Raw genomic sequence first — 72,089 nt, forward strand, 5'->3', positions numbered from 1 at the left:
TAATATTCCAACCGGACGATTCCAATGTCTTGAAAAACGTTATGGAACTCAGCTACCTCCTCACGTGAAGGCGTGCCACTAAACTCATGTCATTTTCAGGGTCACCAACTTCCCGGCCTTCTTGTTCGCTCTCTGTTCAATGCAAAGGGCTGAAAGAAGGTTCTAAAGACTGTTGACATCTAGTGGAAGCCTTAGAAAGTGCAAAATGAAACCTAAGTCACTGTGTGTTGGATAGGCAATGACTTGAAAAGATTCCAAGCATCAGATTTGCCACTTCCTGTTTGGATTTTTCTCAGGTTTTTGCCTGCCATATGAGTTCTGTTATACTCACAGACATCATTCAAACAGTTTTAGAAACTTCAGTGTGTTTTCTATCCAAATCTACAAATAATATGCATATCCTAGCTTCTGAATTTGAGTAGGAGGCAGTTTAATATGGGCACGTATTTCATCCGAACGTGAAAATACTGCCCCCTACACATATAAGTAATGCATATTTTGGGGTCAATGAAGGGTAGATAGGAACTTGTTGTAAGGGGAAGTGCAAAAAGTGAATATTTTGTTCAGGTTATTGTTGAATATCAATCTTCCTAAAGAGGGAGGCAAAGGGCAACAGTCTAGTTTCAGTTTCTGCTAAGGCAGGCCAGCTGCGGAACTAGGGAGGAGCGAGGAATTCGGCTCGAGGTCAAGTCAACAGATGAAGTGAGAAGAAACCTCTGGGAGTGGGGACAGAGGGGCCTACCCCAACGACCCTCCTACTATTTCCTATCTCACACACATACACTTCCACACCCAGGAAGGTTCTAGCATCAGGCAGGGCCATGACTACACCAGTGAGTGGAACAAATGAAGTGCCTCCCTAGCAACAGAGATGTATTGGCTGTCTAGAAGTGTAAGGAGTTGACCCTGACTAGTAGGAGGTTATAAATATATGTGCTTGCGTAATCATTGGTTGTCTTTGCAGCTGTATGACCCAGTGGGTGAATAAACTTGGTTTGAGCTTTTTCTAGTCGTCCGTTTGAGTTTTTACTCTGTTTGTTCAGAACCTAACGATATCAAGAAGCTGATTAAACAGCATGATCATTACACAGGTGCACCCTATGCTAGGGACAATAAAAGGTCACTCTAAAATGTGCAGTTGTGTCACTCAACACAATGCCACAGATGTCCCAAGTTTTGTGGGAGCGTGCAATTGGCATGCTGACTGCAGGAACGTCCACCAGAGCTATTGCCAGAGAATTGAATGTTCATTTTTCTACCATAAGCCACCTCCAACGTTGTTTTAGAGAACTTAGCAGTACCTCCTCACAACTACAGACCATGTGTATGGCGTCATGTGGGCGAGCGGTTTACTGATGTCAACGTTGTGATCAGAGTGCTCCATCATGGCGGTGGGATAATGGTATGGGCAGGCATAAGCTATGGAAAAAAAACACAATTGCATTTTATCAATGGCAATTTGAATGCACAAAAATACCGTAACGAGATCATAAGGCTATTGTGAGGCCCATTTTCTTTGTAGGTATCTGTGACCAACAGATGCACATCTGTATTCCCAGTCATGTGAAATCCATAGATTAGGGCCTAATGAATTTATTTAATTTGACTGATTTCCTCATATGAACTGTAATTCAGTAAAATCAATGAAATTGTTGCATGTTGCGTTTATATTTTTGTTCAGTATACATTGACCCTTATGTACAGTACATACAGTACATGCATGTATCCAGTCTTTCAACCAATTATGCTAATACACTGTAAACCACCACAGTGATATGCTACTCTTATTGTCATTGGCTAATGAAATAAATGGCATAGAGAGTATATCGGTGGCAAGTCCATCAAGCAAATATCATCTTACAAAGAAAGCGGATGATAGTGAATATCACTTCACAAAGAAAGCTGGTGGCAAAGGAACAACCCTGAGTCCTCGACCACAGGAAGTGATGGATATATAATTATCTGAAAAATTGAATTTATATCAAAGCTCTCAGGTAATAACATATTCTTAAACTGATAGTCCATACGGACCTTGAGCGACATAACCAATATTTTCTTCACCTGAAATCAGTTCACATTGGTTGTATCCCAAATGTCAACTTATTTCTTAAAAAAATGGGATCTTAATTTGTTGCAGGAATAAAAAAATCTTAAACAGGAGGATTTGATTATTCAAAAAACAAAAGTTATCATTTCTAAGAGGAAATTAGTTTTGATAGGCTATAGTAGGCTATAGTAAAAGTGGGAGATCTAGTGCAGTGCAGGAAAATTGTCTGTGACAACAGAATGATCAAATTAAGATACTACACCTGTATGTAGTGCACTAGTTTTTACCAAAGCCCTATGGGGTTACATAGGCCAAAAATAGGGTGCCGTTTGGGACGCATATTATAGTATTCACACTAATATCCAACATTTATCCCCATGCTCACTGACTCTGCTGAAACTCTCTATGAACTTCATATTGCTCTGTTTTCTTTAGGTTTAGGCTTATACTACTTCCTTAATCCTCTTGCTGACACTTACTTGCCATGCCCCATAATCTGTTATACTTGAGCCGTCAAAGCCAAGGATCCGTATAGTATATACTACTGTATACTCTCTCATGTCAACTACTGCAGCGCAGTAAAGCATGTATTTTACTACACAAAAGCCATGAACTTTCAAATGAATGATTTTGTCATTTGTGACTAGTTTCAGGAAACAAGGCATGTGTCGTGGGTCACTACTTCACAGGAGAGCCATTTGAACGTAAACGTTTTATTTTTATCAAAATGCGTTTTTTTTTTTCAGAATGGCCTTCTGGTGGCTGGGGACTTGCCTTCTGGTAGCCTAGCGGCTGGGGACTTTAATGCAGGCAAACTTAAATAAGTTTTACAAAATGTTTATGTCACATGTGCAACCAGAGGAAAGAGAACTCGAGACCCCCTTTACTCCACGCACAGAGATGCATACTAAGATCTCCCCCGACCCTCCATCTGACCATAATTCTATCCTCCTGAATCCTGCTTACAAGCAAAAACTAAAGCAGGAAGTACCAGTGACTCACTGAAAACGAACATGGTCAGATGACGCGGATGCTACGCTACATGGATTACAGGCAACATCCGCATTGACCTAAAGGCTACAGCTGCCGCTTTCAAGGATTGGGACACTAATCTGGATGCTTATAAGAAATCCCGATATGCCCTCAGACAAACCATTAAACAAGCAAAGTGTCAATACAGGATTAAGATTGAATCCTACTACACCGGCACTGACACTAGTCGGATGTGGCAGGGTTTGAAAACTATTACGGACTACAAAGGGAAACCCAGACGCGAGCTGCCAAGTGACGCGAGCCTACCAGACGAGCTAAATGCCTTTTATGCTCGCTTCGAGGCAAGCTACACTGAAGCATACATGAGAGCACCAGCTGTTCTGGATGACTGTGATAACGCTCTCGGTAGCCGATGTGAGCAAGACCTTTAAACAGGTCAACATTCCCCAAGCCGCAGGGCCAGATGGATTACCAGGACGTGTACTCAAAGCATGCGCTGACCAACTGGCAAGTGTCTTCACTGACATTTTCAACCTCTCCCTGACCGAGTCTGTAATGCCTACATGTTTCAAGCAGACCACCATAATCCCTGTGCCCAAGGAAGCAAAGGTAACCTGGCTAAATTATTACCTCCACGTAGCACTCACATCTGTAGCCATGAAGTGCTTTGAAAGGCTGGTCATGGCTCACATCAACAGCATCCTCCCAGATAACCTAGACCCACTCCGATTTGCATACCACCCCAAAAGATCCACAGATGACGCAATCTCAATCGTACTCCACACTGCCCTTTCCCACCTGGACAAAAGGAACACCTATGTGAGTGCTGTTCATTGACTACAGCTCAGTGTTCAACACCATAGTGCCCAAGAAGCTCATCACTAAGCTTAGGACCCTGGGACTAAACATCACCCTCTGCAACTGGATCCTGGACTTCCTGACGGGCCACCCCCAGGTGGTAAGGGTAGGCTGCAACACGTCTGCCGTGCTGATCCTCAACACTGGGGCCCCTCAGAGGTGTGTACTTAGTCCCCTGTACTCCCTGTTCATCCATGTCTGTGTGGCCAAACACGATTCCAACACCATCATTAAGTTTGCTGACAGCACAACAGTCTGATCTCAATGTGAGCAAGATAAAGGAGCTGATCGTGGGCTACAGGAAAAGGCGGGCTGAACCCCCCCCACCCCCATCAACAGGGCTGTAGTGGAGTGGGTCGAGAATTTCAAGTTCCTTGGTGTCCACATCACCAACAAACTATTATGGTCCAAACACACCAAGACAGTCGTGAAGAGGGCACGACAAAACCTTTTCCCCCTCAGGAGACTGAAAAGACTTGGCATGGGTCCCCAGATCCTCAAAAAGTTCTACAGCTGCACCATCGAGAGCATCCTGACAGGTTTTATCACCGCTTGGTATGGCAACTGCTCGGCATTTGACCGTAAGGCGCTACAGAGGGTAGTGCGTACGTCCCAGTACATCACCGGGGCCAAGCAGAGGAAAGCTCATAAAATTGTCAGAGACTCCAGTCACCCAAGTCATACACTGTTTTCTCTGCTACCACACGGCAAGCAGTACTGGAGTGCCAAGTCTAGGACCAAAAGGCTCCTTAACAGCTTCTACCCTCAAGCCATAAGACTGCTGAACAATTCATCAAATGGCCACCGGACTATTTACATTGATCCCCCCCCCTCCCCAATTTTTTTTGTACACTGCTGCTACTCGCTGTTTAGTATCAATGCATAGTCACCTCACACCTACCTACATGTACAAATTACCTCAACTAACCTGTACCCCCACACATTGACTCGGTACCAGTACCCCCGTATATAGCCTTGTTATTGTTATTTTATTGTGTTACTTTTTATTATTTTTAACTTTAGTTTATTTAGTTAATATTTTGGTAAATATTTTCTTAACTCTTCTTGAACTGCACTGTTGGTTATAGGCTTGTAAGTAAGCATTTCACAGTAAGGTCTACACTTGTTGTATTCGGCGCACGTGACAAATAAAGTTTGATTTGATTTGAAACGTGAACTTTCATGTGCCTTAATAACAAACTTGTATGCCATCTGTAAATACAAATACAATTCTTAAATTACGAGCCTAGTTGGTTTAGCCACAGAAAAAGTCATTATCCTTCCCGCAAGCCGTGATTGGCTGAGATAATGAGTGGGCTGGACATGCTGAGAGTTGAGTTCGGATTGGTTGACCATGTAGCACTCTTCTGTCTATTTGAACTGGTCAGTATGTATAGGTAATCCTGTCTAACGCGGTTCAAAAATATATATATATTGCTTAGTAGATCTGCATAAGAGTTGGACCGAATTTTGAAATCAGTGGAATTATAACCTGTTATGGCTAGGGGGCAGTATTTTCACGGCTGGATAAAAAACGTACCCGATTTAATCTGGTTACTACTCCTGCCCAGTAACTAGAATATGCATATAATTATTGGCTTTGGATAGAAAACAGCCTAAAGTTTCTAAAACTGTTTGAATGGTGTCTGTGAGTATAACAGAACTCATATGGCAGGCAAAAACCTGAGAAGATTTCATGCAGGAAGTTGCCTGTCTGACAAGGTGTCGTTCTTCTTGTCTCTGTTTATTGAAGAGTGAGGATCTTAGCTGTCCCGTGACACTTCCTACGGCTGCCATAGGTTCTCAGAAGGCGGCAAAACGCTGAATCGTGGCTTTGCAGGCTCTGGCTGAAACAAAGTAGCGCGTTTGGGTAGTGGCTGGTTACAGTACTGTGAGACTCAGTCTCGTGCCCGCGTCGACCGAAAGCTTTGTTTTCTTTCCTCTGTTTAGCTAAATGCACATTCCCGGTCGGAATATTATCGCTTTTTTACGAGAAAAATTGCATAAAAATGGATTTTAAACAGCGGTTGACATGCTTCGAAGTACGGTAATGGAATATTTAGATTTTTTTTGTCCCGACATGCGTCCGCGCGTCACCGTTCAGATAGGGACCTGAATGCACGGACAAAACAGAGGATATTTGACCATAACTATGGATTATTTTGAACCAAAACAACATTTGTGGATGAAGTAGAAGTCCTGGGAGTGCATTCTGACGAAGAACAGCAAAGGTAATCAAATTTTTCTTATAATAATTCTGAGTTTAGTGAACGCCAAACTTGGTGGGTGTCAAATTCGCTAGCCCGTGATGGCGAGCTATCTACTCAGAATATTGCAAAATGTGCTTTTGCCGAAAAGCTATTTTAAAATCTGACACCGCGATTGCATAAAGGAGTTCTGTATCTATAATTCTTAAAATAATTGTTATGTTTTTTGTGAACGTTTATCGTGAGTAATTTAGTAAATTCACCGGAAGTTTTCGGTATGTTTGCTAGTTCTGAACGTCACCTGCTAATGTAAAAAGCTGGTTTTTGATATAAATATGAACTTGATTGAACAAAACATGCATGTATTCTATAACATAATGTCCTAGGAGTGTCATCTGATGAAGATCATCAAAGGTTAGTGCTGCATTTAGCTGTGGTTTTGGTTTTTGTGACATTATATGCTAGCTTGAAGAATGGGTGTGTGATTATTTCTGGCTGGGTACTCTCCTGACATAATCTAATGTTTTGCTTTCGTTGTAAAGCCTTTTTGAAATCGGACAATGTGGTTAGATTAACGAGAGTCTTTAACTTCTCTAGGGCCAGTGGGACGAAATCGTCCCACCTACGTAACAGCCAGTAAATCCTGTGGCACATTATTCAAATACCTCAGAAATGCTATTACTTCAATTTCTCAAACATATGACTATTTTACACCATTTTAAAGACAAGACTCTCGTTAATCTAACCACACTGTCCGATTTCAAAAAGCAAAACATTAGATTATGTCAGCAGAGTACCCAGCCAGAAATCATCAGACACCCATTTTTCAAGCTAACCCAAACCACAGCTAAATGCAGCACTAACCTTTGATGATCTTCATCAGATGACACACCTAGTACATTATGTTATACAATACATGCATGTTTTGTTCAACCAAGTTCATATTTATATCAAAAACCAGCTTTTTACATTAGCAGGTGACGTTCAGAACTAGCATACCCCCCGCAAACTTCCGGTGAATTTACTAAATTACTCACGATAAACGTTCACAAAAAACATAACAATTATTTTAAGAATTATAGATACAGAACTCCTCTATGCACTCGCTATGTCCGATTTTAAAATAGCTCTTCGGTGAAAGCACATTTTGCAATATTGTGAGTAGATACCCCGGCATCACAGGGCTAGCTATTTAGACACCCAGCAAGTTTAGCACTCACCAAAGTCAGAAGAAGCGCGCCCTGTGCATTGTTTCAATCGCTGTGGCTATAAGCGGTAGCGGGTAACTGTACCTCACCGTGATCTGATTTAGGCCTCGGTAGTCAATACACGGGCGCAGACCTCCCTCCTTCACAAAAAAGAAACTCGAGGAGGCGGGTGCACAAGCACTTACAACAAACAATTCCACACAAAGACATGGGGGAACAGAGGGTTAAATACACAACACTTAATGAGGGAAATGAGAACCAGGTGTGTAGGAAAACGGGACAAAACAAATGGAAAATGAAAAGTGGATCGACGATCGCTAGAAGACCGGTGACGCCGACCACCGAACGCCGCCCGAACAAGGAGAGGAACCGACTTCAGTGGAAGTCGTGACAATGGAAAAAATGTTATTTAAAAAAATTATATTTATTAATGATATTATGAATAGAAACTGAGGAGTTATGTTACATATGCTGCTATATAAAATATATGGGAATATCTGCACAATCCAAACTTACAACCAACTGATTGCAGCATTACCACAAAAATGGAGGCACATGGAAAAGGGAGAAGGTAGGGAACTTGTTTGCCTGACATATATTAAAGATAGAAATTGGCTGAAAGGAATTGGCAAAAATAGAAAAATATACCAGTTTCATTTGAGGACAAAAATGTTGACGGCTGCTGCCACCAACAGAATGCTATATATATATATGGGGCATACAATCTCAGCTCTGTAGATTTTTCTGCGAAGAGACAGAATCAATAGATAATTTTTTCTGGTATTGCCCCTATGTAGGTTGTTTCTGGTCACAGGTTCAGGAATGGTTAAAAAATCACAACATGTACTTAAAATGAACCTTACAAATAGCAGTGTTGGGCGATTTGGAAAGCCATCGTCGGTCAATAAATAATATAATAATACTCGTAGGAAAGATTTTCATCTTTAGCTCACAATCCATGGATACCATACGATTAGAAAGCTAAAAAAAATATTGAAAACATCAAACAATTGAAAAATATATGGCACATGGAAACCAAATGAGGGTGGTCTATGGTGATAGGTGGGATGGGCTGAGTGTGGCTGAGGGGTGGGATTAAAGAGTTTATGTTTGGTAATGTATTATTGTTATGTGACTGCTTTATATAAAATTACCATGTATGTAAAAGATGTATGCAAAAATGTGTATGTAAAATGTATATGTATATACTGTATATGTAGCAGAAATACTATAAAAAAATATATATATATATTTGTCCTCCGAAGAGGAGGGGTTGTGGATGGGTTAATAAAAAATAAAAGAAGGATCCTAAATTCCAGAGAGGGGATTTGGCGGGGCTAGTGAGAGCCCCATTTGCAGTACTGTTCGAGGCATAGGATAAATGTCTATGTAGCCTGAGAGCTACGAGTAGTGAAAATAGAGAAGTGAGAGTTGAATACTGCACAGTGGTGTGTTGAACATGCATGTATGGGAGAATAAGTGTGAATGACCAACCGTTTTGAGAGGAGGAAAAGCCTCCCGTGTGAATGAGGAGAGTGTGGATTGTAAATTCTTAGATTGTAAAGGATAAGATTGATTATCAATAAAATGAGTATGAAGCAAATAGTGAATATCCAACGGAGATTGGTTATACTATACACAGTAAATATTGGAGCTCACAGACGACTAAAGAGTGGAGGGAGGACAGTGGCCTCCTTGTGAACAGAAGGTGTCATGTTTTGATTTGTCTGTAATTTAAAATGTGTTGTTCACCTGGTCAAGTAAAATTAGATGGAAAGACAAAGGTAGAGTATAGTAGAGATTGTAGAGGGAAACAAGTGTTAGAGTGGAAGAGAAATGTACTGGGTGATGGTGATTGAGAGGGCTTTCTGAGTTGAAGGAAGCAGACATGTAGGCTAGTGAAAGTAACAAAGAAAATGGGAAAGAAAGGAAATGGGAAGTTAATTGGAAAGTTTATTGGAAAGTAAGAATTCAAATTTTGTATTTGTTGGGACTGAGTAAGATTTAGCAAAGTGAAAACTAATGAAATGTGTATGTTTTATTTTAAGAGAGGATGGGGTGTCCCTATCTCTCCCTTTGAAATGTTTCACGAGGCTGTTGCCTTGGGAGAACAGTTAGCGAAATTCTGCAGTTCTATTAAGTATAAAGGTACCCAGATCCGGCCATAAAGGGAGCTACCAATTAAGTAAGGCCTGGTCATTTGTTTGTTTTTGGCCTACATTTTACCACACACACCAGCACACACACACACAACCCACCTGATATGAATATTTGTTAGTGATGTTAATACCGTATTTGATTTATTGTGTGGGGTCTTTTTATTTAGGTCTTAGTGGGTTTTTCACAGGTTAGAAATGATACACCTTAAAGGGCACACAAATAAAATGTTCTGAAGTTTTAATCTATTGTCAGAGTTTTGGTTGCACACATGTAAATTGTCCTGATAAGAAATGTACTGAAAAACCCAATGTAAACCTGATACACAAAATGTTTTAAATGTTTGAAAGGTCTTTAAATAATGTCTGAGGTACAGGGGAAGAGAAGGGAAAAAAACACTCACTTATTAATGGGGCTGAATGACCTCTTACCTCTGTTCTGACTTTCTGGTGAGGCCTGATCCCCCACATTAGAAAGCCTAGAGACATTGGGTGAGATTTAAATGTAATATGTAAACACTAATGATTAGGAAGACGTTTATAATTTATCAATAGTCCTATGTGTGATTCCGACCATGAGAAGGACAGAGAGAGAGCGCTGCCCCTGAATGAGGGACACCTGTCTCTAGTCTATTTTACTATTCCTTGAATTACCTTATGGGATACAATTAAGTTAAGATGGAGTTGCAATTCTAATTGTGTTTGGTATTTTGATTTAACAGGCAGTGTTGTTGTTTGTTTGTTTTTGGATGCATAAATCACGATGTGAGTCATTTGTCCAAAGGGGAATTACTAGTCCCCTGGGGCCTTTTGGTAAATATACAAATAGATTTTCTTCACATGCATGCCTGTAAAAGGAACATATTTATGTTGGTAATGGTTGACAGTTACTCCAAATGAATTGAAAATCAAATCAAGTGATATATTTGTATTGCTGTTGTTGTTTTGTTTTCTTTGTTTTTGTTTTGCTTAAATAACAAATCTCATCAGATTGGGTCTGCTGAATGTTTGGGATTTCTCCCTAACAATTACCCCTCTAACTCCCTAACCCTGTAACTCTGCGGTGAGGTCACCAATATGATAAGGGAGTATAAGCAAATTTGTAAAAATGATTTTAATGGTGTGTTGTTATTCTCTTTGACATTTGTATTAGAAATCTGTATTAAGAATATTGGTAGTAGTAATAACGTGTCATACAGTGAATAATTTGTCATTTGTCATATAGTGAATCATTTGTCTGGATTTCCTGAATCAGAAATGCCCTAAACTAAACTGTTGTTCTGGTCTGTCTTCTCTCGAGGTTATGGCGAAGGTGACCACAGATGGTACCTAGATGCATGGAAGGGATAATTTGACCAAGAACAGTGTGAACCTCGCCCCCTCTAACCGGCTGAAGAAATTATGAAAATGGCGTTCACTATGGCCCTGTCTTTCATCACTTCTCCCGGAGACCTGAGTCCGAGCCAGCAACCTGTACACAGCATCCAGTCGAAGCTATCAACTGCCTTTTCTCTCATGCCTTTTCTCTCAGGAGTGCAACATGAGTCCATGTGGAGTGAGCGTGGAGAGAGATCCCATCCAAACTTCTCTCATGCGGCTGGTGTACTGGTAGGAAAATTGACATAATGGACCGTATAGGATGGTGGCGGCTCAGGTGAGAGATTCGTCTGTTGGGAAAATCAGATTATTCCCAGATATTGAAATTGGGACATTATCAAGGGCCATCCACATTGAACATGTGTGCCATTGGGAAGATGAACTTTAAAGTTATCTGAAGGAGAAAATGGAGACACACCAGAAGAATGAGTGCCGTGAATGAGGGGGGTGGTCAACTGTGCCCATAATTGATTTAGGCTTGTCCACAATTGTTTATTTGGGGTATCACGTTGATTGTGGAGGTCTGCACACTGCAAAATGTATAGTAATTTAGACTAAGAATGCATTGAGATACCAATCTGTCATTACAAACAAAAGGGGCCGTGATGAGAAAAGTTAATGCTCGAAATATAAGATGAATGTAATGTATGTTAACGTTAGTAGTATATACTATATATTTATTTCCTGTATGTAAATGTACATTCTGCCAGTATCGGTGTGTGCTAAGTTGAGGTTCTTAGCAAATCCTTATTTTATAATATCCACCACAATAGTCTTGCGTGTCTATAGTCTCGGCAGTCTATGTAGCCATACATATAGAATAGCTCCTTGTGCTATTAAGACTAGTGTTTCCCTCCTCTTCATTTTCTATGTTTAGTTTTATTGGTTTTATCATAATTTTTTTTCAAATTCATTTAAATTGACTTACTGAAATTCAGTCGCCCTGTCCCTCAATTGTTCGTGGATGATGTGTCTCCTAGGCAGCTCACAGTAAGGGTCTAGTCTGGGCGGGTCCTCGTCGTCTTTTGGTCAGACGGGAATTTCCCTCACGCTTCATAAAGCGCCAGCTGTTTTCCTCGCAGACCCTCACTGGAAAGCTCTGCAGGCAGAAGCAATCATCCTTTTTGTGATGCAAAATTGTCGTGGAAATTACCGGGGCAGTCCCATTACTTCTCTTATATACTGCTTACACAGACAAGTTATATTTGCATGATTCAGCTTATTCATTATTCCTAATTAATTCATCATTAAGGTTTGGTTCATGCATGTGACCGACCAATACCTCATGAGGCTTCTTCTCTCCAAGCTGAGACCTTGAAACTGATATATCCCTTTCGTTCTCAAAACAAGGTTCTGGGCGTACTGCCATATTGCAGATACTGATAGTGAGGATTCCTCCCAGGCACGATCAATCAGTCACTTGCATGAAACCAGTCTAGTTGATTATTAGAAAAGCACAAACATAAAAGTTCCCATCACGATGCAATATATTAATGAAGTATCATGCAACATGCAGTATAAATGTCTACAGTGGGAGTACCCATGGGAGCGTGTGCATAATCTAAAGACTGCATGGTATAGAATTATGAAAACCGTAGAGGTTTATTCTCTGAAGACATTTAACATACAGAAACTGTACGTGAGCAAATAGAATTTCAGAATATTGCACTGACCACTAAATTGATGAGGTAAGCCAAACCAAAGAGATGGATACAGTTTGTACAGTATAGAGTATACACACAGTACCAGTCAAAAGTTTGGACACACCTACTCATTCAAGGGTTTTTCTTTATTTTTACTATTTTCTACATTGCAGAATAATAGTGAAGACATCAAAACTATGAAATAACACATATGGAATCATGTAGTAACCAAAAAACTGTTTAACAAATCAAAATATATTTTATATTTGACATTTTTTAAAGTAACCACCACCCTTTGCCTTGATGCCAGTTTTGCACACTCTTGATGTTGCCAGTGAACATTACTATACAACAATTACAGTACTAATTGTCATTTCAGAGACTCATGGAGTTGGAACGCAAGTACCATCCCCCAGGAACTCATGTTCATAGATGAGGCTGGATTCAATTTCGTGAAGACGAGGAGGAGGAGAAGGAAAATCATTGGTCAACATGCCATCATTGAGGTACCTGGCCAAATTGGGGGAAATGTCACCAGATGCGCAGCCACAATGGGGTCCTCCACCACCATGCCACCCTTGGACCATACAACATTGCCCATCTCCTTAATTTCCTGAACACCTTACATGACAATCTTTTCCAGCCAGAGCAGAGAGGGCCAGGTCATCCTGAACAGCAAATGTATGTTCTAATTTAGGACAATGTGAGTTTCCATCGGGCTGCTCAGGTCCCCAACTGGTTTCATGACCATTCCAGGTTTACAATTCTCTATCTTCCACCATATTCCCCATTTATCAACCCCATTGAGGAGTTGTTTTCAGCATGGCAGTGGAAGGTGTATTATCGCAAAACCCATGAATGTATGGCCCTTCTCCAGCAGAGTCCTGTCAGGAGTGGATGCGTGATGCCAGAAGATATTTCCCCTGCTGTCTGGCCAAGGAGGATACTGCCTGTGATGTTGATGAAAATCTGTAGTCGGACCAAAACACAAGGCATGACTGATTTTGTTTACGCAATAGAGTATTTGTTTCTTGACTTATGATTTTGATTTTACTGTATTTTGACAGTTTCTTTATCTATTCTGTACAATTGATCTAACATACAGCACTGTAGTACAATTAGGCCTATTTTTCTTCCTTTCCATATGCAAAATATTTTTACTGTATGTGTGCTTACAGTATGCTGTTTGTCATCTGAAATATAAAACAACAATGTTTGAGAACACACAAACAAGATACAGTATAACAACAAAATCTTAGTATTTACACTGAAATAGGTTCGGATAGTAGTGTTTTGAATACAGTATCTCACATTAGTGTGATCTCGGTTGTCACTAAGTTAGATTCATTTGATGTGTGTGTGTTTGTCTCATTTGTATTTAGAGTTTGTTTTTGAGCAGGGAGTACATGATGATGATTGCAGTGTTTCATTTTGCAAGATGTCTGTGGGGTTAGGAGAAATTGGCTAATTGTTTATAGTTTTGAGTACCTGAGATGTAGTTTCAGCAAACTTGTGTTAACAATTGGGAAAAACTGGAATGTATGAATGAAATTGGGAGCTATACTACTTTGTAACATGTTTACATTGTATACTGCATTACTGTAGTGTGTGCTATTTGGTTTTTGTAGAACTGAAAGACGACCACCACGTGGTGGTAGAACGCGTCTATTTACAGACAAATAAAAGGCTGCCATTGTGCAAATGGTAGTTGAAAATAATGCCATAAGACTGTGGGAAATCCAACAACAGATTATTGAAAACCCTGCCATCCTCCATAACATCAGAGTTAGCTTAACAACCATCCTTAAGAAATACCATCTCCAGGTCGCAGTTGTAAATGATAACTTGTTCTCAACTAGCTTACCTGGTCAAATAAAGGTGAAAAAAAAAGAAAAATGAAGCAAATCTACAGATTTCCATTTGAAAGGAATTCCCAAAGAGTGAAGGATAAATAGTACAAACATGTGCAAGTAAGTAATGTACTAGTATTACAGTTTTGAAACATTAGAGACTCATTGATGTTGCCGGTGAACTTTACTATACAGCAATTACAGTATGTACTGTCATTTCAGATATTCATGGAGTTGGATGCAAGTCCCATCTTCCAGGAACACATATTCATAGATGAGGCTGGATTCAATTTAGCGAAGACGAGGAGGAGAGGAAAGAGCATCATTGGTCAACAGGCAATCACTGAGGTACCTGGCCAGCGCGGGGGAAATGTCACCAGATACACAGCTGTGAGCCACAATGGGGTCCTCCACCACCATGCCACCCTTGGACCATACAACACTGCCCATCTCCTTATTTCCTGAACACCTTGGATGACAATCTTTTTCAGTCAGAGCAGAGGGCCAGGTGATCCTGAGCAGCAAATGTATGTTCTAATTTGGGACAACATGACTTTTTATTGGGATATCAGGTCCACAACTAGTTACATGTAGGGCTGCCACACCGGCAGTCATGAGTAATGAAGGCAGTCAAATTCCACGTGACCGTTACCAGGGGGCAGGGCTACCGACGTTAAGGCTAAGCTGAAGATGGTGCTGGCTAAAGCTAAAACTGGTGAGTGTAGAGAGTATAGGGATATTGTTATCCACGTCGGCACCAATGATGTTAGGATGAAACAGTCAGAGGTCACCAAGCGCAACATAGCTTCAGCGTGTAAATCAGATAGAAAGATGTGTCGGCATCGAGTAATTGTCCCTGGCCCCCTCCCAGTTAGGGGGGAGTGATGAGCTCTACAGCAGTCTCTCACAACAATCGCTGGTTGAAAACTGTTTTCAGCCCCTCTCAAAAGATAGAATTGTAGATAATTGGCCCTCTTTCTGGGACTCACCCACAAACAGGACCAAGCCTGGCCTGTTGAGGAGTGACGGACTCCATCCTAGCTGGAGGGGTGCTCTCATCTTATCTACGAACATAGACAGGGCTCTAACTCCCTTAGCTCCACAATGAAATAGGGTGCAGGCCAGGCAGCAGGCTGTTAGCCAGCCTGCTAGCTTAGTGGAGTCTGTCACTAGCACAGTCAGTGTAGTCAGCTCAGCTATCCCCATTGAGACCTTGTCTGTGCCTCGACCTAGGTTGGGCAAAACTAAACATGGCGGTGTTCGCCTTAGCAATCTCACTAGAATAAAGACCTCCTCCATTCCTGCCATTATTGAAAGAGCTCGTGATACCTCACATCTCAAAATAGGGCAACTTAATGTTAGATCCCTCACTTCCAAGGCAGTTATAGTCAATGAACTAATCACTGATCATAATCTTGATGTGATTGGCCTGACTGAAACATGGCTTAAGCCTGATGAATTTACTGTGTTAAATGAGGCCTCACCTCCTGGTTACACTAGTGACCATATCCCCCACGCATCCCGCAAAGGCGGAGGTGTTGCTAACATTTAAGATAGCAAATTTCAATTTACAAAAAGAAAAACTACGTTTTCATCTTTTGAGCTTCTAGTCATGAAATCTATGCAGCCTACTCAATCACTTTTTATAGCTACTGTTTACAGGCCTCCTGGGCCAAATACAGCGTTCCTCACTGAGTTCCCTGAATTCCTATCGGACCTTATAGTCATAGCAGATAACATTCACATTTTTGGTGACTTTAATATTCACATGGAAAAGTCCACAGACCCACTCCAAAAGGCTTTCGGAGCCATCATCTACTGAGTGGGTTTTGTCCAACATGTCTCTGGACTTACTCACTGCCACAGTCATACTCTGGACCTAGCTTTGTCCCATGGAATATATGTTGTGGATCTTAATATTTTTCCTCATAATCCTGGACTATCGGACCACCATTTTATTACGTTTGCAATCGCAACAAATAATTTGCTCAGACCCCAACCAAGGAGCATCAAAAGTCGTGCTATAAATTCTCAGACAACCCAAAGATTCCTTGATGCCTACCCGAGGACGTCAGAGGACAAAAATCAGTTAACCACCTAACTGAGGAACTCAATTTAACCTTGCGCAATACCCTAGATGCAGTTGCACCCCTAAAAACTAAAAACATTTGTCATAAGAAACTAGCTCCCTGGTATACAGAAAATACACGAGCTCTGAAGCAAGCTTCCAGAAAATTGGAACGGAAATGGTGCGACACCAAACTGGAAGTCTTCCGACTAGCTTGGAAAGACAGTACCGTGCAGTATCGAAGAGCCCTCACTGCTGCTCGATCATCCTATTTTTACAACCTAATTGAGGAAAATAAGAACAATCCGAAATGTATTTTTGATACTGCTAACTAAAAAGCAGCATTCCCCAAGAGAGGATTGCTTTCACTTCAGCAGTGATACATTCATGAACTTCTTTGAGGAAAAGATCATGATCATTAGAAAGCAAATTATGGACTCCTCTTTAAATCTGCGTATTCCTCCAAAGCTCAGTTGTCCTGAGTCTGCACAACTCTGTCAGGACCTAGGATCAAGGGAGACACTCAAGTGTTTTAGTACTATATCTTTTGACACAATGATGAAAATAAACATGGCCTCTAAACCTTCAAGCTGTATACTGGACCCTATTCCAACTAAACTACTGAAAGAGCTGCTTCCTGTGCTTGGCCATCCTATGTTGAACATAATAAACTGCTCTCTATCCACCGGATGTGTACCAAACTCACTAAAAGTGGCAGTAATAAAGCCTCTCTTGAAAAAGGCATACCCACTTTGCCAAAGCACAGCCCCCACACCACTAGAGGGATGTCTCCAACCACCAACTTACCGTCCTAAGACAAGGCCGAGTATAGCCCACAAAGATCTCCGCCATGGCACAACCCAAGGGGGGGGGCGCCAACCCAGACAGGAAGACCACGTCAGTGACTCAACCCACTCAAGTGACGCACCCCTCCCATGGACGGCATGGAAGAACACCAGTAAGCCAGTGACTCAGCCCCTGTAAAAGGGTTAGAGGCAGAGAATCCCAGTAGAGAGAGGGGAACCGGCAAGGCAGAGACAGCAAGGGCGGTTTGTTGCTCCAGCCTTTCCGTTCACCTTCACACTCCTGGGCCAGACTATACTTAATCATAGGACCTACTGAAGAGATAAGTCTTCAGTAAAGACTTAAAGGTTGAGACTGAGTCTCCGTCTCTCACATGGGTAGGCAGACCATTCCATAAAAATGGAGCTCTATAGGAGAAAGCCCTTCCTCCAGCCGTTTGCTTAGAAATTCTAGGGACAATTAGGAGGCCTGCGTCTTGTGACCGTAGCGTACGTGTAGGTATGTACGGCAGGACCAAATCGGAAAGATAGGTAGGAGCAAGCCCATGTAATGCTTTGTAGGTTAGCAGTAAAACCTTGAAATCAGCCCTTGCCTTAACAGGAAGCCAGTGTAGGGAGGCTAGCACTGGAGTAATATGATCACATTTTTTGGTTCTAGTCAGGATTCTAGCAGCCGTATTTAGCACTAACGGAAGTTTGTTTTGTGCTTCATCCGGGTAGCCGGAAAGTAGAGCATTGCAGTAGTCCAGCCTAGAAGTAACAAAAGCATGGATTAATTTTTCTGCATAATTTTTGGACAGAAAGTTTGTGATTTTTGCAATGTTACGTAGATGGAAAAAAGCTGTCCTTGAAACAGTCTTGATATGTTCTTCAAAAGAGCGATCAGGGTCCAGAGTAACGCCGAGGTCCTTCACAGTTTTATTTGAGACGACTGTACAACCATCCAGATTAATTGTCAGATTCAACAGAAGATCTTTTTGTTTCTTGGGACCTGGAACAAGCATCTCTGTTTTTTCAGAGTTTAAAAGTAGAAAGTTTGCAGCCATCCACTTCTTTATGTCTGAAACACAGGCTTCTAGCGAGGGCAATTTTGGGGCTTCACCATGTTTCATTGAAATGTACAGCTGTGTGTCGTCCGCATAGCAGTGAAATTTAACATTATGTTTTCGAATGACATCCCCAAGAGGTAAAATATATAGTGAAAACAATAGTGGTCCTAAAACGGAACCTTGAGGAACACCGAAATTTACAATTGATTTGTCAGAGGACAAACCATTCACAGAGACAAACTGATATCTTTCCGACAGATAAGATCTAAACCAGGCCAGAACTTGTCCATGTAGACCAATTTGGGTTTCCAATCTCTCCAAAAGAATGTGGTGATTGATGGTATCAAAAGCGGCACTAAGATCTAGGAGCACGAGGACAGATGCAGAGCCTCGGTCTGCCGTCATTAAAAGGTCATTTACCACCTTCACAAGTGCAGTCTCAGTGTTATGATGGGGTCTAAAACCAGACTGAAGCGTTTCGTATACATTGTTTGTCTTCAGGAAGGCAGTGAGTTGCTGTGCAACAGCTTTTTCTAAAATTTTTGAGAGGAATGGAAGATTCGATATAGGCCGATAGTTTTTTTATAATTTCTGGGTCAAGATTCGGCTTTTTCAAGAGAGGCTTTATTACTGCCATTTTTAGTGAGCTTGGTACACATCCGGTGGATAGAGAGCCGTTTATTATGTTCAACATAGGAGGGCCAAGCACAGGAAGCAGCTCTTTCAGTAGTTTAGTTGGAATAGGGTCCAGTATGCAGTTTGAGGGTTTAGAGGTCATGATTATTTTCATCATTGTGTCAAGAGATATAGTACAAAAACACTTTAGTATCTCCCTTGATCCTAGGTCCTGGCAGAGTTGTGCAGACTCAGGACAATGGAGCTTTGGAGGAATACGCAGATTTAAAGAGGAGTCCGTAATTTGCTTTCTAATGATCATGATCTTTTCCTCAAAGAAGTTCATAAATGTATTACTGCTGAAGTGAAAGCCATCCTCCATTTGCGAATGCTGCTTTTTAGTTAGCTTTGCGGCAGTATCAAAAAGAAATTTCGGATTGTTCTTATTTTCCTCAATTAAGTTGGAAAAATAGGATGATCGAGCAGCAGTGAGGGCTCTTCGATACTGCATGGTACTGTCTTTCCAAGCTAGTCGGAAGACTTCCAGTTTGGTGTGGAGCCATTTCCGTTCCAATTTTCTGGAAGCTTGTTTCAGAGCTTGTGTATTTTCTGTATACCAGGGAGCTAGTTTCTTATGACAGATGTTTTTAGTTTTTAGGGGTGCAACTGCTTCTAGGGTATTGCGCAAGGTTAAAGTGAGTTCCTCGGTTAGGTGGTTAACTGATTTTTGTCCTCTGACGTCCTTGGGTAGGCAGAGGGAGTCTGGAAGGGCATCAAGGAATCTTTGGGTTGTCTGAGAATTTATAGCACGACTTTTAATGCTCCTTGGTTGGGGTCTGAGCAGATTATTTGTTGCAATTGCAAACGCAATAAAATGGTGGTCCGATAATCCAGGATTATGAGGAAAAACATTAAGATCCACAACATTTATTCCATGGGACAAAACTAGGTCCAGAGTATGACTGTGGCAGTGAGTAAGTCCAGAGACATGTTGGATAAAACCCACTGAGTCGATGATGGCTCCGAAAGCCTTTTGGAGTGGGTCTGTGGACTTTTCCATGTGAATGTTAAAGTCACCAAAAATTTGAATATTATCTGCTATGACTACAAGATCCGATAGGAATTCAGGGAACTCAGTGAGGAACACTGCATATGGCCCAGGAGGCCTGTAAACAGTAGCTATAAAAAGTGATTGAGTAGGCTGCATAGATTTCATGACTAGAAGCTCAAAAGACGAAAACGTCAATGTTTTTTTTTTTTTATTGAAATTTGCTATCGTAAATGTTAGTAACACCTCCGCCTTTGCCGGATGCACGGGGGGTATGGTCACTAGTGTAACCAGGGGGTGAGGCCTCATTTAACACAGTAAATTCATCAGGCTTAAGCCATGTTTCAGTCAGGCCAATCACATCAAGATTATGATCAGTGATTAGTTCATTGACTATAACTGCCTTGGAAGTGAGGGATCTAACATTAAGTAACCCAATTTTGAGATGTGAGGTATCACAATCTCTTTCAATAATGGCAGGAATGGAGGAGGTCTTTATACTAGTGAGATTGCTAAAGCGAACACCGCCATCTTTAATTTTGCCCAACCTAGATCGAGGCACAGACACGGTCTCAATGGGGAAAGCTGAGCTGACTACGCTGACTGTGCTAGTGGCAGACTCCACTAAACTAGCAGGCTAGCTAACAGCCTGCTGCCTGGCCTGCACCCTATTTCATTGTGGAGCTAGAGGAGTTAGAGCCCTGTCTATGTTTAGTCACAGTAATTAGGCTTCTCCAAGCTATGATGCTGCTGATGGTCATTAGTAGCCTACCAGACTTGCTAACTGCCTTGTACTCAGCACTCTGTTGTCCCTCTAACCACTCTGACGTCAATGCAAATATAATTGAAGATCGAATTAAACACCTCATGAGAGCCGATGAGCTCATGTTGTGCAATATATCTATTGGCTATGCAATTGCGTGAGAAAACAGAGTGATGGCTTCTATTAAAAAGAGGAGGATCCCATCAGTTTTCTATAGGCTCGACCTACTATATTAATATCTCATCTTTCCTAATATTAAGCACATTGCGTGTCTTTACAACAGGAGTATAGCTTACCTGGCTTGCATGAAAATGAACCATGGGAAAAGCATCCTCCATTTGCTATTTAAGTGCATAGATGACATGCATTTCTTTCCCCCTGCCCCCGTTTTGAGACATGCGCATGATAATTGGCCATTCTATATCAAAACAAATTTCACACATTTTATTTAGTATATGTAAAGACAAGATTAAATCAATAATAGCCTAATGGGTAACAGTATTAGCCTATCACTTGTGAATTATATATTAACACTTGTGAATGATGCCCAGTGTAAAGCAAAAAACAATGCATAGACTTTTTCAAATCATAGTCCCACACCTCATGTAGCTTAGCCCATAGGTCTACATGTTTTGATAAGGTTTGTATCATAACTAAAGTGGCCAAATAACATCTTAAAATTAAGCACATTAATCTGCTTTACAATGAGTGTAGAGCCTAACTGGCATTTAGTGTACACACGCAGCGCTTGAGTTTCAAGTTTGGGGAAGATAATTTTAACCATAAAAATGCACCTTTATAATAAAATAATTACGTGCGAACCGTATTTAAGTTCACTTTTGATAATGGTGTTATCCCGCTAATGGAACATTCACGCTTACAGCCTATTGCCCTGTGCGCATTGTTGCGCTTATTATGTGAAGAAATAGCCTAATAGTTTACCAAGATTTTAAGCTAAACTTTCTGATCTGTTGCGTCAGCCTCATTGTGTAAAAATTGGGAGACAATTGTATTAATTTGGGATCTATCGCAGTCCCAGACTATGTTTGAATATTTATTTCTCGCACAAAATAGAATATGTCAACTTTTGTACTATGGGGGATAGTAGATTGACATAGTCACTTTTGCTGTTTGTTAGGCCTACTCATCTTGTTGGCTGCCGAAAAGTAAATGTGGACAGTTCTTCCAATATCTTAAATAGGCGCCTTGGAATTAGATAAGGACGCGCGCAGTTGCGTCCCTGATGTATTTGTTGCCTGTGAGAGAGACCCAATCAGGTGATGGAGAGCCATGTGAGAGGAAGGTGCTTTGGAGCACGCAGCACGTAGGGAGAAAGGAATTATATTCAGCCAAAGGGCACAACGGTCATTGGCCGCAAAAGGCATGGATTTTTTTTAGGGGGCATTACGGCAACACAAAGGGGATGCCGCCGGGAAATTCGAGGCATTATCAAGTGCTTGTCAAATTGTGACTGAGAAACTGATGAAGTGAGTTCAGCCTGCACAAAAAAACAAAGCAGAGCTCATGCCTTTCATGTAACTTTTTCAAATTATCATTAGAGTCATATTATGCAGCCTTATAATGTGTTAAAAATCTAAACATATAGCCCAACGTTTGTATCACAACTAAAGTTACATAAATAACTCTCAATTAAGCATATAGGAGTACCTGTTTCTTTGTTAACCACTCAACACAGACTAGCTGCACGTGCACACTTCATCAAATATTTTGATTAGCTTCGTAATTTATTTAGCTTCATTCAATTGTACAGAATTCTAAGCAAATATTGTCTGCTAAATGAGTGTAACCCACAGCCAAATGGCATAGCCAGATCAGGACCTAACATAAGGACAACTCAGTATGCTATTCTGTTCTTCTGAAATAGACTACATTTTCCTATCATGTTTTTTAGACCTGTCTACAATAAATAATGGATTTATTGTGGAAGTGTAGGCTATATTACATGGATTTATTAGACTTTTTAAAATGTAGATGTTCCAAAGGTCTACATCAGTGGCTTGTAGTTGTGGAAGCCAGAAGATGCTAAATGTGTTTATGTTAATTAACGGTCAATTGTCGTGAAACCGGCAGTTATTTGCTTGACAATCACCGGCTGACAAACTGTTGTGACCGCCACAGACCTAGTTCCATGACCATTCCAGGTTCACAATTCTCTATATTCCCCATTTCTCAACCCAATTGAGGAGTTGTTTTCAGCAAGGAGGTGGAAAGGTGTATGATCGCAAACTCCATGAACGTATGGCCCTTCTCCAGGCAATGGAGGAGGCCTGTGGTGACATTCCACACTTATTGCTGTCAGGGGTGGATGCATGATGCTGGAAGATATTTTCACTGCTGTCTGGCCAAGGAGAATACCGCCTGTTAAGTTGATGAAAATCTGTAGTCGGCCCAAAACACAAGAAATGACTGATTTTGTTTTCACAATGGAGTATTTGTTTCTTGACTTATGATTTTACTGTATTTCGACCGTTTTTTTAATCTGTTCTGTGCAATTGATCTAACGTACAGTAATACAAATAGGTCTATTTTTCTTCCTTTGCATATACAAAATATATTTACTGTATGTTTGCATTTTTACTGTATGTGTGCTTACAGTATGATGTTTGCCCAGTATTGAGTCATTTTGAAATATACAATTAAAATAGTTTCATTTCTGTTCCTTTCTTGTTTGAGTACACACAAACAATATACAGTACAACAACAAAATCTTAGTCTTTACACTTAAATAGGCCCTGAAAGTAGTGTTTTGAATATGTCACATTAGTGTGATCTCGGTTGTCACTAAGTTAGATTCATTTATTTTTTTTATTTTTTTTTATTTCACCTTTATTTAACCAGGTAGGCAAGTTGAGAACAAGTTCTCATTTACAATTGTGACCTGGCCAAGATAAAGCAAAGCAGTTCGACAACATACAACAACACAGATGTCACGACAGTGACGGATGGTGGCGCCCCTCCTCGGCCGGGCGGAGCTCGGCGGTCGTCGTCGCCGGCCTACTAGCTACCATCGATCCCTTTTTGTTTCACTTTCGTTTGGTTAGGTCTAGGTAGGCACACACCTGTTTTGGGTTAGTCATTAGTAAGGGGGGGTTATTTAGGTTAGCGTAGGATGTATGTGGTTGTACGTGATTGTGTTGCTTGTCCGGGTTTTGTGTGTTCGTAAGAACGTGTATTTAGTTTTTCCTTCTGCCAGTGGTTTCTTTTATTTTGTGTACACCACCGCAGAATCGTTCAGGGCTGCGCCCCTATACCTTGTCGACCACGTACAGTGCTTCAAATAAAGAAGGGTGGTCACGAACTCTCTCTGTCTCCTGCGCCTGACTCTACCTCTCCTGTTGTTCCTCGAGCCAGCCCGTGACAGAAATCACGTACCGTAACTAAATGGAGTCAGCAGGAGCTTCAGCGCCAGCCATGTCCATGGAGGAAACCGTCGACCAACACTCCACCCTGCTCCACCGGCTGGGGAACGCCATGGATCAGGTGTTGGCGCGCCTGGAGAGCTGGGACCGACGCGCTCTCGGCCCCCTGAACGCGGCAGGCCAACAGCCTGCGCCCCCACCAGCACCCACAGCACCCAGTACCAGTGGGGTGAAACTCGCTCCCCCCAGGGAGTACGATGGAACGGCCGCTGGGTGTAAGGGCTTCTTGCTCCAGTTGGAGTTATACCTGGCGACCGTTCGTCCCTCTCCCTCGGGGGAGGAGAGCGTCAGCGTCCTCGTCTCCTGCCTCACGGGTAAGGCCCTGGAATGGGCAAACGCCGTGTGGGACAGTCCGGACTCAGCCAGGGACAACTACCCAGAGTTCACCCGCCGCTTTCGGGCAGTATTCGATCATCCCCCGGAGGGGAGAGCGGCGGGTGAGCGGCTGTTTCACCTGAGGCAGGAGACGAGGAGCGCGCAGGACTTCGCTCTCGAGTTCCGGACCCTGGCCGCGGGAGCAGGGTGGAATGAGAGGGCCCTTATAGATCACTACCGTTGTAGTTTGAGGGAGGACGTCCGCCGGGAATTAGCCTGTCGGGACACGACCCACACACTGGACCAACTGGTGGATCTGTCCATCCGACTGGACAATCTGCTGGCCGCCCGCGGACGTCCGACCCGGGCCCTGCTCATTCCACCCTCCAGTCCTCCTGCTCCCACGCCTATGGAGATAGGGGGGCAGCAGCCAGGAAGACTGGAGGGGGAGGTCGCTCCTGCACCTCATGTGGTCGCAGAGGGCACACTGTGGACCGGTGCTGGGGAGACTCCCCTAGGAGTCCAGAGGGCAGGCAGAGCGCTCCTTTGACACCTCAGGTGAGTCAGCACCAGCCTCACCCAGAGCCCCCTGTCCGTCACATGTATGTGTCAGTGTCCTTTCCTTGTTTCTCCCCTCACTCCCGGTTTAAGGCGCTAGTCGATTCAGGCGCAGCAGGGAGTTTTATGGACCGTGGGGTCGCGGCTAAGTTAGGGATTCCCCTGGTCCAGTTGGACCAACCCTTCCCCGTGCACGCCCTAGACAGTCGACCACTAGGGTCAGGGCTGGTCAGGGAGGTCACTGTGCCTCTGGTCATGGTAATGCGGGGGGTCATGAGGAATGGATTAGTCTTTTCCTCATCGATTCCCCAGCATTTCCAGTGGTTCTAGGGATTCCCTGGCTAGCCACTCACAACCCTAAGATTTCGTGGGGACAGAGGGCTCTTAAGGGGTGGTCAAATGAGTGCTCGGGCAGGTGCATAGGAGTTTCCATCGGTGCGACTACGGTGGAGAGTCCAGACCAAGTATCCACCGTGCACATTCCCTCAGAGTATGCCGATTTGGCTATCGCCTTCAGTAAAACGAAGGCGACCCAATTACCACCTCATCGACGAGGAGACTGTGCGATAAACCTCCAGGTGGGCGCTGCCCTTCCTCGTAGTCACGTTTATCCCCTGTCTCAGGAGGAAACAGCGGCTATGGAGACATACGTCACTGAGTCCTTGAGGCAGGGATACATTCGGCCATCTCACTCACCCGTCTCCTCGAGCTTCTTTTTCGTGAAGAAGAAGGAGGGAGGTCTGCGCCCGTGCATTGACTATAGAGGTCTAAATGCCATCACAGTGGGTTTCAGTTACCCACTACCTCTCATCGCCTCGGCGATGGAGTCATTTCACGGGCGCGCGCTTCTTCACGAAATTGGATCTCAGGAGCGCATATAATCTGGTGCGTATCCGAGGAGGGGACGAGTGGAAAACGGCATTTAGTACCACATCTGGCCATTATGAGTACCTCGTCATGCCGTATGGGTTAAAGAATGCTCCCGCAGTCTTTCAATCCTTTGTGGATGAGATTCTACGGGACCTGCTCGGTCAGGGTGTAGTGGTGTACATCGATGACATTCTGGTCTACTCCACTACACGCGCCGAGCATGTGTCTCTGGTGCGTAAAGTGCTTGGGCGACTGGTGGAGCATGACCTATACGTCAAGGCTGAGAAATGTGAGTTTTCCAAACCAGCCGTCTCTTTCTTGGGGTATCGCATTTCCTCATCAGGGGTAGTGATGGAATGTGACCGCGTTTCAGCCGTGCGTAATTGGCCGACTCCCACCACGGTGAAGGAGGTGCAGCGGTTTTTGGGATTTGCCAATTACTACCGGAGGTTTATCCGGGGCTTTGGTCAGGTGGCGGCTCCCATTACCTCACTGTTGAAGGGGGGCCCGGTGCGGTTGCAGTGGTCCGCGGAGGCGGACAGGGCCTTTAGTCGTCTGAAGGTTTTGTTCACCGACGCTCCGGTGCTGGCGCACCCGGACCCCTCTTTGCCCTTCATAGTGGAGGTGGACGCGTCCGAGGCTGGGGTAGGAGCCGTGCTGTCCCAGCGCTCGGGCGCCCCCAAAGCTCCGCCCCTGCGCCTTCTTCTCTAGGAAGTTGAGTCCGGCGGAGCGTAACTATGATGTGGGGGACAGGGAGCTGTTGGCTGTGGTCAGAGCCCTGAAGGTGTGGAGACATTGGCTTGAGGGGGCACGTCACCCTTTTCTCATCTGGACTGACCACCGCAATCTGGAGTACATCCGGGCGGCGAGGAGACTGAACCCGCGTCAAGCCAGGTGGGCGATGTTCTTTACGAGATTTCGGTTTAACATCTCGTATATCCCAGGTTCCCGGAACACTAAGGCCGACGCACTGTCTCGTCTCCATGACGCCGAGGAACGGTCCACCGATCCCACTCCCATACTTCCAGCCTCCTGCCTGGTGGCACCGGTGGTCTGGGAGGTGGACGCGGACATCGAGCGGGCGTTACGGACGGAGCCTACTCCTCCGCAGTGTCCAGTGGGTCGTAAGTACGTTCCGCTCGATGTTCGCGATCGGCTGATTCGGTGGGCTCACACGCTTCCCTCCTCGGGTCACCCAGGGGTTGAGCGGACAGTGCGTGGTCTTAGTGGGAGATACTGGTGGCCCACCTTGGTGAGGGACGTGAGGCACTATGTCTCCTCCTGTTCGGTGTGCGCTCAGAGTAAGGCTCCCAGGCACCTGCCTAGAGGGAAATTACAACCCCTCCCGGTTCCACAACGACCATGGTCCCACCTGGCGGTGGATTTCTTGACCGATCTCCCGCCGTCTCAGGGCAACACTACGATCCTGGTCGTTGTGGACCGGTTTTCTAAGTCCTGCCGTCTGCTTCCGTTACCCGGTCTTCCCTACGGCCCTGCAGACCGCAGAAGCCTTATTCACCCACGTCTTCCGGCACTACGGGGTGCCCGAGGATATCGTCTCAGATCGAGGCCCCCAGTTCACGTCCAGAGTGTGGCGGGCGTTTATGGAGCGACTGGGGGTTTCGGTCAGTCTGACCTCGGGGTTTCACCCCGAAAGTAATGGGCAGGTGGAAAGGGTAAACCAGGAGGTGGGCAGGTTCCTGCGGTCCTACTGCCAGGACCGGCCAGGGGAGTGGGCAAGGTTCGTGCCATGGGCCGAAATGGCTCAGAACTCTTTGCGCCACTCCTCCACCAACATATCACCATTCCAATGTGTGTTGGGTTATCAGCCGGTCCTGGGGCCATGGCATCAGAGCCAGACGGAGGCCCCTGCGGTGGAGGAATGGGTTCAGCGCTCAAGGGAGACCTGGAACGCTGTGCAGGAATCCCTGGAACGAACCAGGGTACGACAAAAAGCGAGCGCTGACCGGCACCGCAGCGAGGCCCCGGTGTTCACCCCAGGGGAGAGAGTCTGGCTCTCGACCCGGAACCTGCCCCTCCGCCTGCCCTGCCGGAAGCTGGGTCCGCGGTTTGTGGGGCCATTTAAAGTCCTGAGGAGAATAAACGAGGTGTGTTACAGATTACAACTTCCTTCTTATTATCGCATTAACCCCTCGTTTCATGTGTCTCTCCTCAGGCCGGTGGTAGCTGGTCCGCTGCAGGAAAATGAGGTACGGGAGGTCCCTCCACCCCCCCTGGACATCGGGGGGCCCCCGGCGTACACAGTCCGGTCCATCTTGGACTCCAGACGCCGGGCGAGGGGCCTGCAGTACCTCGTGGACTGGGAGGGGTACGGCCCGGAGGAGAGGTGCTGGGTACCGGTGGAGGACATACTGGACCCAGCGCTCATCCGGGAGTTCCACAGCCTCCATCCGGATCGCCCTGCGCCTCGCCCTCCGGGGCGTCCTCGAGGCCGGCGTCGGCGCGCTGCGGGAGCCGCGCGTCAGGGGGGGAGTACTGTCACGACAGTGACGGATGGTGGCGCCCCTCCTCGGCCGGGCGGAGCTCGGCGGTCGTCGTCGCCGGCCTACTAGCTACCATCGATCCCTTTTGTTTCACTTTCGTTTGGTTAGGTCTAGGTAGGCACACACCTGTTTTGGGTTAGTCATTAGTAAGGGGGGGTTATTTAGGTTAGCGTAGGATGTATGTGGTTGTACGTGATTGTGTTGCTTGTCCGGGTTTTGTGTGTTCGTAAGAACGTGTATTTAGTTTTTCCTTCTGCCAGTGGTTTCTTTTATTTTGTGTACACCACCGCAGAATCGTTCAGGGCTGCGCCCCTATACCTTGTCGACCACGTACAGTGCTTCAAATAAAGAAGGGTGGTCACGAACTCTCTCTGTCTCCTGCGCCTGACTCTACCTCTCCTGTTGTTCCTCGAGCCAGCCCGTGACAACAGAGTTACACATGGAGTAAAACAAATATACAGTCAATAATACAGTAGAAAAATAAGTCTATGTACAATGTGAGCAAATGAGGTGAGATAAGGGAGGTAAAGGCAAAAAAAGTCCATGGTGGCAAAGTAAATACAATATAGCAAGTAAAACACTGTAATGGTAGATTTGTAGTAGAAGAAAGTGCAAAGTAAAAATTGAGTTAATGGGGTGCAAAGGAGCAAAATAAAATAAATAAATACAGTAGGGGAAGGGGTAGTTGTTTGGGCTAAATTATAGATGGGCTATGTACAGGTGCAGTGATCTGTGAGCTGATCTGACAGCTGGTGCTTAAAGCTAGTGAGGAAGATAAGTGTTTCCAGTTTCAGAGATTTTTGTAGTTCGTTCCAGTCATTGGCAGCAGAGAACTGGAAAGAGAGACGGCCAAAGGAGGAATTGGCTTTGGGGGTGACCAGAGAGATATACCTGCTGGAGCGCGTGCTACAGGTGGGTGCTGCTATGGTGACCAGTGAGCGGAGATAAGGGGGGACTTTACCTAGCAGGGTCTTGTAGATGACCTGGAGCCAGTGGGTTTGGCGACGATTATGAAGCGAAGGCCAGCCAACGAGAGCGTACAGGTCGCAGTGGTGGGTAGTATATGGGGCTTTGGTAACAAAATGGATGGCACTGTGATAGACTGCATCCAGTTTGTTGAGTAGGGTATTGGAGGCTATTTTGTAAATGACATCGCCGAAGTCGAGGATCGGTAGGATGGTCAGTTTTACGAGGGTATGTTTGGCAGCATGAGTGAAGGATGCTTTGTTGCGAAATAGGAAGCCAATTCTTGATTTAACTTTGGATTGGAGATGTTTGATGTGAGTCTGGAAGGAGAGTTTACAGTCTAACCAGACACCTAGGTATTTGTAGTTGTCCACATATTCTAAGTCAGAACCGTCCAGAGTAGTGATGCAGGATGGGCGGGCAGGTGCAGGCAGCGATCGGTTGAAGAGCATGCATTTAGTTTTACTTGTATTTAGGAGCAGTTGGAAGCCACGGAAGGAGAGTTGTATGGCATTGAAGCTCGTCTGGAGGGTTGTTAACACAGTGTCCAAAGAAGGGCCAGAAGTATACAGAATGGTGTCGTCTGATGTGCGTTTGTCTCATTTGTGTGCAGAGTTTAATTTTGAGCAGGGAGTACATGATTTTGATTGCTGTGTTGCATTTTGCAAGATGTCTGTGGGGTTTGGGGAAATTGTTTAACTGTTTTATGTTTTGTGTTCAAAGATTTGAGAACTTGAGATGTAGTTTCAGAAAATGTGTAGTTTCAGCAAACGTGTGTTAACAATTGGTGAAAAACTGTAATGCCCATGATTTTGGAATGAGATGTTTGACGAGCAGGTGTCCACATACTTTAGGTCATGAAGTGTATATGTGTATTGAGTACCAGTCAAACATTTTTCTTAAATTATACTATTTTCGACATTGTAGAATAATAGTGAAGACATAAAACTATGAAATAACACATGGAATCATGTAATAAGCAAAAAAGTGTTAAACAAATGTAAATATATTTTATATTTGAGATTCTTCAAAGTAGCCATCCTTTGCCTTGATAACAGCTTTGCACACTCTTGGCATTCTCTCAACCAGCTTCACCTGGAATGCTTTTCCAACAGTTTTGAAGGAGTTCCCACAAATGCTGAGCACGTGTTGGCTGCTTCTCCTTCACTCTGCGGTCCAATTCATCCCAAACCATCTTAATTGGATTGAGGTCGGGTGATTGTGGAGGCCAGGTCATCTGATGCAGCACTCTATCACTCTCCTTGGTCAAATAGCCCTTACACAAAAACAAATGAGAGTCCCACTAAGTGCAAACCAGATGGGATGGTGTATAGCTGCAGAATGCTGTGGTAGCCATGCTGGTTAAGTGTGCCTTGAATTCTAAATAAATCACAGACAGTGTCACCAGCAAAGCACCACCACACCATCACACACCTCCTCCTCCATGCTTCACGGTGGGAACACAAATTTGGACTCATTAGACCAAAGGACAGATTTCCACCAGTCTAATGTCCATTGCCTGTGTATCTTGGCCCAAGCAAGTCTCTTCTCATTTGTGTCATTTGGTAGTGGTTTCTTTACAGCAATTTGACCATGAAGGCCTGATTCACGCCATCTCCTCTGAACAGTTGATGTTGAGGTGTGTCTTTTACTTGAACTCTGTGAAGCATTAATTTGGGCTGCAATCTGAGGTGCAGTTAATTGCCGATTTCTGAGGCTGGTAACTCTAATTAACTTATCCTCTGCAGCAGAGGTAACTCTGGGTCTTCTTTTTCTGTGGCAGTACTCATGAGAGCCAGTTTCATCATAGCACTTGATGGTTTTTGCGAGGATGCTCTGGGATGCTGTCCTTCTAGGCAGTGTTCCTCTGTGCAGTGTATTTTTTTGTCCATCTTAATCTTTTATTTTTATTGGTCAGACTGAGATATGGCTTTTTCTTTGCAACTCTGTCTAGAAGGCCAGCATCCTGGAGTCGCCTCTTCACTGTTGACGTTGAGACTGGTGTTTTGCGGGTATTATTTAATGAAGCTGCCAGTTGAGGACTTGTGAGGAGTCTGTTTCTCAAACTAGACACTCTAATGTACTTGTCCTCTTGCTCAGTTGTGCACCGGGGTCTCCCACTCCTCTTTCTATTCTGGTTAGAGAACGTTTGCGCTGTTCTGTGAAGGGAGTAGTACACAGCGTTGTACGAGGTGTCATGACGTTGGCCTCTTTGAGTACAGGGAGGACAGTTGACCCCCTCCCCCTTGCACCATCCCGCAACCTACCTCCCCCCACCCAGGCCCTGTGTGAAGGGGTGATAAAATTCCAGGAGAATCTCTTGCCACATGGCCCATAGAGAGACAAAGGAAATTCTTCCAACTCACAGAATTGGGGAGCCAAGCGACATTTGTGTTCTGGAGAAGGTATGGAAGACTGGTGAAGAATCCAGCTACGAACTGGTCCGCTTGGTACAATTTTGTGATACTCAGAAGAGACAATATAGCCATATTACCATAAAACTGTTTATATAATAGCCTCAGCGATGGGACTTGCATCCACATGGTTGTATAAAATGTATTAATAAGGATAAAGCTATTTGTAATACATTGAGATGCTATGTACTGATGTTAATGTGATAGAATTGTATTTCTGTACCAAGCTTAACTCAGTCATCGGCACGCCCCCAGGGACACAGACAGGACCAGGCGTCATGTGACAAGCCTGTTCTATGTTCACTATAAAACCATACCCTGATTTACTTTCTAATAGACCAGGCCTCCACTCCATTGCGAGTTAGCCAATAGGTTTGACCATCCAATCCATCTACTGAAAGTGAACTATACCACGTGGTTAACTTTTAGACTATTGATATCGACAGAATAAGAACAAGTCTTTGATATTAATTAATAGTCTGCAGCTAGAAATTATATCATTGAACGCGAAGACCGACGAAACATCCATTCTATAACGACATTAATGAATGTCGCTTTGAAAGATCCATTCTAACCGAGAGAGAGAGAGAGAGAGAGAGAACGCGGACAAAACTCTCCAACAGAACGACGCTCCAACAAGGATCCCGACGACACACTGAGCGTAAATATATATTGATTGCAATTGTTCCCGAATGAGTGAGCGTTCATGTGCAAAGGTTTAGCATATCAATTGTTAATATTAATGAACTTTGTGTGTCTCCTCAGCTGAACTTTTTATGACCCATTGTTCTACAAGACACCAGCCAGGCCTGTTTAGACCACTAGGGCACATTACTCTACCAATTCTTTGTGATGATAATTACTGTTTGTATGCTTTCTGTGAATTACTTAGTTTAGTAAATAAATTATTTTAAGACAATTGATGTATGGATGACTCTTAGTAAAGACTGGGTTCGTGAAGATACAACAATTTACGGCGTTTGGAATGAGACTGGACGCGAGGTAAAATACACCATTTAAACCAGAAGATAATCGGCCTATACTATAATAGAATATAATATATAATGTTATAATATAGGAAAGTTATATTAGGAAAATTATAACTTTGTAATCTGAATATTTTCCTTGGTGCCCCGATCTCCTAGTTAATTACAATTAAACGATTAATCAGTTTAATCGCGTGATAATAATTACAGGGAGTTAATTGATAAACATGTCTTCAGTTTAATGGTACCCCAAAGACACGACAGAGGTCTTCAGTTTCTTGGCAATTTCTCACATGGAATAGCCTTCATTTGTCAGAACAAGAATAGACTCATGAGTTTTTGAAGAAAGGTCTTTGTTTCTGGCCATTTTGAGCCAGTAATCGAACCCACAAATGCTGATGCTCCAGATACTCAACTAGTCTAAAGAAGGCCAGTTTTATTGCTTCTTAATCAGAACAACAGTTTTCATCTGTGCTCACATAATTGCAAAAGGGTTTTATAATGATCAAATAGCCTTTCAAAATTATAAACTTGGATTCGCTAACACAACTTACCATTGGAACACAGGAGTGATGGTTGCTGATAATGGGCCTCCGTACGGATATATATGATAGTCCATAAAAAATCAGCCATTTACAGCTACAATAGTCATTTACAACAATAACAATGTCTACAGTGTATTTCTGATCAATTTGATGTTATTTTAACAGACAAAAAAATGTGCTTTTCTTTCAAAAACAAGGAAGTGACCCCAAACTTTTGAACGGTAGTGTATACAGGTGAAGTCCGAAGTTTACATACACCTTAGCCAAATACATTTAAACTCAGTTTTTCACAATTCCTGACATTTTATCCTAGTAAAAATTCCCTGTCTTAGGTCAGTTAGGATCACCACTTTATTCTAAGAATGTGAAACGTCAGAATAATAGTAGAGAGGATGATTTATTTCAGCTTTTATTTCTTTCATCACATTCCCAGTTGGTCAGAAGTGAACATACACTCAATTAGTATTTGGTAGCACTGCCTTTAAATTGTTTAACTTGGGTCAAACGTTTCAGGTAGCCTTCCACAAGCTTCCCACAATAAGTTGGGTGAATTTTGGCCCATTCCTCCTGACAGAGCTGGTGTAACTGAGTCAGGTTTGTAGGCCTCCTTGCTCGCACACGCTTTTTCAGTTCTGCCCACAAATTTTCTATGGGTTTGAGGTCAGGGCTTTGTGATGGCCACTCCAATACCTTGACTTTGTTGTCCTTAAGCCATTTTGCCACAACTTTGGAAGAATGCTTGGGGTCATTGTCCATTTGGAAGATCTATTTGCAACCAAGCTTTAACTTCCTGACTGATGTCTTGAGATGTTGCTTCAATATATCCACATAATTGTCCTCCCTCATGATGCCATCTATTTTGTGAAGTGCACCAGTCCCTCCTGCAGCAAAGCACCCCCCACAACATGATTGCTGCCACCCCCGTGCCTCACGGTTGGGATGGTATTCTTCAGCTTGCAAGCATCCCCCTTTTTCCTTCAAACTTAATGATGGTCATTATGGCCAAACAGTTCTATTTTGTTTCATCAGACCAGAGGACATTTCTCCAAAAAGTATGATCTTTGTCCCCATGTGCAGTTGCAAACCGTAGTCTCTCTTTTTTATGGTGGTTTTGGAGCAGTGGCTTCTTCCTGGCTGAGTGGCCTTTCAGGTTATGTCGATATAGGACTCATTTTACTGTGGATATAGATACTTTTGTACCGGTTTCCTCCAGCATCTTCACAAGGTCATTTGCTGTTGTTCTGGGATTGATTTTCACTTTTTGCACCAAAGTACGTTCATCTCTAGGAGACAATGTGTCTCCTTCCTGAGCAGTATGACGGCTGCGTGGTCCCAAGGTGTTTATACTTGCATACTATTGTTTGTACAGATGAACGTGGTACTTTCAGGCATTTGTAAATTGCTCCCAAGGATGAACCAGACTTGTGGAGGTCTGCAATAATTTTTCTGAGGTCTTGGCTAAATTTCTTTTGGTTTTCCCATGATGTCAAGAAAAGAGGCACTGAGTTTGAAGGTTGGCCTTGAAATACATCCACAGGTACACCTCCAATTGACTCAAATTATGTCAAGTAGCCTATCAGAAGCTTCTAACCCCATGACATAATTTTCTGGAATTTTCCAAGCTGTTTAAAGGCACAGTCAACTTAGTGTATGTAAACTTCTGACCCACTGGAATTGTGATACAGTGAATTATATTTGAAATAATCTGTCTGTAAACAATTGTTGGAAGAAATACTTGTGTCATGCACAATGTAGATGTCCTAACCGACTTGCCAAAACTATAGTTTGTTAACAAGAAATTTGTGGAGTGGTTGAAAAATGAGTTTTAATGACTCCAACCTAAGTGTATTTAAACTTCCGACTTCAACTGTATATACAAACAAAACAAAAAGCCTACAGTGGTGCAGAACAGTCTAGTATCCATCTCATACACTGTGACAATTTGCTTGATGGGATAAGTACAGTGAAAGGACACCAGGGGACTGAAAGCCAGTTGTGGTGTTTAATTGATACGCTACTGTTAGAAATCTGCACCACCACAATCCCCTGTGTCTGAGCCTGACAGAACACTTCAGGGAGCACTTCCCTATTTCCCTTTAATTATTGAGTTTACTATTTTGGATGGATCTTTTCTAGAATTGAGACATTGCATTTTGAAGGAATCAAAGCACAGTGGTCTTCACTTTCACTTTTAACAAAAAGTTGCATGTCAGTGACAAAAAAAGGATAAGGTGAATGCTATGTGTCGCTTGTAATAGAGACACAGAGACACCTTCTGGAGAGTTTCTGCAGTTACAATGTAAATCAATAGGGCTCAGTCATTGCAGTGAACAAGCCCAAATTACATGAATCATGACCAATAAAATGAATACAACAAATTGATTTTGTGGACAACTCTGACTAACTCTAGCATCAATTGTAGTCTTTCATAGTGAGGGGAATATGGTAATTAAGTACCAGTAGTTGTTATTCAACTATTGTTGAAACAACTAATAGCCTAAAAATGTGCCATGGGCTTCATGTCATTTAATTTCACCACATGGTTGAATGGAAGTCATATCATTGATGTAAAATTGGCTCACTGCCTGAACACAGCTCAGTGAGTGTTATGAAGATATGCATGGGAATACGTCCCCACTTTACACAGCTAATTATTAAAAGTGCAGAGATGGGGGTAAAGAGAGAGAGTGAGAACGAGGAGAAAGAGTGAGAGACCGAGAAAGAGAGAGAATACACACACAAGGCCGTCTGGGAAATAAGTCCAGTCATTTCCGATTTCCATGTGAGCCAGGGTTTAACAAGCTGTGCATAAAGCCAAGAATGTGTGTGTGTGCGTGTGTGTGTCTGTGTGTTTCTGTTTCTGTGTGTGTGGGCGGTTGTCCTCATAATCTTACCGGTGAATGCCTGAGCAGGAAGCCCGGGGGGGTAGAGGAACTTGTTAATTGAGATCTCGATCCTCCAGAGGTGTCTGCCACAACTTCAAAACACAACTTCAAAACCTACATTTACTTGATTTAGTGATATTTTATTAGCTAAAGCAGGGCACACTTTAATGAGGTCTTTAATGAGGGCACACTTTAATGATGTCTGTGCATTATGTTTTTGCATTATGTATTGGGCTGCAGTACATGGTTTGGATGCATTTCAGAGCTTAGTTTATTCAGACACAACATCAAAATCTGTAGTTTCTGGAAGGATTTCACCTGACTTCACCACTCTGTCCAATTCTGTTTCTGTTAGGAGGATTTTTAAGAACTGTAATTTTACATTTTACACCAAAGGGTTTTGCTTGTGAAGATTCCACCAGATCAGAGATTATATGAGTAGAACAAAACGTAATATTTAAGGCTGAATATTAGAGGGAGCGAGGGAAACACAGACTGTGACACAAAGCGTTCTCCTGGTGCCTCCTTCAGTGGGGTTCATGTAACTACAGTTCCAGCACTGTCACATCCTGTATCTGTCTGACATCCATTATTTACCCATTGTGATATGCACCAGATAATATATACAGTGTTTTTATACTACTTGTGAACCTGCTAAGAGTATAAGTAATGCTTTTACCAGCACTACTGAAGTATGGTGGCTTTGATCTAATCACTGTTTGGTCCATTTTAACTGCCATGATATTCTGGAAATATGAAATGGGGTACATTATAAATTCTGCATTAATAATGATCAGGAAATATCAAGAGTATGAGTTGTCAGATAATTGTGGGAAAATGCTAATACGTGTGGGTAAATAAGAGCTGCATAGAGTGCCTTGCCAAAGTATTCACCCCCTTGGCGTTTTCTATTTTGTTGCATTACAACCTGTAATTTAAATGGATTTTTATTTGGATTTCATGTAATGGATATACACAAAATAGTCCAAATTGGTGAAGTGAAATTAAAAAAATAACTTGTTTCAACAACAAAAAAATTAAAACAAAAACAGAAAAGTTGTGCATGCATATGTATTCACCCCCTTTGCTATGAAGTCCCTAAATAAGATCTGGTGCAACCAATTACCTTCAGAAGTCACATAATTAGTTAAATAAAGTCCACCTGTGTGCAGTCTAGCTGTCACATGATCTGTCACATGATCTCAGTATATATACACCTATTCTGAAAGGCCCCAGAGTCTGCAACACCACTAAGCAAGGGGCACCACCAAGCAAGCGGCACTATGAAGACCAAGGAGCTCTCCAAACAGGTCAGGGACAAAGTTGTGGAGAAGTATAGATCAAGGTTGGGTTATAAGAAAATATCAGAAACTTTGAACATCCCACGGAGCACCATTAAATCCATTATTACAAAATTTGAAGAATATGGCACCACAACAAACAAAGCAAGAGAGGGCCGCCCACCAAAACTCACGGACCAGGCAAAGAGGGCATTAATCAGAGAGGCACCAAAGAGACCAAAGATAACCCCGAAGGAGCTGCAAAGCTCCACAGCGGAGATAGGAGTTTCTGTCCATAGGATCACTTTAAGCTGTACACTCCACAGAGCTGGGCTTTACGGAAGAGTGGCCAGAAAAAAATAAGCAAATGTGTTTGGTGTTCGCCAAAAGGCATGTGGGAGACTCCCCAAACATATGGAAGAAGGTACTCTGGTCAGATGAGACTAAAATTGAACTTTTTGCCCATCAAGGAAAACGCTATGTCTGGCTCAAACACAACACCTCTCATCACCCCGAGAACACCACCCCCACAGTGAAGCATGGTGGTGGCAGCATCATGCTGTGGGGATATTTTTAATCGGCAGGTACTGGGAAACTGGTCAGAATTGAAAGAATGATGGATGGTGCTAAATACAGGGAAATTCTTGAGGGAAACCTGTTTCAGTCTTCCAGAGATTTGAGACTGGGACAGAGGTCATTGTCCCAGATTTGAGATTGGGACAATGACCCTAAGCATACTGCTAAAGCAATACTCGAGTGGTTTAAGGGGAAACATTTAAATGTCTTGGAATGGCCTAGTCAAAGCCCAGACCTCAATCCAATTGAGAATCTGTGGTATGACTTAAATATTGCTGTACATCAGCGGAACCCATCCAACTTGAAGGAGCTGGAGCAGTTTTGCCTTGAAGAAAGGGGCAAAACTCCCAGTGGCTAGATGTGCCAAGCTTATAGAGACATACCCCAAGAGACTTGCAGCTGTAACTGCTGCAAAAGGTGGCTCTACTAAGTATTGAGTTTGGGGGGTGAATAGTTATGCACGCTCAAGTTGACTGTTTTTTTGTTTTATTTCTTGTTCGTTTTACAATAAAAAATATATTGCATCTTCATAGTGGTAGGCATGTTGTGTAAATCAAATGATACAAACCCCCCAAAATAAATGTTAATTCCAGGTTGTAAGGCAACAAAATAGGAAAAATGCCAAGGGGTGAATACTTTCGCAAGCCACTGTAAGTGTCGTAACATAGAAAAGTGTTATTGTGGCCACAGGTTTTCATATTTTATTTCCTTACTTGTATTCTGCCATGAGTAATCTAAAATGCTAATGTTTCCCAAGTCATTAGAAATTGCAGACAGTGTTCCTCATATTTTTCTAGCTCAAAAACACTGCATTATAGATCATAATAGTATTTGCTCATCTTTATATTATTCATGGTTGTGATGTGCTTTGGTTCCATCCTGCAGGATTATCTAACCCATTGTTGATTCTGAGATACTGTTATTATTAACCAGAAAAAACAAGTTCATGTGTAGGTGCATGATTTTAGCTGGTAGCTCCTTTGTTTAAATATTAACATTAAACTATCAAAATAAAGTCACACACTCCAGCAATTTAATGGGTATTTATCAACATTTCGGCATCATTGTGCCTTCCTCAGGGTGACCCCGATGCCGAAACGTTGGTAAATACCCATTAAATTGCTGGGAGTTAATACATGGAGTGTGCGACTTTATTTTGATAGTTTATTCGCTGTTAATATTAACATTGTCAGACACATTGATCTGTTCATCACACATGCTTAATTATTAGAGCTATGTGATACATTCGAGTTATACCAAAAGTGGCAGAGTAAATTTTGTAAAATAACTAAATAATTGCTAATTGATTTCATCAATCCAAAAGCATGTATATTATTTTACAATCAGCAGGATGCCTTTCTATTTCAATCAATTTTGAAACTAACAATCAATCAAAAAAATAACAAAATTCCCACACCTTGTGCAGCAGAATTGTAAGAACTTTCTTTATAGGTTGTCCACACTGGCGAAAAACAAAAACAAACACACAAATAAACCTGGTTCTATTTAAGATGATCAGTGCACCAAAAAAAAAAACTCGTTTTTTTCAGTCCTGCTAGGTATTTTTGACCAGAAATTAAACTACAGATTGCACCTTTAAGATACACTTTGGGATATACACACACAGTAACCTACATGTTTTGGTCTTAAATCAGTTGAATCTGAATACAATAGTATTCATTTCTGTTCCATAACCAAATCGTAAACATAAAAAAAAAAGTTACCCTCTTTACTTTATGAAGACTGGTTTAAGTGGCTTTAATTGTTTAGTACTTGCACAGGGATTCAGTAATATAGGCCCGTGGACTGATTTTTCTCATTATGGTAAAAGGACATGTAGCGGTTCCTGTCAGCAGCATACTTGCTCCCCTGAACTGTTTCACTCCCTGTACCAGTGACATTGGCTGCCTCTGCTCACTTATTTTCTTCAACCACATTAAAGTCCACAGTTTCTCCATCTCCAAGCACTGCAAAGGTAAAACCTTAGGTTGTTTTCTTTATGGCCATCTGGTGTATAAAGATATCTTCTGTGTCAGTCCATAGGGCCATATATTACTGAGACCCAGTGCAAGTACATAAAAACTAAAAATAACTAAAAAAACAAGTGGTACATTCACTGACATTCATACAAGACTGTACAAAATAATACCATAAATAAGACCATGCACCATTGAAAAAAAATGTGTTGATGCTGAGAAGAAGACAAACATGTTGATTTGGCAAGCATCCTGTCAGCGCTGTGTGGATCAGATAATATGCGAGCTGCTTGAAAACTCCATATGTAAAGATAGTTGCCCACTTAGCCTGATCCCAGATCTGTTTGTGGCATATTATCAATAACTATAATCATTGATTAATTGTCATACTAAGCAGCACAAACAGATCTAGGACCGGGCTAAGCACTCAGCTTTCATCTGCTTCCAGGTTGATGTTGTTCCCAAACTTGGCATAGAGCTGGACCTTCAGATCACCCAACACCTGTTGTATCTTTGACACCTTCCCTTCTAGGTCTTTAATCTCCTGCTGCAGTAGTTCCTGTAGCCACAAACAATGCACGTTAATAGATCTATTTATACTAAGGTTTGACATAGTAATAAATCAGAATTGTTCAAATGATTTAAGTTGCATTCTTAGTAATAGGGTCAAACATAATACCTTGACATCTTGGCCTTCGGGTTCATTATGAAACATTAATTTAAATTTGTTAAATAACCCATCCATGTTTGCCTTAGGAACAGGCATCCTGGTTTCTGAGGTTGCCCCATACCCCTAACTTCTACATGAGTCATATCATAGTAACCAATACCTTTGCAGCTTCCAACATCTCTTGGGTCTCTTCCTGGGTGTGACTGATGAAGACGTCTCCAATCTGATATGGGACGAGCAGAGTGTCATCCTCAGCCATCATCAGGTCATCACTGGCATCCTGCAGATTCTGTAGAGATTTCTGAGAAGAGAAGAAAGCAGATTGCTGGTAGGGCTGGGCGATATGGCCTAAAACTCATATCTCGATTTGCTCAAACTTATGGCCGATTCACAATATGTATTATGAATTAAATTATTTTATCAAAATAGTTGTACCTGCTTTTTTTGTTGTTGCAATAATCACTGATCTAGCTTTCAGGTCTGTCTATAAAAATGCCCTTATTGATACAAATTTAACCAGAACCATGCATAATGCACATTCACGAATTATGTAGCAGGCATTATAGAAAATGAACACCGGTCTCATAAACAATCTCTCAAGCACAAGCCAACATGCTAGTGAGTAGCAAGCTAATATCTATATTTCAAGTTTAGCCAATTTGGATCTAGGCATAATTTCACAAGCTCTGATTTCAGCTAACACCGCAAAACAGTTAAATTGTTATGAACACAACTTTCTGTCTGTCTCAACTGTTTGAACAGCATGCTAGCCTGTCCACTTTGTTCAGATGTTGAACTCAAGTGGCCTACCTTATTTCTCAGAATGAGAACGAGTTGACAATTCCTTATATAATTGTTTTATGCTTATTGCTCATTTATACAACAGACTAAACAGCTAGTATAGAAATCTTTATTTGACTAAAACGCTGCAAGCGATACGTGGTACAGTAATGCACGCGCGAAAAACTGAGCATAACATTTCCAGAATGAATGTTCATTGGTAACGTTACATCCATCGGTTTTAGTAGTGTCTGCTCTGCTCGAAATTTGAGGAGTTATAACATGAACTGGGTATGTTTCGAAATGTTAACTTCTCTATTGAAGTTAAATAATGTCTCCATATGACCGATTCTGTTGGACCAAAATAGCGAGTTGAAACCGTTTGTCAGAAAGGAAGTGATCTCTCATCTTTGTTGTCGTGAGTGGCTTTCAGAAAGAGGCGAAGCGAGAGATTCCACTCTCGCCAAAATAATCCCAAAGCGTTTATGAACGCTTATTTTGAACGTAAACTTGTCACGTGCCTTCCCACCTTTGGGACAACGACTCCCATTGTTTAGGGCGGAGACATGAGCATCTCGTCATTATATACAAATCTCTGGTGTAAATGGGAAGGCGCACAGAAGGTGCGAACGAGACGAGACCAAAGATACAACATGACAAGCGGACATAAATGCTCATGAAAACTAAAAATACAACAACAAAAAATTATTCTGCGATACAGGCATTTGGAATATCGCGCAAAAACAAATTAAAATACATAAGATATATTGTTCAGACCTAATTTATGGTTATAGTTAGACTACTGTATATAATATACCGGTAGTGACATGATGCACTAGAATAAGAAACACGTCTAAAGAAAATCGAATTATTCTGATTTTCATGATCATTACACTAGATTGACCACTTACCTTTTTTGCTTCTATTTCATCTTTAAATTCTGTCATTCGATTTGTGTTTCTGGCAAATGTATTAATCTTCTTCTGGTCTTCAAATGTGACATTGACGTCTTCAACTGCCTGTGAATGAGAAGAAAATACAGCTTGTAGACAATTAGCCTAGCTATATTGATATCTATAGGTAAAGAACAGAACACAATTAATCTTGTTAGATAGCAAATAGGGATAAGAAAAGTGAACAACTAGCAGGATACCTTAAGGGAGGGGATGTAGCTAGCAAGCTAGGCAACATATAGCTGCATAGGATAAACTAGCTGAGCGTTTTTATCCATATGGTACCATCATTAAACTAAAAACCATAACTAAATAAATCAGTGAGTAACCTAAGAAATTGTGGATAGATTGGTCGTTTGTAGATAACCATCTTAGCTAGCTAGTAAAGTAACCTAACGTAAACTGGCAACCGAATCGTTAATGTTACTACTGCTGCTAGCTGTGATCCCAACGCACGAGGAGAGCACGAATATCAATATAGTTTGACAATTATATATATAACCATTATTTAACTAGGCAAATCAGTTAAGAACAAATGTGTATTTACTAGAACGGAACAGTGGGTTAACTGCCTTGTTCAGGGGCAGATCTAGCAACATTTCAGTTACTGGCCCGACGCTCTAAACACTAGGCTACCTGAATTGATTTGTTTACAATCTAAATTGTTTTAGATAATTACTGAACAAATGATATGGGTGATTCATTCAAACAAGTTTCAGCTTACAACTGTCTTCTTCACGGTAGCCGCCATCTTGCTTTTGCTTCAGGAAAAAGTCGACTTCTTTACATACGATACGGTTAGTGACGATTAGTACCAAAGACCCATATCGCCACCTAGTGGATATTCTTCTTCTTTTATGGTATATTGGTGATCGCACAATTTAATGTGCATTCCGCCACCTACTGTGCGGGATGGAAACATGATTCCCAAAAAAGGAACAAGATACCAAAACAACTACCAAACTACCAAAAACTAAATAAAATAAACTAAATCAAACAACTTTTATCTAAAAAAAAATGTATACAACAGATCTCATTCCTACACAGACTCAAGGGGAACCTGGGTCTTCCGGCGCGAGTACCCCTTTCAAGTCTTCAGATGTAAAATCCTTAAGTCCCAAAAACCTTTCTGCCGCAGCCACAATAATGACCAGTTTCTTAAATGTCTTTGAGACTTGTGCCATATAGTTTATAACTGTGGCAATGAATGCCACAAAATCCACCTTTTTAACACACAGGATATCTTTTGCCTTGCAGCAAACATTTACTACAGGCTGTGGTGCGTCCACTACCATATCTTCATTAGCATCACTAGTTTTCTCAATTATTTTAATCACCTCCTCATAGGAGATTCGATTGACTGCTCTAACTTTTGCCACCTCAATCTCCTTCACCCTTACAGGGCACTCCAGGAACTCAGGATAATGATCCCGACAACAATTGCAATACCGTCGTCCTTCTACACACCGTTCTTCAATAAATCAAATCAAATCAAATTGTATTGGTCACATACACATGGTTAGCAGATGTTAATGCGAGTGCAGCGAAATGTGCTTCTAATTCTGACCATGCCGTAATATCTAACAAGTAATCTAACAATTTCACAACAACTACCTTATACACACAAGTGTAAAGGAATGAATAAGAATATGTACATATAAATATATGGATCAGCGATGGCCGAACGGCATAGGCAAGATGAAGTAGATGGTATAGAGTACAGTATATTCATATGAGATGAGTAATGTAGGGTATGTAAACATTATATAAAGTGGCATTGTTTAAAGTGACTAGTGATACATATATTACATCCAATTTTAAATTATTAAGTGGCTAGAGATTTGAGTCAGTATGTTGGCACCAGCCACTCAATGTTAGTGATGGCTGTTTAACAGGCTGATAGCCTTGAGATAGAAGCTGTTTTTCATTCTCTCAGTCCCAGATTTGATGCACCTGTATGGACCTCGACTTCTGGATGATAGCGGGGTGAACAGGCAGTGGTTCGGGTGGTTGTTGTCCTTGATGATCTTTTTGGCCTTCCTGTGACATTGGGTGGTGTAGGTGTCCTGGAGGGCAGGTATACTCTGTTCTCAATATACTCTGTCCGTCTGCACACACTTGAAACATGGCCAAATCCTTTACAATTCTTACACTGCAATGGTTTGGGGACGAAATCTCTTACAGCGTATCTTACATTACCAAGATCCACATGCGTAGGTATTTGCTCTTTATCAAAAAAAACCAGGACTGACAAACATTCTTCTTTTTCTCCATTCACCCAGCGGGTCAGATGCCGGGCACCAATCACACCAGGAATTCTCTTCCGGGATTCAACCTGAACATTTGTCGTCACCCCTGAAATGACTCCTTAGACTGGTGCTCTACTTCGAAGTTTGAAACACAACATTTCTGTTGTCAAGATTCTTTTGAGGCTCACTGCAATCTTCCTCTGTTCTTCAGAAATACAATGCATCAAAATAAGACCACTCTTGGTCACTCTGACAGACTCCACTTTTCCCAGCGCATACTTCACCCTTTTTGACACCTCAAAGGGGGCTCCCACATATGCATCCTTACTCAACAAACACATCCCAACAAGAAGTGATTCATTATCATTCCTACAAGTATCCTCCAGTCCAATTTTAGACAATTTCCTTTTTGTTCAATTTTTTTATAGGACTTTTGTCCATTCAGAACATTCATCTTCACCAACTGCTCGGCGTGCTGATTGATTCAAACTTCTTATCCACTTCCGCTATCTTTCCTCAATTGACACAGTCCCACCATTCTCATGTGCCCATCCACCTGGAGGATCTTGCATGAAATTAGTCATTAAGTCTTTTTTGCAGGCCAAATTGATCATCTAATTTCATGGCCTTGTTTTAAAACCACAAAATGTATTGATAACTGTATTGTCCTGCAAATGATTTCTGAAAGCCAATTGAACTATATCTTCCAAGGGAATTACAAAGACTTATGTGACTAAAGCTCAGATATGGAATGCTTTGCTTATAACAAAGAGTTGCAAAAAGTGGGTTTAAGCATTTCTAAATTTCCACTCATATGCCTACCAGAGTCAATGCATTCCAAAAGTACAATAACTCTACACGTGATTGGAGTAACCGGAACTTCTGCTCTGTAAATAATCAGAACAAACAGAACTGCTCCCAAGTTCAAATATTGGCAGAATGCATGAGTTGTCGAAAGGCAGCTACGGGCAACTTACTCAGATTTATTATAACAAAGATGAACATGGCAAATGTAATTTAGAAAGTTAATTTAAAATACATATATGGTAGGGTTTGTTTAGATAACAAATAGTACAAGATCAATGTTCTATACTATAAACATCCCATTGATGATAAATGCATAGTTCAACTGATGCTCCAGAGCTTTTGTATAATTTCAGCCAGTAGTTTTGAAAGTAGTGCTCACGAGCCAAAACCGGTCCTCAATTCATAAATATGTTACACATTTTTAAGTGCTTGGGATCCCGGACTGCATCTTTAAAGATTCCTTCTTTCATTTGAAATATCTTGGTTAGCTCTTACATTAAGTTTTTTAATAGGGGTTGCATGAGGTCTCCTGTGTGCTGTTCAAAGCATGCCTTGCCGGATGTCAAAAATCATCTTCACAGTGCGACCACAGGGGAATCCAGTATGCAAAGTGCACAAAATAAGAAAGCATCATGGACTAATACAGCATACTCTACATGGGGTAATGTGATTTTTTTCAGACCATAATTATTGTGTTAATTCACAAAGTTCATTCTTGCATGCTTTGGCTACAGTAGTGGGAGTGATTTGGCATGTCTCCAAGGAATTCAATGGAGGAAAGTCTGTCTATTGTTCATGCGACTCACTCACAGCTGAAAGAAAGTTGCTCACAGGCTATTATTTCCTTAAAAAATGTACTATCAGCATCTGAGGACAATATTAGTTAGTTTTGTTTGGTTTCAGGATCCTTCTCCTACTTAATTCACAGTCAGAAAATGATTGGTTACCGTAGTCATTAGTTAGTAATTTTGAACTATAGCCTACAGCCAGCCGTTTCTAGGCAGCTTGGCATCGATAATGAGTATAAGCTGTTCAACTTCAACTTGATTGGGCCACTAAAACACAAGCTAAACTGATACTGATATTAGTTTTGTCTTAAATGTTTAGTATTTCACTCAGTCTGGATCAGTTGCTTTTCCCTGGAGAAGCATCTCTGTTTTGATTGCCTGTTATCAACTTTCAGTTTGCTCTATGAAAGTCAAACAATTGCTTTATTGTGGCAGGTCCATGGATGATGATCCACATTGATTAGATTATAGAACCCTTTGTCTTGATTAACTCTTAGATGTTAAGTCCCTTTATGGGGGACTTTGTGCGGTTCCGGACCAGTTCTGACTGTCATTTTGATCTACAAAGTGCTCTGTGAACGTCATAGGGTCCTGTGCCTTATAGTGCCAGAAAGCCCCATTGGTCTGCTCTCTGCTACCACTCTCTCATAGAGATGACTTGAAGTGTCAGGTTTCAGACCCCATATTTGCATAGGGAGTGACGTGTCAAATTATCTGGCCTATCCAGACAAATATTTTATTTGCTCTTCCTCTGAGTGACATAGCCCAGTCTGGGAGACGGCTTATAAAAGGGGACAGTCTATCGATTCCAATAGCTGTAGTTTCATCTTGCTGTGATATTCAGCTGGATTTAGATCTCTCAACATGAATATATACTAAATCGTGTCATAGAATTGAAAGAAGACCACCTTCTCCTGGTCACTGATGGACAAAATCACTTTCTGCTTAAAGCTGATGTTATAACAAGTCTGCACAAATTTGAATAGCGCCTCTGCATTGCTCAGTGGACATTTAGGAGAAAACTCTCAGTCTTCAGTTATATGACATAGTGCCAATATTGTACGGTTACTTAGTAGGATCGTATTAAATTTACAGTTATAATAAAAGTGGAATCTTATAATAAGTTGCTTATAATTAGATTTTTACTATATTTAGAAAGCATTTATGTCATTTCAGGCTGTCACAACGTCCACAGAAGGTGCCGCCCCTCCCCGGTCGGGCGGCGCTTGGCGGTCGTCGTCGCCGGCCTACTAGCTGCCATCGATCCATGTTTCATGTGTTTGTTAGTTAAGTCTGTTTTGTGCGCATCTGTTTCTTGTTTGTAATTAGTGGGAGGGTATTTAGTTTGTCAGTTTCTTGTTTGGGGTTGTGCGGGATTGTTTCGTGTCTGCTGTTGTAAGTTGGGGAATTTATTTTTCTGTCCATTTTATGTCTTAGCGTTTAGGCGTTAGGGTTGCTGGGCTGCGTCCCGAATTATTTTAGAAGACTGTGTTAGTCTTCCTTTATTGGTATTTGCCCTGCCTTTTCGGCTTGATATTTTTGGACTGATTTTTCCCTTCATTAAATTACTACGTGTTTCACGTACCTGAGTCTCCAGCGCCTGACTTCACCCCTTCCTTCAGAACTATTCTATGACAGAATCCCGCACCACTAATGGAGTCAGCAGGAGCTGAGGCACCAGTCCCATCAGTGTCCTTCATCGCTTGGGGACTGCAATGGATCAAGTGTTGGCACGCCTGCAGAATTGGGAGAGACGTGCTCTTACACCTGCCCCAGCTACTGTCCACCACCCTGTTCCCCCCTCAGCACCAACGGAGTCCAGCCCGAGTGGGATTAAGCTTGCGCTACCGAGGGAGTTTGATGGGACGGCCGCGGGGTGTAAGGGGTTCCTACTCCAACTGGAGCTGTACCTGGCGACCGTTCTCCCCACTCCCTCGGGAGAGGAGAAGGTGAGTGCCCTCATCTCTTGTCTCACGGGTAGAGCCCTGGAATGGGCCAACGCCTTCTGGGAGGGCCCAGATTCAGCCAGGGACGACTACCCGGAGTTCACCCGCCGTTTCTGGGCTGTATTCGATCATCCACCGGAGGGCAAAGCGGCAGGTGAGCGACTGTTCCACCTGAGACAGGAGACGAGGAGCGCACAGGACTTCACGTTGGAGTGCCGGACCCTCACCGCTGGAGCGGGGTGGAACGAGAGGGCCCTTATTGACCATTTTCGTTGTAGCCTGAGGGAGGACGTTCGCCGGGAGCTGGCATGTCGGGACACTACACACACCCTGGACCAGCTTATCGATCTGTCCATCAGACTGGACAACCTGCTGGCTGCTCATGGGCGTTCTCCTCGGGCCCTTTTCGTTCCACCTCCCAGTCTTCCTGATCCCACGCCCATGGAGATAGGGGGGACTGCAGCTAGGAGGACCGGATGGGGGGGTCTCTCCTGTGCCCACTGTGGTCGCAGAGGGCACACTGCCGACCGGTCCTGGAGAGGCTCACCCGGGAGTTCACGGGCAGGCAGAGTACCACGTCGACACCCCAGGTGAGTCAGCACCATTCTCACCCAGAGCCCTCTGTTGGCCACATACATGTCTCAGTATCTTTTCCTAAGTTTTCCCCGCACTCCCAGTATAAGGCACTAGTCGATTCAGGCGCGGCTGGGAGTTTTGTGGACTGTGGGGTTGCCCATAAGTTAGGGTTCCCCCTTATCCAGTTGGACCAACCTTTCCCCGTGCATGCCCTAGACAGTCGACCACTTGGATCGGGCCTGGTTAGGGAGGTTACTGCGCCACTGGTTATGGTGATTCGGGGGGGTCATGAGGAGCGTATCAGCCTCTTCATTATTGACTCCCCAGCATTTCCGGTGGTACTGGGTATTCCCTGGCTTGCCACTCACAATCCCAAAATATCGTGGAAACAGAGGGCTCTTAAGGGGTGGTCGAGTGAGTGCTCGGGCAGGTGTATAGGGATTTCCATCGGCGCTACTACGGTAGAGAGTCCAGACCAAGTCTCTACCGTGCACATTCCCTCAGAGTATGCCGATTTGGCTATCGCCTTCAGTAAAATGAAAGCGACTCAATTACCACCTCATCGACGAAGAGATTGTGCGATAAACCTCCAGGTTAACGCGGCATATCCCAGGAGTCACGTGTATCCTCTGTCTCAGGAGGAGACAGTGGCTATGGAGACATACGTCACTGAGTTCTTGAGGCAGGGATACATTCGGCCATCCAAATCACCTGTCTCCTCGAGCTTCTTTTTTGTGAAGAAGAAGGATGGAGGTTTGCGTCCGTGCATTGATTATAGAGGTCTAAATGCCATCACGGTGGGTTTTAGTTACCCATTACCTCTCATCGCTACTGCGGTGGAGTAATTTCACGGGGCGCGCTTCTTCACAAAGTTGGATCTCAGGAGCGCATACAATTTGGTGCGTATCTGAGATGGGGACGAGTGGAAAACTGCATTTAGTACTACATCTGGCCATTATGAGTACCTCGTCATGCCATATGGGTTAAAGAATGCTCCAGCCGTCTTCCAATCCTTTGTGGATGAGATTCTCCGGGATCTGCTCGGTCAGGGTGTGGTGGTGTACATCGACGACATTCTGATTTATTCCGCCACACGTGCTGAGCATGTGTCCCTGGTGCGTAAAGTGCTTGGGCGACTGGTGGAGCATGACTTGTATGTCAAGGTTGAGAAGTGTGAGTTCTCCAAACGAGCCGTCTCATTTCTGGGGTCACATTCCATCACCACCCCGGATCTGGATTCCAGTTTACTATCTCGTACATCCCGGGTTCCCGGAACACCAAGGCTGACGCACTGTCTCGCCTCCATGACGCCGAGGAGCGGTCCATCGACCCTACTCCCACACTTCCAGCCTCCTGTCTGGTGGCACCGGTGGTCTGGGAGGTGGATGCGGACATCGAGCGGGCATTGCAGTCAGAAACCCCTCCCCCTCAATGTCCAGCAGGGCGGAAGGACGTCCCGCTTGGTGTTCGCGATCGCCTGATTCGGTGGGCACACACGCTACCCTCCTCGGGTCATCCTGGAGTTGAACGGACAGTGCGAGGTCTTAGAGTGGTGGCCCACTTTGGTGAAGGACGTGAGGCTCTATGTCTCCTCCTGTTCGGTGTGCGCCCAATGTAAGGCACCTAGACACCTGCCTAGGGGGAAATTACAGCCCCTCCCCGTTCCACAGCGGCCATGGTCCCACCTGTCGGTAGATTTCCTTACGGATCTCCCGCCTTCTCAGGGGAACACCACGATCCTGGCTGTTGTGGATCGTTTCTCTAAGTCCTGCCGTCTGATCCCTTTGCCCGGTCTTCCTACGGCCCTACAGACCGCTGAGGCCCTGTTTACGCATGTCTTCCGGCACTACGGGGTGCCCGAGGACATCATCTCTGATCGGGGTCCCCAGTTCACGTCCAGAGTGTGGAGTGTGTTTATGGAGAGGCTGGGGGTCTCGGTTAGTTTGACTTCGGGTTTTCACCCCGAGAGTAATGGGCAGGTAAAACGTATTAACCAGGATGTGGGCAGGTTCCTGCGGTCCTATTGCCAGGAGAGTGAGCAAAGTTTTTACCATGGGCGGAGATGGCGCAGAACTCTCTGCGTCATTCCTCCACTAACCTGTCACCCTTCCAGGTGGTATTAGGATACCAGCCGGTCCTGGTGCCTTGGCATCAGAGCCAGATAGATGCTCCTGCGGTGGAGGACTGGGTTCAGCGCTCGAAGGAGACCTGGAGTGCCGTCCAGGAGTGCCTTAAACGAGCTGTAGGACGGCACAAGGAGAGTGCTGACCGCCGCCGCAGTGAGGCCCCCGTGTACAAACCGGGGGACAGAGTCTGGCTCTCGACCCGGAACCTGTCCCTCCGCCTGTCCTGCCGGAAGCTGGGTCCGCGATTTGTGGGGCCATTCAAAGTCCTGAGGAGAATAAACGAGGTGTGTTATAGGTTACAACTTCCGTCATATTACCGTATTAACCCCTCGTTTCATGTGTCTCTCCTCAGGCCGGTGGTAGCTGGTCCGCTACAGGACGCTGAGGTGCGGGAGGTCCCTCAACCCCCCCCTGGACATTGGGGGGGCCCCGGCATACACAGTCAGGTCCATCTTGGACTCCCGACGTCGGGTAGGTGGCCTGCAGTACCTTGTGGACTGGGAGGGGTATGGTCCGGAGGAGAGGTGCTGGGTACCAGTGAGGGATATTCTGGACCCAGCCCTGTTGCAGAGATTTCACAGACTCCGCCCGGATCGCCCTGCTCCTCGTTCCCCGGGTCGTCGCCGTAGTCGGCGCGCTGCGGGAGCCAAGCGTCGGGGGGGATACTGTCACAACGTCCACAGAAGGTGGCGCCTCTCCCCGGTGTGGCGGCGCTCGGCGGTCGTCGTCGCCGGCCTACTAGCTGCCATCGATCCATGTTTCATGTGTTTGTTAGTTATGTCTGTTTTGTGCGCACCTGTTTCTTGTTTGTAATTAGTGGGAGGGTATTTAGTTTGTCAGTTTCTTGTTTGGGGTTGTGCGGGATTGTTTTGTGTCTGCTGTTGTAAGTTGGGGAATTTATTTTTCTGTCCATTTTATGTCTTAGCGTTTAGGCGTTAGGGTTGCTGGGCTGCGTCCCGAATTATTTTAGAAGACTGTGTTAGTCTTCCTTTATTGGTATTTGCCCTGCCTTTTCGGCTTGATATTTTTGGACTGATTTTTCCCTTCATTAAATTACTACGTGTTTCACGTACCTGAGTCTCCAGCGCCTGACTTCACCCCTTCCTTCAGAACTATTCTATGACACAGGCCTTATTACTCAACTTTTGTTGTAATAGGAAAAGCATCTTAAATGATTTTTCATATTTTCCTAAAATTTGTACTATGTACTTGACCTTGTGTCCTCAAAGGTGAGTACACCTCAGAAATGAATAACTTTTTTTTACCAGAAATGTGAGCTCCTGACCTTTCTTAAACTATGCATCATTGCCAGTTATTGTTTATGGCCATCTCATGAAAAATAAATACATTTCGGTATGTCTATTTAGGCAGAAATCTAAATCTTTCCGTTATTCAAAAGGTTAACAGTGATCCACTGTTAGGATCATTATATATAATATTATGTGATGTCATTGATCTAAATGAATCCAGCTTGCCGGCCAAATAAAAAGTTCTACATGATCATAGATTTATTTGGTGATATGCTGTCAATTACAGTTTAGTTCATTTTAAACTTTTGTTAATGATCATATTGGCCATTAAGGCCATTAAGTATTTTTTTCTTCTGTCATATTAAGTAATTTAATCCAGTAGTATAAATAAAATACTGTAAAATAAAGCTGTTTTTCAGCTGTATAACAACTTAATATCAAAGTATGTAGTCAGCATCATGTGTCAGATATTTGGATTACTAGTAACCCACTAAGCAAATAAGCAATGTTTCCAATGGTTCCACATATCCTACATTCACATCCTGTTTCAATCCCAACCACACCTTAGGCATCATGAGTTTACCTCTCGCTGCAATTTCTCATGGGCTCTTTGAGATATACAGTATTGTCATCAAAATCTGTCTGATAAAGCAAAGCTTGTCATGTTCTTATTTGAACTTTTTCAGAGAGAATTCAAGAGATTAGCATGAGTACATCAGAGATGCCCTGACAGTTGACAGAGTGTTTTTGCTGTGGTTGTGTGTTTGGTATTCAAATAGATCCCTTTTTGATGAGTAAGAGAGAGCCCCACCCCTTTAAGAACAGGGCTAAACTCCTATGTGCATATACTTAGTTGAGCAGGTTGCAAAGCAGCAAGTCGATCTCCAACTTGCTCCCACTAATAGCTGGAATACTACAGACAAATTGTAAACACACTACTTTCACAGCAGGGGTGTGCTATTGCTGCTTTTACTTGCCATAGGAGTTGGCACAAGGTAAGACATAGCCTCAAATACTTTTAGCTTTGAAATGCCATTGGTTTAGTATAGTCCATTCCTTCTCTATAGCTGTTTTTTAAAAAGTTGTATCTATTAGCTTTGCTTCAAATGATATTAATTTATATAAGATGAGTATCCTAGTTTATTGATATTTATAATCATCGCATTTGAATTCATCTAACTTTGTTGTTGTATTTGGAGACTATAGTATTGTGATACAAGAATGAAGTATCTCATTACAGCATTGATGTTACGAACATATGTTGCAGTCACACACACACACACAGACACACACACACACATATACACCCACGCACGCACGCACACCCACGCACGCACACACACAGACAAACAGTTTCTTCTGCAGGTTTGAACTGCGATCAAGATGGGCAATGAGCATTCCAAAAACAAGGTATGTTTCATAATAGCCTTATTTGACAGCATGCATGTTTTACTTTGAATGTTGGAATACAGGGGAAAGAAGGCTGGTTGTGGCATTTTACACCCAATGGAAGTGTTTGCTGTCTAATAATAGTAGTTTCAATTACAGGCAGTAATATATTAGAGATAAATTCGTGTGCACATGCATCTAATACTAATTGATGGTCCGTACAAAATGGAGTAACGATGAAAGTGATATGATGAAACAATGATGACAAGAGAAGCTCATGTCAACCATCTTTCTTCTCATAGGCTGAGCAGGCTCCAGAAAAGCCCCTGCATGGAGGTTTGAATGGCCATGCTGTAAGCATCTCATCCAATGGCCTGGAGAATGGTGTGTCTATGACTGATTTGATAGCCATTTATCCTGTTGTCATCTGATTGTTACCCCATGATCAATAAGGCCCAAACTGTGGGCCCAACTGATTGCAACACCTCTGTCTATGATGTCTATCATGGTAACCAAGTTATTTATGTACTACTCCAATGGGATGACATGGCACTGACACTATCCCTTGTAATCAACCTTGAATTGCTGGATTAGTCTGGATCAATTTCCAAGTCTCTCATAATTCTCTGTAAATACAGCCGTCTGTCAGTGCTATTGGGTGGTGTTCAATGTTAACTATAGGCGTAGCCTTCAACATAGAGGATGAACAGATGTTTGATCAGTCCTTGTGTATATTGCCTCACTGGATCAACAGTTTTGTACAAGGATTTGCAGGCCAAGTACATATGTATTTTCTTTAAGGGCGAAAGTATTGATATTGGTCATCTATTCACTAGCAAGTGAGCAGCTAAAGCCACTGTTTCCAGACTGTGTTTGTTTCACATGACTAGCCTGTGTGTCCCCAGTAGCACGTTAGTTTTACATACAGCACAAGGAAAGGTTTTGCTTGCATTTAGCTTAGGGTAATGAGCCTAGCACTGCATTGATTAGTCATAGAGGTAGTATTGTTAGGAAACTCCTTTGGTAAAGTTGCATACCATTTCCTACACCCTCCCATGTTCTACTGAATTACATGTTGGGAACTAAGATTACTAATATGTATCCTCTTAGATGTAAATTCCCCTGTTTTGGGGACCTTATTTTTCAATTTTTTTATTTCACCTTAATTTAAGGTTAAATAAGTCAGTTAAGAATTTGATTTACAATGATGGCCTAACCCGGCCGAAACATAACCCAGACGACGCTGGGTCAATTGTGCGCCGTCCTATGGGACTCCCAATCACAACCAGTGTGGTTCTGGTAACGGTTCCGATCGTCATTTTTCGCTTATAAATCGATCCGTGGACCCAGTAGATCGAAATGGCTTTCATTGAGCGATAGCCCTGGTTCCCACCGACACAGCTGGGATATGCCTCCTACCATTTCATTCGCACTTCCGACTGTCCATCAACTCTTGACTGAACCCTACATCAAAGCACATAAATGCCTGCAATCGTTACGTCGTAGCGCAGCAGGAGAGAGTGATTTATTCACGGTAGCACATTCAGAGAACGATTTATAGCCATTCATCAAAAATCATTTATAGATTTGACAAAAAAACACTTTCTATTTGTCATAGACAGACAAGATTAATGAAAGGCAAGTTCATGAGTGTTCAGGAAGCCAATCTAGAGCTCTGTGAGACATTCACAGTGATGGAGGAAGACGTTTTGATCAAGAGAGACCTATAGAAAATATGCACATTTTCTCTAACATTAAACATACAAATTAGTATTTTTCCAGTTACTTATAAGGAATTTGACATTTTATAGTTAGTCATTTTATAATTAGATTATGCTATATTTAGAAAGCATATAAGTAATTTCAAGTGTTATTCATACAGTTTTGTTGAGTAGAAAATCATATCAAATATTTCATATTTGTATTGTGTACTTGAGCAATTTATTAAAATACATACCAGAAAGCTGAGATGTTAACCTTTCTTTGAGCATGCAGCATTACTTGTTATTGTTCATGGCCCTCATGATAAATAATTACTTTTGTGGATTACATAGATTACATTTTCAATTATGTTTAGGTACATTTAACTGGCTAATTTCCATTACCGGACATAAAAGATAATAGTCAGGTATTACATGATGCCTGTGTACAAAGGATGAATCATATCAAATAACTTTCTTTGTCCCACCAACTAATTGACTTATATCTTGCAGTTACCAGTGAAGCAGCTGTGGAGCAGAACAGTATGCCTACCTCACTGCCTCCCTCTGAAGAGTCAGGTATAGTGGAGGCAGATGGCAGTGGTCTTGGGCCTGTGGTGGTGGAACAGAAGTCTGCCGTCAAGAAGGTTCCAGAAGTGGAACCAGAGACACAGAATGCTAAGACTCAAAACACAGCGGAACCGGAACTGGAACCAGCCACCCAAGAGAAGGAGGAGCCCAAGAACAGTACACAAGAAAAAGTGAACATCTTTGAAAATCTGTTCAAGAAGAAAGCTAAGCCTCAACCCACCCCCAACCCGGATCCAGCCCTGGAAAAGGAGGAGCCCATAAGGGAGAAGATTGTGGAGGAGATTGAAAGTTCTGCGGAAGATCAGAAAGTCCCTGTGGCTGTGACCGATGGGATCCAAGCTGTAAGTATCTAATCAGTGATCCCTTCAAATTGGGTTGGCATTAGTTCCATTTCAGTTTCACTCAGTGTACTGATAATTAATTAATGATCATCAGCTCCTTACTTGAGATTTTTACATATCAAAATCTAAATGATTTTGGTTATTCCAATGAAGTTAACTACGGATATAGCCACTGTAATGTGAGGTGTACTGTGAATTGGTAACATTGATTTACAGTAATATTGCATCTGTTGCGAGAAATATTCACAGGTCATTCTTCACTTTCCAATGTATAACAAAGCCTATTACAGATCTAACAAACATCCCTGTTGATTCTTATTATAAAGGAGACAAAGGAAGGCATAATTTCCTTGCAATCATCCATTGAACTGGATTGGAAAATATTGATGGCTGCACATTTGTTTCCAATGCAACTTCCATTACTGTCTGATTTTCTTGTGGCAGACGCCATTAAAATCACCACTGAAACCACTGTAGAGCAGCCAGAAACCACTGAAGCTCACGCAGAAACCACTGAAGAGCAACCTACAGACAAGAGTGTCAGCCCACCTGAAGAAGAGCCTATGGAGGATAGTGTCAGCCCACCTGAAAAGGAGACAACAGGACTGGCCATTGGTGAAGAAGTCACAGAGGATAAAACTTTAGAGGAGATGTTACGATCGTTGTTGGAAGGATTGGACCAAGGTGCAGTGTGGTAGGCGTACATCTTACTTTATTAAATGAACACCAAAAAAATAAAAAAAAATACAAACGAAATGTAACGTTTAGTAGGGCTAAACAGCACAGTACCAAAACAAGATCCCACAAACTACAGGTGGGAAAAAGCTGCCTAAGTATGATCCCCAATCAGAGACAATGATAGACAGCTGCCTCTGATTGGGAACCATACCCGGCCAACAAAGAAATAGAACATAGATTGCCCACCCTAGTCACACCCTGACCTAACCAAATAGAGAATTAAAAGGATCTCTAAGGTCAGGACATGACAGGAGAGCACTGCACCTGAAGAAGAGCTGGAAGACATTGCAAGTGTTAATGAAGATACAGCTGCTGTAGAGTCAGCAATGGCTGAAAAACTTGAATCTAGCCCCATAAGTACTGTATAGCCTAAAGTGAAGAGTGTCAGCCAACCGCAACAAGAGCCTGAAATGGCTGAAGAACTAGAAGAGATGAAAGAACTTCTTGAAGATGTAGCTTCTATAGAGTCAGAGGAACCTTAATCCAGCCCACCCAAAGAAGAAAGGTGCCACTATCCTTACTTGGTGTTGCAGAATGATATTACTCTAAGTCATATTACTGTAAGGAATATTCAAATAAAATTAAATAGCGTCAGATACGAATGGGGGATTTTCTTACAATATCAACATAACAGAAAACAAAACAAGATATTTGAGTTTGCTGACATTTCTCAGAGCAAAAGAGACAGAAGTCTCAAACATTGCTGAATATCAATGTGTGTGGGTGGAAACAAGCATTAATAAAAGGATGATTGTTGATGGTGCCCCGAGTAGGCAGAGGCATGGTTGGAATTGTGCTTCAGTCTCAATGCTGCGTCTAACAGGCTCATTGCTAGCGTATCAGCTTCACTGCTAAAACACTCACATTTCTGAGGGCTCATTCTTCGCGGTTGTCTATAGGAGCCACTTGCTGAGGTAAAGGAGGATACAGAGACTTCAAAGGAGCGTCCCAACCCTAGTCCAGAGGCAGAGGAGGTCAAAAGCCCCAAAATTGCAGAGGAAAGCAGTCACATTCAGGAAAACCAAGAGGGAGAGAGTCAAACAGAAGATAATCCAGTTATGAACTTCTTCAAAACACTAGTAAGTAAAACATTTCTTAGGATATTATTTGTATTGTTTAAAGAGTTGTTATAACAGTAAGGTACATAAGTGAATAGATATGCACATAATATTTGATCTATTTGCCTCATATTTGTTTTAAAATATGTTTAAAAGTGACACTAACTTATTTTGAGAAATAATTATTTCAAGCCTTTGTAAAAGTCCAACTGTGAAACCACTACAAACACTATTGAAGAACCATCATTTATTTGGTATGGAAAAGAAAGGTTGCCATTCTGTCATAATTCCAAATATGCCTCTGAATAGCAAAACTTTTAGCCTAATGATTGATTATGGTATGGTAATCCTAATCTTCTGTTGTGAAGTAGGGACCACAGAACATTAAATGAGAAAACAGTGTTCCATCAGTGATGTCATTGTATTTTAAGACTATGTAGTGCTGTCAGTGATCATTGTGTGTGAAAACATGTGTAGAGGCAGCATGAGGGCGTCTCTGAGCAAGAGTGAACACGTCTTGAAGGAATGATTACACAGGCAGCTATTGTCATTTCTCTTCATCATGCCTTCTTTTGGAATCATGCCTCCATAAAGAGTTAACATAGCCCCAGTTAATCAAATCCTTTGAACATGCGGGAATGTGGTGGTCTTTTGTTCAGCCTATAGTGTGAGCTCACAAGGGAGGCCTGTGCCATTGGAAGTTGAGATGCATGAAAATATAGCGAGGGAAGGCCTACGCCATCCCCAGAGCACAATGGCCATCCCAGTGAGAGAACATGTACTGTATGTGCTTTGCCAGGGACCTCTTTTTGTACCATCAGTTAGACAACCGTAGATGTCAGTGGCTACAGTGCCTTCTGAAAGTATTCATAACCCTTGTCTGATTCCACATTTTGTTGTTACAGCCTGAATTCAAAATGGATTAAATAGATGTTTGTGTTTCTTCTCACCCATCTACACACAATAGTCTATATTGACAAAGTGAAAACATGTTTTAAGAAATGTTTGCAAATGTATTGCAAATGAAATACAGAAATATCTTATTTACATAAGTATTCGCACCCCTGGGTCAATACATGCATGTTAGAATCACCTTTGGTAGTGATTAAAGCTGTTAGTCTTCTGGGTAAGTCTCTAAGAGCTTTGCACACCTGGATTGTACAATATTTGCCCATTATTCTTTGCAAAATTCTTCAAGCTCTGTCAAATTGGTTGTTAATCATTGCTAGACAACCATTTTCAAGTCTTGACATAGATTTTCAATCAGATTTAAGTCAAAACTGTCCACTCAGGAACATTCACTTTCTTCTTGCTAAGCAACTCCAGTGTAGATTTGGCCTTGTGTTTTAGGTTATTGTCCTGCTGAAAGGAGAATTCATCTCCCTGTGTCTGGTGGAAAGCTGACTGAACCAGGTTTCGTCTAGGATTTTGCCTGTGCTTACCTCCATTCCATTTTTTATCTTGATAAACTCCCCAGTCCTTAACGATTACACACACACCCATAAGATGATGCATCCACCACTATGCTTGAAACTATGGAGTTGTCACGTCCTGATCAGTAAAGGGGTTATTTGTTATTATAGTTTGGTCAGAACGTGGCAGGGGGTATTTGTTTGATATGGTTTTGAGTGTGTGTTTATGTAGAGGGTCGTTTTATTTATGTTTCTGGGGTTTTTGGTTTAGTTCTATGTTGTACAGTTCTATGTCTGTTTCTAGGGTGTTTATTTCTATGTTTAGTATTTGGGATTGGGGCCTTCAATTGGAGGCAGCTGGTTATCGTTGCCTCTGATTGAAGGTCCTATAATTAGGAGTTTGTTTGTTTTGGGGATTGTGGGAGATTGTTCTTTGTACTGCTGTGTGAGCAGACAAGGCTGTGTGTGTGTGTGTGTGTGTGTGTGTGTGTGTGTGTGTGTGTGTGTGTGTGTGTGTGTGTGTGTGTGTGTGTGTGTGTGTGTGTGTGTGTGTGTGTGTGTGTGTGTGTGTGTGTGTGTGTGTGTGTGTGTGTGTGTGTGTGTGTGTGTGTGTGTGTGTGTGTGTGTGTGTGTGTGTGTGTGTGTGTGTCAGTCAGTCATTGGTTTCGTGTTGTTTTTTTTTGTGTTAAATAAAATGCGCATTCACATACCTGCTGTGCCTTGGTCCATCCATTACGACGACCGTGACAGGAGTGTGGTACTCAGTAATGTGTTGTATTGGATTTGCCCTAAACATAACACTTTGTATTCAGGACAAAAAGTAAATTTCTTTGCCACATTTTTTGCATTATTACTTTAGTGCCTTGTAGAAAACAGGATGCGTGTTTCGGAATATTTTTCTTCTGTACAGGCTTCCTTCTTTTCACTCTGTCAATTAGGTTAGTATTGTGGAGTAACTACAATGTTGTTGTTCCATCCTCAGTTTTTTCCTATCACAGCCATTAAACTCTGTAACTGTTTTAAAGTCACCATTGGCCTCATGGTGAAATCCCTGAACGGTTTCCTTCTTCTCTAGTAACCGAGTTAGGAAAGACGCCTGTATCTTTGTTGTGACTGGGTGTATGGACACACCATCCGAAGTGTAATTAATAACTTCACCATGCTCAAAGGGATATTCAATGTCTGTTTTTTACCCATCTACCAATAGGTGCCCTTCTTTGCGAGGCATTGGAAAATCTCCCTGGTCTTTGATGTTGAATCTGTGTTTGAAATTCACTGCTCAACTGAGGGACCTTACAGATAATTGTATCTGTGGGGTACAGAGATGAGGTAGTCATTCAAAAATCATGTTAAACACTAGTATTGCACACAGAGTGAGTCCATGCAACTTATGTGACTTGTGAAGTACGTTTTTACTCCTTAAATTATTTAGGCTTGCCATAACAAAGGGGTTGACTACTTATTAACTCAAGACATTTCATCTTTTCATTTTTAATTAATCAAAATGTGTACAAACATAATTCCACATTGACATTATGGGGTATTGTGTGTAAGCCAGTGACAAAGAAATCTCAATGTAATCCATTTTAAATTCAGGCTCTAACACAACAAAATGTGGAAAAATACCAGGGGTGTGAATACCGTCTGAAGGCACTGTATATGACTAACTGAAAGACATCTGTCCTATGAAAATAGTAATTTCACCGTTCCCTGTGACTGTAACTCTCTTAAAATACTTTGATATTGCTGCTATCTACTGTAGGTATTACATTTCATTTGAAATATTTTTATGAAACATCACGATACACTTTAATGCTAGATTTGTTTTATAGGAAACAAAAAGTAGCTAACAATTTTGCCTGCCATCCAAGATTGTACACAGACACTCAATTAACACTGAGTATACAAAACATTAAGAACTTCTCTTTCCATGACACAGACTGACCAGATGAATCCAGGTGAGAGCTATGATCCCTTATTGATGTCACTTGTTAAATCCACTTCAATTAGTGTAGATGAAGGGAAGGAGACAGATTAAATAAGGATTTCTAAGCCTTTAGACAATTGAGACATGGATTGGGTATGTGTGCTGTACAGAGGGTGAATGGGCAAGACAAAATATTTAAGGGCCTTTGAACTCGATATGGTAGGAGGTACCAGGAGCACTGGTTTGTGTCAAAAACTGCAACGCTGCTGGGTTTTTCAAGCTCAACAGTTTCCTGAGTGTATCAAGAATGGTCCACCACCCAAAGGACATCCAGCCAACTTGACACAACTGTAGGAGAGGTGGTATTTGGTATTTTATTAGGATTCCCATTAGCTGTTGCAAAAGCAGCAGCTACTCTGAGGGGAGGGGGTGGGGTTCAACTCAATATTAGGAAGCTGTTCCTAATGTTTGGTATACTCAGTATATGTCTGTGTGTTACCTAGGTGACTCCCATAAAAAAAAACAAGCAAGAAACAGCCACCCCTGATGTTGCAAAAGACCAGGTAAGCATGTATTTTTATTTGAAACATACATTATGCAAAAACACTCAATCCAATTCAATACAGATACAGTTATGCACAGAGTTTATTTAGTATACTGTATAGTCTACAGGTAATGCTATGCAATTATGTGCCTTTGTAAAAGTCATCTAAAATAATAATGAAAGCTTTTCATGACGCAGCCTTACTGTACCTTTACCGTACTGCTTACACCAACAAAGGTGAAAAAGTAACAAGTGAAAGACATCTCACTCTTACCACTCTTACCATCATCTTCATCCCATTGGTAACATAAGGCCTCATTCAACATTGCCGCTGTTAGCATTTACACTTGAATTCTATTCTGTTTCAGTAGCAACATATTAACCTACATTGAGAGACTTTTGGATGACTGTGATTGTGACTGTTATTGAATTCCTCAGGGAAAAAAACATGAATTCAATCATTCAAAATAATTACATTTAATCCCAATTAAGTTAAACAAGTCAATGATTCTTGAATCTAAAACAAGTAGTTAGTAGTGTCAGTAGTCGTAATTGGCATCCATCTTCTGCTGAAGACCAAACGCAGCTGAGAAGACCTGTGCAGGTCAAGGGGCACCGTTCTCAGCTGTGAAGCCTGTTGCAAAAGATGCCACTGCAAGGCCTCTAAGCAAGCTATTGAGACAGAAGATATATGATCTCTTCACGGAACCAGAATGGTGATTGTTCAACTTTTTACCAGCACTAACTATTGTTTGTTGTTACCAAACATTCACAGAAAGAGGCCCAACCAACAACAACTACTGTGAGTACTAACTAAATAAATAAACATAAATAAATAATGATTTGTGAGCTATTAACTAGATGTCGGTGATCAACTATTCCTATTTTCCATTGTGTGTCTCCCTCGAATAGGCTGCACAACTAGTGGATGCAACAGCCAAAGGAGGAATGTTAATCCCACCAGCTGCAGCCCCAGCCCCAGCCCCGGCCCCAGCCCCGGCCGCAGCCCCGGCCGCAGCCCCTGCCCCACCCGCAGCCGCAGCCCCAGCCCCAGCCCCACCTAAGATGGAGGTTAAAGCAGAACTAGCTGCCCAACCTGTGACCAACGCACCAAAAGAAGAACCAAAGGGTGCTGCCAAAGAAGCAGAGGCCGCCAAGCCGAAATCTGACCGCCCGTTCAGCAGACTTTTCAGCAGAAAGGTAAGCCAACTCCTGTAGTACAAGGCACTTAGAAGCATTCTTTGGCAGCAGATAATATTTTGTAAAAATTAACATAAAACATAAATGTGTGTCAGATTGTAACAGTTTGATGTGAATTTGAGGCACTGATAGGCCTCAAGTCTAAAATCAAGGTTAAGTCAACAAGTGGAGCCAGAGCCCCTGCCAAGCCTGCTGCAGCGGTATGATAATACAACATTCAGCCAATTTGAAGCTAACAGAGTTAAGCTCACTGTCCTTCATTTAATTTAATTGTATTAAAATCATTGCATCTTGTGGGTACAAGATCTACTAGCTACATCATACAGACTGCTGCCCTTTCTCTTGAGCAGAGCATCAATACAGATACCAAACATAACAGTCTCTCAGAGCAATCCCTCAGAGCATTCCTGTAAATGTAAATCTATCCTGAAACTTCCAGTGACATATTATGGAGTTTTATTGCTTATGTTTTTCTCAATGTGGAATCAACACACTTTAGATAGTGCTGGACTGATGGCATGACTTGTGGAGAATGGGCTGAGGTCTGCATCTATTCATTCATCATCTGTGAACATAAAAAGCATAACAGCATCCCAAACAACATCAGAAATCCAACAAAATCTAATTCAGTCATTTTAACCCAAAGAAGCAGCAGACCAAGTATTCATTTCATACAGAAACTGAATTACATTTTCATTCTGACTGTGTTTTCATACAGAAATTAAATTGTATTTTCATTCTGACTGTATGTGTTCATATAGAAAGTGAATTACATTTTCATTCTGACTGTATGTGTTCATACTGAATTAGATTTTCATTCTGACTGTATGTGTTCATACAGAAACTGAATTAGATTTTCATTCTGACTGTATATGTGCGACTTTGTGTCTTTATTTGTGTGGTGAACTGTGCTTCTACACACCTATCCGTGCCTTGCCATGCAGCCCATACAGTAGAAGGTGTAGTTATATGGCACATGTTCAGATTAACATCGTTCTGCTCTCCTGTAGACTGTGGAACCAGTGGAGCCACAGCCGGTTGTGGAAGTACAGGTAAAAGGAGAGAACTCTTGGCATATTCCATCCTCACGTGCCATCTGTCTCTTTCTGTTGGGTTGCATGGTGAAAATGGGTGTTTAAGCTATCAGTTCCAGAGGAGGCTGGTGGGAGGAGCTATAAGAGGACAGGCTCATTGTAATGCCTGGAATGGAATCAATGGAATGGAGTCCAACACGTTGTCTCCATGCGTTTGTGTTTGGTACCATTCCAGTGACTCCATTCCATCCATTACAATGAGCACATCCTCCTATGGCTACTTTCACCAGCTTGAATTTGAGGCACTGATAGGCCTCAAGTCTAAAATCAAGGTTAAGTCAACAAGTGGAGCCAGAGCCCCTGCCAAGCCTGCTGCAGCGGTATGATAATACAACATTCAGCCAATTTGAAGCTAACAGAGTTAAGCTCACTGTGACATCCTTCATTTCATTTAACTGTATTCAAATCATTGCATCTTGTGGGTACAAGATCTACTAGCTACATCATACAGACTGCTGCCCTTTCTCTTGAGCAGAGCATCAATACAGATACCAAACATAACAGTCTCTCAGAGCAATCCCTCAGAGCATTCCTGTAAATGTAAATCTATCCTGATACTTCCAGTGACATATTGTGACATTTCATGGAGTTTTTTTGCTTATGTTTTTCTCAATGTGGAATCAACACACTTTAGATAGTGCTGCATTTAGCTGGACTGATGGCATGACTTGTGGAGAATGGGCTGAGGTCTGAATCTATTCATTCATCATCTGTGAACATAAATAGCATAACAGCATCCCAAACAACATCAGAAATTCAACAAAATCTAATTCAGTCATTTTATCCCATTTTCATTCTGACTGTATGTGTTCATACAGAAACTGAATTAGATTTTCATTCTGACTGTATGCGTGCATGTGCGACTTTGTGTCTTTATTTGTGTGGTGAACTGTGCTTCTACACACCTATCCGTGCCTTGCCATGCAGACCATACAGTAGAAGGTGTAGTTATATGGCACATGTTCAGATTAACATCGTTCTGCTCTCCTGTAGACAGTGGAACCAGTGGAGCCACAGCCGGTTGTGGAAGTACAGGTAAAAGGAGAGAACTCTTGGAATACTCCACCCTCACGTGCCATTTTTGTCTCTTTCTGTTGGGTTGCATGGTGAAAATGGGTGTTTACGCTATCAGTTACAGAGGAGGTTGGTGGGAGGAACTATAGGAGGACTGGCTCATTGTAATGCCTGGAATGGAATCAATGGAATGGAGTCCAACACGTTGTCTCCATGTGACTCCATTCCATCCATTACAATGAGCACATCCTCCTATAGCTCCTCTCACCAGCTTCCTCTGATCAGTTACAAGTTGTTTCATTCATCTCAGCAATAAAGTGGCCCTTAGGGGCAAACTACATAATATCTATTTTACAGTACCAGTTTTGGTACCTGAGTAGAGATTTTTATCACCCTCTTATCTCTATCTGTTTTAGTGGGTTATTTTCTGGTTCTTCCAGGTGGCGGACTCTTGTTTCTCATGGGCTCTTACACCTTCCTTAATCCTGACAATGGTTTATAATTAAGTTCTCTCTTTTGCTGTTTCGGTAAAGAATGTAGACTTCTCAAAGACGGCCACTCTGGAGGCCTCTGCCACTCTAGAACCACCACCACCTGCACCAGAGGACGAGAAGACACCTGCTGCCTCCAAAGCCTCTCCTTTCACTTCCTTTTCTCTTTTCAAGACCATGGTAAGGCAGACATTTTACTCACATCTCACTTTGGTTCTCAACGGGAACTACTCATGAAATGTAATTTTGGAAATAGAAGAAAATGTGATAAACAATAACAGAATGGTGTGATAATTTGAGGATCTGCTAAACCAAATGGCCTCAAAAGCCCAGACAGCTTCAACAAGTGGAGTCCGACTCCTCAAGAAACCTTTCAAAGGGGTAAATGACAATACTTGCCAGCCAGTGGGAAATTAACAAGAGTGATCTCACTGAGTTCAGCTTATGCTATGCTGGTACTACCATGTTGAAGTATCCTGCACAAATAATTAAATATCCTCCATAAATAATGAACATTATTTGGTACAGCAATTGATATGTTGCATACACATGATAGCGAAAACAGCTGGTAGTGATACTTTCTAATTTCTCATCATTTTATGATATTTACCAGCCAGAGCAATGTTCCCACTTATGTCGTCATTCCATTATACAGCCACTATTTAATTGCATCAGTTGTGCTCTTGTATTGTGCTAGTCAGTGTGTTAATGTGTGTGCTCAGCTTTTTTAACTGGCGAGAGCAAGGAGGCAACATCATAATGGATGCCCAATGGTTTTAAGAGGAACATTAAATTGTGCAAATTATACTTTGAAATTGATCTCTTGATTATTTGTCATAATTCAATCAGGCAGCTGTGCCGAAAAAGGAAGTCCCTGCCCCAGCTGCAGAAGCGGTAGCTGGCCCAAGTGTAGCCAAGGATGAACCAAAGGCCCCAGAGGACCCTGCTGTGGACAGCAAGCCCGTGTCAGGGCCCTCCGAGGTTATGGAGAATTCCCCCGTCCTCCCTAAGAGACTGGAGAAGAGGAACTCCATCCACTTGTTCTTCAAAAACCTGGTAGGCAGAATTTGCAATCCCTCTCAGTCAAATTTGCAACCACTAGATGGCCTCGGCAACTCCTATGACTGTGAACTATACTTCACTATGAAATGTCATTGAAAGATATTGCTTTCGGCAAAGTAATGTGAGGGAAGCAAATGTAGGTTCTTACATGGAGTTGGAGCTATATTGATAAGTGAAATGACCCTTTCCTTTCCTTGCAGGGCAAACGCCAGTCAGATGCAGGAGTACAAACAGAACCAGAGAAGACCAAATAAAACGGAAACACCCTTTCAAACTTCACATGCCATATCTGGAAATGAACTTTTCATTTGTTAGATACATTATGTTTCTGATCACACTATTGAAGGGATGATGGTAAGAGCAAGTGGTTTGAGGGAGAGGGGTGGACTGTGGACTGGTCTGTTCTAGTCTAATCTAATCTGTGTGGATGATTTCAGAGAATTGTTCTTTGTGGAGGAGGTAAAATATATTTTCTGGTTTAAAGGCTTGATAGGTAGAGAAAAGTGGTTTTGTTACATGTACTGAGAGCAAAATCCATTTCTATACAGTATTTACCCTTCTTTTAACATGTCACTTATTCCACGGAGGGCTGAGTGTCTGCGGGTTTTTGCTCCTCCCTTGATTGATTAATTAAGGTCACTAATTAGTAAAGAACTCCCCTCACCTGGTTGTCTAAGTCTAAAAACAAAACACCCACAGACACTAAGCCCTTCATGGAATGTGTTTGACACCACTGCTTTAACATATTAATATGTGTAAGGATCTAATGCAAATATTACGTTTAGCATATTTTTTTCCCCTCTTCATATACACATTTTACTAGTCTGAAAAGAACTTGTGGAGTGCATACAATGGTTTCAGATACGTTCATAGGACGTCTTGGAGAAGAGATGCATAAAGCTTAGCTTGAGATAGAAATTGAATATACTCAAAATTTAATGGAGGAGTTGGCGAAATGGTTGATATTCCTGCCAAGATGTTTTTATTTAGGCTAGACACATGCAATTTACAATGTAAGCTTTAAACTTTGCAGGAACTGTACACGGATGCAAATATATGCCAAACACTAAATTACAATTTATGATTATAATCATACACAGGGGGCGCTCCCAATCATTACTTTTTTGGGGAACTACACAGATCTGGTTGTCTATATAGCTAACTGCACAGTCATGCATCATATTTGATTAATGTTTCACTGAAGTATAAAGGTTTGTTCTAATTTGGGTGCACTGCTTTACGTGTGTGCCTGTTTGAATGCAGATGTTATAATCTTGGGGATCTTGTCTGTTAATTTCTGCATCTATAATTTGATAAACTGCATCTGGAAGTAGAATGTTTATTGTGACAGCAAATTCCAAATCATGAAAACCTGCAATGGGGTATTGGGGGGGGGGGGGAGTTCTACTGAGCTAACATATGGAATTTTTTTAAGATCATACCATGGATCCTTTAGCTATTTAATTTTTCATTTAGGTAAAATATTGAATTTGGCTTTTAATGCTATAGCCTATAGAAATGCAATGAATAACACATTCATAAATGGCAAAACGGAGAGTACAAAAAGAAATAATATATAACGTTTTTGAAGTGTCTGTCCTACATCTAGGAGATGTAATAATGTTCAGGATTTACACATATTTAACCCATTTTTTGGGGGTGTCACAAAACTACTTCTATATATTTTTTATTATGTTAATTAAATTGACGCACGGGTGCGTTGATGGACTTTAGGGGGTATTTAAAGCTATTTTCCTGTAACTGTTTAAAGAGAATAAATGTGTACAATTATTTGTTTTCTTGTTTTCTATCTCACAATTTAGGCCAAAAGTTATCAGTATAGGGAAATATGAAAACATATTTAGAGTGAAATTAAATGTCCCTGTAATATAGTGATTTAATGTTATCAAACAGTACTATCAAGTGCTGCAATAACTGAAAAAGACATGACCCAACAAGTTTATCAACACATCTTGTATTCCCAAAGTAGGGAGCCAAGCTGTTTTCAGCTATGTTAGAAGTATGGAGCCAAGCTGTCTCAGCGATGTTAGAAGACCACACCTCGTTAAATACAAACACTAAACAGCGCCCTTTCTAATTACCCAAGCAACTTGGCTTTGATTGTTATGCCAATGGTCAGGCATTCATGTTAGATGAGAAGAAATGAGAGCCTTAAATGGTATGAAAAATCCACACAGGCAAATTATTTTACCAGCTGATCTGAGGGATTGTAAGCCTGCCTGTGATAAAGGAGTGACTCTAATCTATTTATAGTATCCTTATATTAATTTGTGGGGTGATTCATAGCAGAGTTTGCATCATGGAGTCCTCTGTCTGTGGAGGAATGTGTTTTGATGGATGTGTCTAAGATCATACACCTTTAAGTGATGAGTCGATGTGCCTGAAGGTGGAACTCATACTGCTCCTTTGTTAACTGAAGCACTGTTATACTTGCATTGCCCCCTGTAATCACTGTGATCAGTTCAAATTGTGCGTCAAAGTCATTTCCCAAGAAGTGGCCGGGAAAAAGACAGGAAGGAAGGGAGCGATGCTACGGGTATGGTAGTAACAGAGGGTTATTTGGTCCATTGTCTGTCCTTTTCCCTTTGCGGATCATTTCAATTTAAGATGCAATATCACATTTTGCTCTGACAGTAACCATATAATACTAATGTGTCTGAGAGAAGTGAGTTAAATTGTATTATATTCAGAAGAGCTGAAGTAAATGGTAGCACATGATGGACCAGGAGTAAAACAGCAGCTGGGTTGTTCCACCACTTCTGTGTCTTTTGAGAAGTGTAACTTGATAAAAAAAAACAAAAAAAACATTTGATTTCACCTAATGTTTACATTTTCATAAAGAGCACATGTTCAATTCAATAAAAACACATTCTCCCATCTCAAGAGGTTTAATAAAACAATTACTATAGTAATTGCCAAATAAAGAAATAGGGTTGACCGTAACAGGGTTGATGATTAAGTGAGAATGTGCTGCTCAGTTTTCCACCACAAAACACCAGCAAATGGTCAAAAAGAGTACACCAGCTCACCTGATTTTACACTATGATTTGACTTTTAGATGTTCTATGTTTCTTTTGAAAAACAACTCTGAAACCAGAGTTCAGTTCAGGTAACAAGGTTGTCCTTAAAATGAGGGACAGACATAAATTAATCTCTAATCACATTAAATAAATAAGCATTTGTTAAAGCAACAAAATAACTCGGTCTTTACAATGATGGTCAAAACTTGGAGAAATGTAGGGGTTAAGTAGATTAAAATCATCCTAAAAGTCACAGAGGGTGCATGGAGGGACATGTCAAAATGTGGATATTTTGGCACTTGCAATCCTTTATTCATATAAGAAATCTGAATGATTGAATTATCCATGTGGTCTATATTAAAGGGTACTTCATTTAATATAACATGCTTTTAAACTTCTATATTGCCCCACAATTTCTACTTCAAATATCAAAGGGATGCAAAAGACCCTCATTTTGTAGAGGGCCTTTTTCAAAAAATGTGCTTTGACTAATGAGTTCAAACCAGACAGAGAGTTATAAAGAGTGGTAGACTTTATGATAATGCATTCACTGACTGATACATCTGAACTTACTTTGACTTCACTTTTGTGGCAGTATAAACACTCTGGAATATGTCTAATGCCAGATGTTTCATAGTTATATTCATAGTGAATCATTATGCCACTACAACAGGTAGAATGTTCCTACACTCCATAATTGTTGAGGTGCTTCTGGAGAAGACAAGAAGGGTGCAGCACAGCAACATGGCCAGAAACCTCAGTTTGAACGTTGTGCAATAGGAAGATTTAACCATAATATCTCCTAGTTAAGAAACTGTCATCCTCCTCCAGAGGCGATGATCTATGACCATGCTGGTTCAGTTGATCACAGGACAGTAAGTGTCAGTGTGTGAATGAATGCAGACCACACAGCGTGGAGTACCAAGAGGGGGTAGGAGAGCCAAGGGACCAGTGGGCTGCTTGAGAGGCCTATGGGGACTGGGGAGGGCTGCTGTCAGCACTAATGTGTGTCAAGGCTATGCAATGCTGTGCTGCTCTGCTCTCCAGCACCATGCACACAGGGAGGCATGGGGGATCACGTTACAAGGACCAATGAAGACACAACATATTCCCAGGCCTCCCAATAACAGTTTAATGGCAATATCCAACCACCAGATGATGTTAAACTAACTGATATACTATATTGTCAAGTCTTCATCAGCAGGCAATTGAGCATAATGTGGATGTATAGTATTCAGTATTCAGATGTATTCAGATGAACATAGGCACTCTTTAGAGGTGTTGCACCAGAGGGTGTTTTTGTCATGTATTATGTGAAATTCTTTTGAGTTGAGTTGCTGATCTTGTTGGTTTGAGGGGCTGGGTAGACATGGCTAACAACCTTGTCTAGATTGTTGTTGACCTTAAAGCTCATGAAGTGTAATAACTTTCCCAGTACTTAGTAGTGTAAATCTATGGGACGCATCCTCTTATAATGTCACGACTTCCACCGAAGTCGGCTCCTCTCCTTGTTCGGGCGGTACTTGGACGACTGTTGGAGCATGACCTGTACGTCAAGGCTGACATCAGGGGTGGAGATGGAGAGTGACCGCATTTTAGCCGTGCGTAATTGGCCGACTCCCACCACGGTAAAGGAGGTGCAGCGATTTTTTGGGTTTGCCAATTACTACCGGAGATTTATCCGGGGTTTTGGCCAGGTGGCTGCTCCCATTACCTCACTGCTGAAGGGGGGTACTGTACGTCTGCAGTGGTCGGTTGAGGCGGACAGGGCTTTTGGGCAGCTAAGAGCTCTGTTAACCTCGGCTCCCGTGCTGGCCCATCCAGATCCATCTTTGGCATTCATAGTGGAGGTGGATGCGTCCGAGGCTGGGATCGGAGCCGTGCTCTCTCAGCGCTCCAGCACGCCACCAAAGCTCCGCCTTGAAGAAGCTCAGCCCGGCGGAGCGGAACTATGATGTGAGGGACCGGGAGCTGTTGGCTGTGGTTAAGGCTTTGAAGGCATGGAGACATTGGCTTGAGGGGGCTATACACTCTTTCCTCATCTGGACTGACCACCGCAACCTGGAGTACATCCGGGCAGCTACGAGACTGAATCCTCATCAGGCAAGGTGGGCAAAGTTCTTTACCCGTTTTGTGTTTACCCTGTCCTACAGTCCAGGTTCCCAGAATGTGAAGGCAGACGCACTGTCCCGGCTGTATGACACAGAGGAGCGGCCCATGGATCAGACTCCCATTCTCCCGGCCTCCTGCCTGGTAGCGCCGGTCGTGTGGGAGCTGGACGCGGACATTGAGCAGGCGTTGCGTACAGAGCCCGCTTCACTCCAGTGTCCCGTCGGGCGTCA

The 72,089-nt window shown here is 42.5% G+C and overlaps 2 protein-coding genes across 8 annotated transcripts; one reads left to right on the forward strand and one right to left on the reverse strand.

Annotated features, from left to right (window-relative positions):
* Positions 1-39,445: 39,445 nt before the first annotated feature.
* LOC106572636 (prefoldin subunit 4) lies at positions 39,446-43,230 on the reverse strand. The gene is made up of 4 exons (XM_014146999.2): positions 43,128-43,230; positions 42,362-42,469; positions 40,831-40,971; positions 39,446-40,559 (listed from the first exon to the last, which is right to left on the reverse strand). Exons 1-4 carry the CDS (start codon positions 43,152-43,154, stop codon positions 40,428-40,430), a joined length of 408 nt encoding a protein of 135 aa, XP_014002474.1. The 5' UTR covers positions 43,155-43,230; the 3' UTR covers positions 39,446-40,427.
* Positions 43,231-52,891: 9,661 nt separating this feature from the next.
* On the forward strand, positions 52,892-68,497 carry LOC106572634 (fibrous sheath CABYR-binding protein). Of its 7 annotated transcripts, XM_014146991.2 has the most exons (14): positions 52,892-53,140; positions 53,413-53,555; positions 53,837-53,918; positions 55,748-56,166; positions 57,804-57,983; positions 61,805-61,864; positions 62,621-62,647; positions 62,758-63,045; positions 63,168-63,245; positions 64,056-64,097; positions 65,133-65,174; positions 65,687-65,824; positions 66,494-66,700; positions 66,907-68,497. In XM_014146991.2, the coding sequence occupies exons 2-14, from the start codon at positions 53,529-53,531 to the stop codon at positions 66,958-66,960; spliced, it is 1,644 nt and encodes a 547-aa protein (XP_014002466.1). In that variant the 5' UTR covers positions 52,892-53,140; positions 53,413-53,528; the 3' UTR covers positions 66,961-68,497. The 7 variants fall into 7 exon arrangements, with proteins under 7 accessions (XP_014002466.1, XP_014002468.1, XP_014002467.1 ...); XM_014146993.2 differs by lacking the exon at positions 65,133-65,174; XM_014146992.2 differs by lacking the exon at positions 64,056-64,097.
* The last annotated feature ends 3,592 nt before the right edge of the window (positions 68,498-72,089 follow it).

This window comes from Salmo salar, chromosome ssa15, assembly GCF_905237065.1.
Source record: "Salmo salar chromosome ssa15, Ssal_v3.1, whole genome shotgun sequence".
Classification (NCBI taxonomy): Eukaryota; Metazoa; Chordata; class Actinopteri; order Salmoniformes; family Salmonidae; genus Salmo; species Salmo salar.

Coding starts and splice junctions, on each gene's coding strand:
- LOC106572636 (XM_014146999.2), bottom strand. CDS start 43,154: ATGGCGGCTACCGTGAAGAAGACAGTT. Junction 42,470..43,127: donor CTACCGTGAAGAAGACAGTT/GTAAGCTGAAAC, acceptor TCTCATTCACAG/GCAGTTGAAGACGTCAATGT. Junction 40,972..42,361: donor ATGAAATAGAAGCAAAAAAG/GTAAGTGGTCAA, acceptor TTCTCTTCTCAG/AAATCTCTACAGAATCTGCA.
- LOC106572634 (XM_014146991.2), top strand. CDS start 53,529: ATGGGCAATGAGCATTCCAAAAACAAG. Junction 62,648..62,757: donor CCCAACCAACAACAACTACT/GTGAGTACTAAC, acceptor TCCCTCGAATAG/GCTGCACAACTAGTGGATGC. Junction 65,175..65,686: donor AGCCGGTTGTGGAAGTACAG/GTAAAAGGAGAG, acceptor GTTTCGGTAAAG/AATGTAGACTTCTCAAAGAC.